Source organism: Tachyglossus aculeatus, chromosome 10, assembly GCF_015852505.1.
Source record: "Tachyglossus aculeatus isolate mTacAcu1 chromosome 10, mTacAcu1.pri, whole genome shotgun sequence".
Classification (NCBI taxonomy): Eukaryota; Metazoa; Chordata; class Mammalia; order Monotremata; family Tachyglossidae; genus Tachyglossus; species Tachyglossus aculeatus.
In genome coordinates this window covers 18,692,906-18,753,853 of record NC_052075.1, presented here as the reverse complement: position 1 = coordinate 18,753,853, position 60,948 = coordinate 18,692,906, and the positions used below count along the sequence as shown (strand labels likewise).

The 60,948-nt window shown below is 46.2% G+C and overlaps 1 protein-coding gene across 6 annotated transcripts; it reads left to right on the top strand.

Moving 5' to 3' along the window:
* Positions 1-3,262: 3,262 nt before the first annotated feature.
* Positions 3,263-29,084, top strand: THNSL2 (threonine synthase like 2). Of its 6 annotated transcripts, none has more exons than XM_038752915.1 (9): positions 3,263-3,389; positions 9,421-9,672; positions 15,088-15,282; positions 17,124-17,276; positions 19,352-19,585; positions 20,281-20,429; positions 22,645-22,770; positions 24,107-24,258; positions 28,660-28,900. In XM_038752915.1, the coding sequence occupies exons 2-9, from the start codon at positions 9,450-9,452 to the stop codon at positions 28,898-28,900; spliced, it is 1,473 nt and encodes a 490-aa protein (XP_038608843.1). In that variant the 5' UTR covers positions 3,263-3,389; positions 9,421-9,449. The 6 variants fall into 6 exon arrangements, with proteins under 6 accessions (XP_038608843.1, XP_038608844.1, XP_038608845.1 ...); XM_038752916.1 differs by lacking the exon at positions 3,263-3,389 and adding an exon at positions 5,676-5,708; XM_038752917.1 differs by lacking the exon at positions 3,263-3,389 and having other exon boundaries at positions 9,450-9,672; positions 28,660-29,084.
* Positions 29,085-60,948: the final 31,864 nt, after the last annotated feature.

Sequence of the window (60,948 nt, the reverse complement as noted above, 5' to 3'; positions counted from 1 at the left end):
ATTCAACTTTTATGTTTATGAATCACAAATGATAATGCACATGGCAGGTGTTTTTTGTTACTTATTTTTCTTTTTCTGCAATTTCAAAGGATACAAAGGTAAAGGAACCATTAATCACTGCCTCCTGCCTGTACACACTGCAATGTTTAGGAAACTTTACTTGATTTATATCAATCTTCCACTTCAACCTCCAAATTTAATCTCCTAACCTTGATTTTGAGGTGAGGGCTGCACAAATCGAGCTTGCTTAAGGAAACTCTGAGTTCTTTATAGAGTAGAGGTAAGGAAAGTCTCGGGAAAAAAGAAAAAGAAAACAGTTATGATGCATTTAAAAATGACCAAAACTTCCAGGACTGGAAGTCATCCCATTTATGGCCAACGACACTTATGACAACTCTGAATTTCTGCCGTTTCAGATTTACAATATTGGATTGATTAATCCCGTCTCTGCCACTTGTCTGCTGTGTGACTTTGGGGAAGCCACTTCACTTCTCTGGGCCTCAGTTACTTCATCTGTAAAATGGAGGTTGAGACTGTGAGCCCCCAATGGGTCAGGGTCTGTGTCCAACCCGCTCATTGGAAAGAGCAGGGACTTGGGAGTCAGAGGTCATGGGTTCTAATCCCGGCTCCGCCACATGTCTGCTGTGTGACCTTGGGCAAGTCACTTAACTTCTCTGAGCCTCAGTTACTTCATCTGTAAAATGGGGATGAAGACTGTGAGCCCCACGTGGGACAACGTGATCACCCCAGAGCTTAGAACAGTGCTTCGCACATAGCAAGCACTTAACAAAGGTCATCATCATCATTATTATTATTATTATTATTATTATTATCCACCCCAGTGCTTAGCACAGTGCCTAACAACATGGTAAGTGCTTAACAAATATCGCAAATTTTATTATTATTACTTAGTGACCAGGCTTGAGCCAATCCGAGGAGGAGTGAATGAAGCAGTCCATGGGTGGTTTGAAAAAGAATGCTTATATACTGCTGGATCAAAGAATGATTTTTAATGATCTTTTAGTGATCTTCATTAGGTTGTCCAGATACTGAGGGAGCCACAGCAACTTGAAATTTATTAGATTCTCACACTTTCTGTGTCCCTTGAGGGACAGGGACTCTGTCCGATCTGGTTAGAGAAGCAGTGTGGCCTAATGGAAAGAATACAGGCCTGCAAGTCAGGGAACCTGGGTTCTAATCTCGGCTTCGCCCCTTATGTGCTGTGTGACTCTGGACAAGTCACTTCACTTCTCTGGGCCTCAGTTTCCTCATCTGTAAAATGGGGTCCAATAGTTATTCTTCCTCCTACTTGGATTGTGAGCCCCCTGTGGGACTGCTTCCAACCTGATTAACGTGTATCTGCCCCAGTGCTTAGAACAGTGCTTGACTCAGTAGGTGCTTAACAAATATCATTATTATTAGTGTTGATAACCTGAATCAACCACGGCACTTGGCACATAGAGAGGACTGAATAAATGCTATAATTTTTATTATTATCATCAGGTATTTCCTGTCCACAAGAAACTTCCATGCTTATGGGGGAAACAAGCTCAATATTTACAACGAGTGGAATCAGAATAAATAAATTGAATGTCCAAGTGAATATACCTATGTGCCCAAGGGGCAGGTGAGTATAAATAAGGAGGCTGCTGGGTTGAAGACTGGCATTAGCTTTGCTGCTTGTCCGTATTCGATAAAAGATCAAAATGGGTCTCTGCCGGGCAAATTGGGTCTTCACCCTTGAATGACGGGTCTCTTCCTGGGTCTTCCTTGGGTTTTTTTTTTTTTTTAAGGGTATTTGTTAAGCACTTATTATGTGCCAGGCACTATTTTAAGCGCTGGGGTAGTCAGTCAATCATTTATTAAGCGCTTACTATGTGCAGAGCACTGTACTAAGCACTTGGGAAAGTACAATATAACAACATAACAGACACATTCACCGTCCATGAGTCTAGAGGAGGAAGATACAAGCTAATCAGTTTGGACACAGTCCCTGTCCCACATAGCGCTCACAGTCTTAATCCCTTCCAAATGAGGTAACTGAGGCACTGAGAAGGGAAGTGACTTGCCCAAGGTCACACAGCAGGTAAGTGGTGGAGCTGGGATTAGAACCCAGGTCCTTCTGACTCCCAGATTCATGCTCTATCTACTAGGCCGCACTGTCCACTAGGCCATACTGCTGGGTTTGGGAGACCCAGGTTGGATCTAATGCTTACTCTACCTCCCTCCACCACTTTCTAATAATAATTGTGGTATTTGTTAAGTGCTTATTATGTGCCAGGCATTGTTCTAAGCGCTGAGGCACTGTTCTAAATGTTGAGGCACTGTTAGTCCTATGGCCCAACCCCCTAGGTCTTGGAACTGAGGCCTCAAATAAGTCACGATCTTGGTTCAAGTTTGCATTAGGATAATCATAGCATTCCTTAAAGTCTATGTGTCAAGCACTGTACTAAGCGCTGGAGCAGAGATAAGATAATCAGGTAGGACATGGGGCTCATAGTCTAAGTAGAAGGGGGAATTGGTAATGAATTTCCATTTTACAATCAATCAATGGTATTTATTGAGTGCTTATTGTGTGCAGAGGACTATACTAAGCACTTGGGAGAGTGTAATATGATGGAGTTAGTAAATGTGATCCCTGCCCACAAGGATCTTATGAACTAAAGGGAGAAACAGATATTAAAGAAGAAGTGAGGACTTTCTCAAGGAAGAACGCTTGGAGAAGATGTGATTTTAATAAGGCTTTGAAGAGGGGGAAGAGTAGTGGTCTGTAAGATACGAAGTCGGGGCTGCCTTGACCCTAATATTTGCGGAAGGGGAAAAAGACGGAATCCTTATCAACAGTTGCCACCAAGAGATGGGCTGGGAGGGTAGAGAAAAGCTAGTGTGTTCTAGTGGTATGGAAGAAAGGATCCCTAGAATTAACCCCCAGTGTCCTGGCAGCCCAACTAATGCAACTAAGTCAAAGGGATCAAGTCAGAGTGTCGCAGAAGGGAGTGGGAGAAGAGAAAAAGAGGGCTTAGTCAGGGAAGGCCTCTTGGAGGAGATGTGCCTTCAGTGTTCCTTCCTTCCTTCTTCCCTTTCTCCCTCCGTCTCTCCCACCCCTTCTCCAGACTCTCTGTACAATCCTGATTGGGTCAGCAGCCGGCTCTTTCCCCGCTAAAGGCTAATCCCTCTCTCTTCTCAATCTTGTTGTCCCTTGCAAACCTGGCCCTTTGGCCTCTTCTGAATCACTGCTTACGTTGTCTTGCATGGCTTCTCACACTTGCCCTCTGGAATCCCAGCTCCAGAGCCCCTGCTTCGGGAAGCCTTCTCTCATTAATAAAAAACAGACAATAACCCAAACTTGATTTCCAGTCCAGCAGTCTCCCACAGGGCACTCTTGAACGGTAAGTACATTTAATGGGTTGGGGTTGTATTCAATCAATCAATCAATCGTCTTTATTGAATCCTTACTATGTGTAGGGCTCTGTACTAAGTGCTTGGGAGAGTATAACAGAGTTAGCAGACACTCTCCCTGCCCACAATGAGCTCATTTTCTTGAGGGGGAGATGAGCAATATAATTACTGATATGTACATAAGTGCTTTGGGGCTGAGGGAAGGGTGAATAAAGGGCGCAAATCTTAATGCAAAGATGACACAGAGGGGAGTCGGAGAAGAGGAAAGGAGGGCTTAGTAAGGGAAGGCCTCTTGGAGGAGATGTGTCTTCAATAAGGCTTTGAAGCTGGGGGGCAAGAATAATTGTTTTATGAAGAGAGAGGGAGTTCCAAACTAAGGGAAGGATGTGGGCAAGAGGTCGGCGGCAAGATAGAGTCAGTAGGTTGGCTGTATTATGGGTTTGACTTTCTTTTAAGGTTAAGCAAGAACCCTGCCTAATCTGTAGTCTGTAATCCATGGTGCCTGGGTCAGGGCCATACACAGTGGGTCCTCAGCAAACACTTAAGGAGAAGGAAGACAGTGGGGAGAGGATGGAGAGAGGTATTTAAGGAGGAGGAAGGGGGGAGAGGGGGATGGAAGGAATGAGGAGAAGATGGAGAGAAGGGGGAGGAGGAGGAGGAAGAGGAGAAAGAGAATAGGGAAGAGGAGAGGGAGGAGGAGAGGGAAGAGGAGAAAGAGGGGAGGAGAAGAAGGAGTGGGAGGAGGAGGGGAGGGAAGGAAGTAGAAAAGGGGGAAGAGAAAGGGGACAAGGAAGGGAAGGAAGTAGAAAAGGTGGAAGAGAAAGGGGACAAGGAAGGGAAGGATGAGAAGGGAAGGTGGAGGAGGGGGAGGAGAAGAAGGAAAGAAGAGGGGGAGAAGGAGAAGCAGAAGGGGAAGATGAAAGAGAAGGAGAGCAAGAAGACGAAACAGAATGGGAGCTTCTTGGAAAGAAAGGATTAGGCAGAGTGTGCCAGGATGAAAAATAGCAAGAATATGCTATTTTCTTCTGCCTTCTCCCCGCCATGACCCGTACTTTCTATTTCTCTTGCCTCCCCTTTTCTTTTCCAACTCGGATTTCCAAGTGAAATCCTGCAGCATCTTTCACGGGCCCTGCCCTTCCCTCCCACTAATCCAGCAGATGTGGTCAGAACCTTCACTAAGGCTGGTTTGGGGTTCTGGGTTCTGATGAGAAGCAGCATGGAGTAGTGGATAGACCAGGGGCCTAGGAGTCCAAAGGTTGTGGGTTCCAATCTCCGCTCTGCCATGTCTGCTGTTTGACCTTGGGGAAGTTATTTCACCTCTCAGTGCCTCAGTTAACTCATCTGTAAAATGGAGACTAAGACTGTGAGCCCCATGTGGGTCATGTTTTGTGGTGGAATGGGTCCTGTGGGGCATTGGGTAGGGAGTTCTGCGGCCTCATAGGTTCCCTCTTTCTTTTCTGAGGCACTGGCAGTCACCTTCTTTGCACATAGTAAGTGCTTAATAAATGACATTATTGTAATAATAATAATGATGGTATTTATTAAGCTCTTACTATGGTTCCAGGAACTGTACTACATGCTGGGGTGGATCCAGGCTAGATCTGTGAGCTTGCTGTTGGGTACGGACTGTTTTTAATCTGTTGCCAAACTGTACTTTCCAAGTGCTTAGTACAATGCTCTGCACACAGTAAGCGCTCAATAAATACGATTGAATGAATGAATCCAGGGGGACATCCCAATCTTCTCCTTCCCCCTCATCGTTAGAAGCCTCCCCCCTGCCCCGGATCCCTCCAGACTATGAGCCAGGTGTGGGCAGGGATTGTCTCCCTTTATTGCTGCGTTTTGCTTTCCAAGCGCTTAGTACGGTGCTCTGCACACAATAAGCGCTCAATAAATAGGATTAAATGAATGAATGATTAACTTATATCTACCCCAGTGCTTAGAACAGTTCTTGGCACGTAGTAAGTGCTTAACAAGTGTTATTCTTATTACTATTTTCATTATTATTATTATTAGGGAAGCAGCATGACTTAATGGAAAGAGCCCGGGCTTGGGAGCCAGAGGTCATGGGTTCTAATCCCGGCTCCTCCGCTTGTCAGCTGTGTGACTTTGGGCAAGTCACTTCACTTCTCTGGGCCTCGGTTCCCTCATCTGTCAAATGGGGATTCATTCACTCATTCATTCAATCGTATTTATTGAGCGCTTACTGTGTGCAGAGCACCAAGTACGGATGAAGACTGTGAGCCCCCCGTGGGACAACCTGATCACCTTGAATCGTCCTCAGCGCTCAGAACAGTGCTTGGCACATAGTGAGCGCTTAACAAATGCCATCATGATTGTATTATTATTGTCAGTGTTATTATTATCGTCGTCGTCATCATCATCTCCGGCTCCGCGGCCCGGCCGGTTGGGGCCCGGCTCCTGCCCAGGCGCCTGGGCCCCTGCTCCGCCCCCGCTAAGCGCTCCGTAAACACGGGGAGGGAGGAGGGACGAGGGGGAGGAGGGGGGGGAGAGGAGGGGGAGGAGGGGGGAGGAGGGGAGAGGAGGGGGAGGAGGAGGAGAAAGGACGGGGGGAGGAGGGGAGGGGAAGGAGGAGAGGAGGGAGGTGGAGAAGGGAGGAGGGGGAGAGGAGGGAGGGGGAGAAGGGAAGGAGGAGGAGGAGGAGGGAGGGGGAGGAGGAGAAGGGAGGGGGAGGAGGAGGAAGAGAAGGGAGGGGGAGGAGGAGAAGGGAGGGGGAGAGGAGGGACGTGGAGAGGGGAGAGGGGAGGAGGAGACGGGGAGGGGGGAGGAGGAGGAAGAGAAGGGAGAGGGGGGAGGAGGAGGAGAAGGGAGGGGGGAGGAGGGCAGAGGAGGGAGGCGGAGGAGGAGGAGAAAGGAGGGGGAGGAGGGTAGGGGAAGGAGGAGGAGGAGGAGAAGGGAGGGGGAGGAGGAGAAGGGAAGGAGGAGGGGGAGAGGAGGGAGGTGGAGAAGGGAAGGAGGAGGAGAAGGGAGGGGGAAGGAGGAGGAAGGGAGGGGAGGGGGAAGGAGGAGGAAGAGAGGGGAGGGGGGAAGGAGGAGGAAGAGAGGGGAGGGGGAAGGAGGAGGAAGAGAGGGGAGGGGGAAGGAGGAGGAAGAGAGGGGAGGGGGAAGGAGGAGGAAGAGAGGGGAGGGGGAGGAGGAGAAGGGAAGGAAGGGGGGAGGAGGAGGAAGAGAGGGGAGGAGGAGGAGGGCTGGGGGAGGAGGAGGAAGAGAAGGGAGGAGGGGGAAGAGGAGGGAGGTAGTAAAGGGAAGGGGTGGAGGGGGAAGAGGAGGGAGGTGGAGAGGGGAGGGGGAGGAGGGGGAGGAGAACGGAGGGGGGGAGGAGGGAGGAGGGGGAAGAGGAGGGAGGTGGAGGAGGGAGGTGGAGAAGGGAGGGGGAGGAGGAGAGGAGGGGGAGGAGGAAGAGGGAAGGGGAGGAGAAGGGAGGAGAAGGGAGGGGGAGGAGGAGGGTAGGGGGAGGAGGAGAAGGGAGGAGGAGGAAGGTAGGGGGAGGAGGAAGAGGGAAGGGGAGGTGAAGGGAGGAGGGGGAAGAGGAGGAAGGTGGTGAAGGGAGGGGGAGGAGGAAAAGGGAAGGAGGGGGAGGAGGGGGAAGGGAGGGGGAAGAGGAGAGTAGGGGGAGGAGGAAGAGGGAAGGGGAGGAGAAGGGAGGAGGGGGAAGAGGAGGGCGAGGAGGAGGTGGTGAATGGAAGGGGAGGGGGAGGAGGAGAAGGGAGGGGGAGGAGGAGGAGGAGTTGATTACGTTTTGCTAAATGGGGACCCCGCCCCACCCCCAGGGGAGGGGGAAAGGAGGGAAGGGGGACAAGGAGGAGTTGCTTATGTGTTGCTAAATGGGGACCCCCGTCCCAAGCCCCCTCCTCAGCCCCTGACCCCGCCCATCCTCCCCCAAAGCGTCCCGAACCTTGCCCACAGAAATCTTGCAGTCGCTTCTCATCTTGCAAATGGAAAGGGGTTGGGATTTTAAGGATCCTAACAAGATCATTTGCAATGCCAAAGACTTCTGACCTCTGTCTGCCCCAAGCCTCAGTTTCCCCATCTGTGAAATGGAGGTAATCCGCCCCGACCCGTTAGATTAGTGAGCACACTCCGGGCAGAGATCTCTGTCCCAAGCCGTCACTATGGAAATAGCAGCCAGCGTCGGGGTAGTTTTAGACTGTGAGCCCACTGTTGGGTAGGGACCGTCTGTATATGTTGCCAACTTGGACTTCCCAAGCGCTTAGTACAGTGCTCTGCACACAGTAAGCGCTCAATAAATACGATTGAATGAAAAGGGGCTATAGCTAAAGAGCTAATTTGAGGAGGAGGTGATGACTTGGGCTTATTAACCACCAATGCCCCCAAACACCCAACTGGCATTGGTTAATTTTCCACCTTTAAGTCAGGGGACAGAATTCCCTAATTGCCCCCCTCTAGTAAATAATAACGATGGTATTTGTTAAGCGCTTACTATAATAATAATAATGATGGCATTTGTTAAGTGCTTACTATGTGCAAAGCACTGTTCTAAGCCCTGGGGGGGGATACAAGGTGATCAGGTTGTCCCACGGGGGGCTCACAGTCTTCATCCCCATTTTACAGATGAGGTAACAGGCTCAGAGAAGTTAAGTGACTTGCCCAAGGTCACACAGCTGACAAGTGGCGGAGCCGGGATTAGAACCCATGAACTCCAAGTCCCAAGCCCGTGTTGCTACTCTGTGCCAAGCAATGTACTAAGCGCTGGGGAAGACACGAGAGCTCACCTCCTCCAGGAGGTCTTCCCAGACTGAGCCCCCTTTTTCCTCTCTTCCTCCTCCTCCCCATCCCCCCCGCCCTACCTCCTTCCCCTCCCCACAGCACCTGTGTATATGTTTGTACAGATTTATTACTCTATTTATTTTACTTGTACATATTTACTATTCTATTTAGTTTCTCAATGATCTGCCAACTTGTACTTCCCAAGCGCTTAGTACAGTGCTCTGCACACAGTAAGCGCTCAATAAATATGATTGAATGAATGAATCTAGCTTTATTTCTATTTATTCTGATGACACCTGTCCACATGTTTTGTGTTGTTATCTCTCTCCCCCTTCTAGACTGTGAGCCCGTTGTTGGGTAGGGACCGTCTCTATATATGTTGCCAACTTGTACTTCCCAAGCGCTTAGTGCAGTGCTGTGCACACGGCGCTCAATAAATATGATTGGATGAATGAATCTAGCTTTATTTCTATTTATTCTGATGACCTGACATCTGTCCACATGTTTCGTGTTGTTATCTCTCTCCCCCTTCTAGACTGTGAGCCCGTTGTTGGGTAGGGACCGTCTCTATATATGTTGCCAACTTGTACTTCCCAAGCGCTTAGTGCAGTGCTGTGCACACGGCGCTCAATAAATATGACTGAATGAATGAACCTAGCTTTATTTCTATTTATTCTGATGACTTGACACCTGTCCACATGTTTCGTGTTGTTGTCTCTCTCCCCCTTCTAGACTGTGAGCCCGTTGTTGGGTAGGGACCGTCTCTATATATGTTGCCAACTTGTACTTCCCAAGCGCTTAGTGCAGTGCTGTGCACACGGCGCTCAATGAATACGATTGAATGAGTCAGGTTGTCCCAGGTGGGGCTCACAGTCTTTATCCCCATTTTACAGATGGGGTAACTGAGGCACGGGGAAGTGACGCGACTCGCCAAAGTCTGCTGACTGGCGGAGCCGGGGTTAGAACCCACGACCTCCGACTCCTAAGCCGCGTGTTCTTTCCGCTAAGCCGGACTCACTGTGGGCGAGGGTCGTCGCTATTGCCGTGTGATATTCTCCCAAGCGCCCAGTACGGCGCGGTGCACACAGGAAGCGCTCAATAAATCCGATCAAATCAATCAATCGCATTTATTGAGCGCTTCCTGTGTGCAGAGCACTGTACTGAGCGCTTGGGAAGTACAAGTTGGCAACATATAGAGACAGTCCCTACCCAACAGCGGGCTCACAGTCTAAATACGTGAATTAACTGGCTTTTCTGTATGGTTTTCCCCAGCCCGTCGGCCCTCTGGGCCTGCGGGGACCATGAGGTACGTCAGCACCCGGGGCCTGACCCCCGACGTCGATTTTGAGGAGGCCTTGTTCTCCGGCTTCGCCCCCGACGGAGGCCTGTACATGCCCGCGGAGATCCCCCAGCTGGATGAGGACACGCTGAGCGGCTGGAGCATCCTCCCGTACCCGGAGCTGGTGAAGGAGCTGTGCTCGTTATTCATAGCTCCAGAGCTCATTCCCAGGGAAGACTTGAACCGTGAGCCTAAAACTCCCCCGCTCAAGTTCGACCCGCTGGGAGAATTGGGATCTGCCTTCAGTGGGCTTGCGGTCCATGGCTAGTAGAGTTATCGGTCAACCGGTTCATTCATTCAGTCGTATACATATTCATTACTCTATTTATTTATTTTACTTGTACATATCTATTCTATTTATTTTGTTAGTATGTTTGGTTTTGTTCTTTGTCTCCCCCTTTTAGACTGGGAGCCCACTGTTGGGTAGGGACTGTCTCTATGTGTTGCCAATTTGTACTTCCCAAGCGCTTAGTACAGTGCTCTGCACATAGTAAGCGCTCAATAAATGCAATTGATGATGATGATTTATTGAGCGCTTACTGTGTGAAGAGCACTGTACTAAGTAAGCACTTGGGAATTGCCTTTGTTAATAATGACGGCATTTGTTAAGCGCTTACTATAGGCTGTTCTAAGCGCTGGGGGGAGACAAGGTGATCAGGCTGTCCCACGGGTTCATCCCCATTCTACAGATGAGGTAACTGAGGCCCAGAGAAGTGAAGTGACTTCTCCAAGGTCACACAGCTGACAAGTGGCGGAGCTGGATTTGAACCCATGACTTCTGACTCCCAAGCCCGGGCTCTTCCCACTGAGCCACGCTGCTTCTCTAACGAGAACAATAATGGTGGTATTTGTTAGCTGCTTAATGTGTGTCGAGCGCCGCACTAAGCACTTGAACTGCTTGGGCAAGTCGTTTCTCTGGGCCTCAGTCACCTCATCTCTAAAATGGGGATTATATCCTCTTCCCTCCGATTTCGATATGTTCGTAAGGGTTTTGGGGTCGAGGGTAGGGTGAATAGAGGGAACCGATCCAAGTGTAATAATAATGATGGCATTTGTTAAGCGCTTATTATGTGCCAAGCACTGTTCTAAGCGCTGATAATAATTATGGTGCTTGTTAAGCGCTTGCTTAGAACAGTGCTTTGCACATAGTAAGTGCTTAATAAATGCCATTATTATTATTACTATATGCCAAGAACCTTTCTACATGATCCTTATACTCTACCCCTTCCCCTGTTTGTAAATTCTTTTGAATGCCTGACTCCCTCACTAGATTATAATTAATTAATGATGGCATTTATTAAGCGCTTACTATGTGCAAAGCACCGTTCTAAGCGCTGGGGGCGTTACAAGGTGATCAGGTTGTCCCACGGGGGGCTCACAGTCTCAATCCCCATTTTACAGGTGAGGTAACTGAGGCCCAGAGAAGTTGAGTGGCTTGCCCAAAGTCACACAGCTGACGGTTGATGGAGCCGGGATTTGAACCCATGACCTCTGACTCCAAAGCCCGGGCTCTTTCCACTGAGCTCCTTAAGGGATGGGATCCTGGCAACCAACTCTAAACTCATCGTGGGCAGAGACTGTGTCTGTTTATTGTTGTATTGTTATTGTTTTATTGTACTTCCCCAAGTGCTTGGTACAGTGCTTTGCACACAGTAAGCGCTCAATAAATTCGACTGAATGAATGAATACTCTTCCAAGCGCTTAACACAGTCTCAGCACGCCGTAAGAACTCGAGCCGGAAAGCAACATGGCGTAGTGGTCAGATCATGGGTTTCAGAAGGTCATGAGTTCTAATCCTGGCTCCACCACTTTCACTGTGTGACCTTGGGCAAGTCACTTCACTTGTCCGGGCCCCAGTTCCCTCATCTGTAAAATGGGGATTGATTCTGTGGGACCCTTTGGGACAGGGACTGTCTCTATATGTTGCCAACTTGTACTTCCCAAGTGCTTAGTACAGTGCTCTGCACACAGTAAGCGCTCAATAAATATGATTGATGATGATGATGATGATGTCCAACCCAATTTGATTGAGAAGCAGTGTGGCTGAGAAGCAGCGTGGCTCAGTGGAAAGAGCCCGGGCTTGGGAGTCAGAGGTCATGGGTTGAAATTCCGGCTCTGCCAATTGTCAGCTGGGTGACTTTGGGCAAGTCAACTTCTCTGTGCCTCAGTTCCCTCATCTGTAAAATGGGGATTAAGACTGTGAGCCCCCCATGGGCCAACCTAATCACCTTGTAACCTCCCCAGTGCTTAGAACAGTGCTTGGCACACAGTAAGTGCTTAATAAATGCCATTATTATTATTATTATGGTATTGATCACTTACTATATGTAGAGTACTGTACTAAGCGCTTGAATTGGTTGGACAAACAACTTAGCTTCTCTGAGCTTGTTACCTCATCTCTAAAATGGAAATTAAATCCTATTCCCGCCAACTTAAACTGTGATCCTCATGTGAGACAGGGACTGTGTCCAACCTGGTTATCTTGTATCTAACCCAGCACTTAGTACAGTGCCTGGCATATAATAAGTGCTTAACAAGTACCATAACAATAAATAAAATAAAAAAGGATCTAGGAGGGAAGATGAGGAGTTCAGTTGTGAGCCATCCATGTAGAGATGTTCTGGAGGCAAGAGGAAATGCAGAATTGCAGAGGGGAGATGTCAGACTTGGGTAAATTTTCTTTTTATGGTATTTATTAAGCACTTATTATGTGCAGGGTAGATGCAAGGTAATCAGGTTGGGCATAATCCATGCACCACAAGGGGCTCACACTCTTATCCCCATTTTACAGATGAGGTGACTGAGGCACTGAGAAGTCAAGTGACTTGTCCAAGGTCACACTACAGACAAAGAAGCACCGTGGCTTAGTGGAAAGAGCCTGAGTTTGGGAACCACTTCTGGCCTTGGCCATGGAAGATGGCCAGTCAACCTGCCCAGAGGGAAACAGTGATACAGCAATCAATCAATCACTGGTGTTTATTACTATTATAGTAATAATTATTACTCTATATTATATATATATATGTATATATGTTTGTGTATTTATTACTCTGTTATTTTATTGTACATATTTATTCTATTTATTTTATTTTATTAATATATTCTGTTTTTTCTCTGTCTCCCCCTTGTAGACTGTGAGCCCACTGTTGGGTACGGACTGTCTCTATATGTTGCTGACTTGTAATAATAATAATAATAACAGTGGTGTTTATTAAGCGCTTACTATGTGCAAAGCACTGTTCTAAGTGCTGGGGAGGTTACAAGCGCTTAGTACAGTGCTCCCACACAGTAAGCACTCAATAAATACGATTGAATGAATGAGCCAGAGGTCGTGGGTTCTAATCCTGACTCTGCCACTTGTCAATTGTGTGACCTTGGGCGAGTCACTTAATTTCTCTGTGCCTCAGTTACCTCATCTGTAAAATGAGGATGAACACCGTTAGTCCCACGTGGGACAACCTTGTATCTCCCCCAGCACTTAGAACAATGCTTGGCACATAGTAAGCGCTTAACAAATACCAACATTATTATTATTATTATTATTGGATTAGAACAGGTCCTCTGACTCCCAGCCGTGCACTTTTTACAGTCAATCCTGCTGAAAGGCATGCGTTTAGAGGTGGAAGTGGAAGCCAGGTGGGAAGCTGAGCTCCCCACGGGAGTGAAGGCATATTGGAAAAAAAGAACTGAGTCTTGGGGGACAAACAGGAGCTGGAAGGTAGAAGAAAAGCCAGCAAGGAGTCTGAAAAGAATCAGCCAGAGAGCTGAAAGGAGAACCAGGAGAGAGCTGTGTCAGGAAAATCAAGAATAGTGTTTCCAAGAGAAGGGGAGAGTCCACAGTGTTGAAGATACCAGAATAGACAAGGAGGATTAGGTCAGTGTAGAGAAGCAATGTAGCTTAGTGGAAAGAGCCCAGGCCTGGGAATCAGAAGGTCATGGATTCTAGTCCCAGCTCCATCACTTGTCAGCTGTGTGACCTTGAGCAAGTCACTTCACTCTTCTGTGTCTCGGTGCCCTCCTCTGTAAAATGGGCATTAAGACTTTGAGCCTTCTATGGGACAGGGACTGTGTCCAAAACCCGATTTTCTTGCATCTATCCCAGCGCTTAGAACAGCTCCTGGCATGTAGTAAGCACTTAACAGATGGCGCAGGTAATTAATTAGAGTGTGTTAGATTTGGTGAGAAGGAGTTCGTCGGTGATCTGGGAGAGTGGGATCTCAGTGGGGGAAAGGAGGCAGAAACCAGATTGGAAAAGGAAGAAATACTAGATAATAATGATGGCATTTGTAAAATGGGGATTAAGCCTGTGAGTCCCACGTGGGACCACTTGATCACCTGGTATCCTCCCCAGTGCTTAGAACAGTGCTTTGCACATAGTAAGTGCTTAACAAATGCTATCATTATTATTATTATTGTTACTAGATGTATATGACCCCTTCGAAGAGTTTGGATAGGATGTGAGCTTGTTCTTTCATTCATTCAATCGTATTCATTGAGCACTTACTGTGTGCAAAGCAATTCATTCATTCATTCAATTCATTCAGTCATATTTATTGAGCCCTTGCTGTGTGCAGAACACTGTACTAAGCGCTTGGGAAGTACAAGTCGGCAACATATAGAGACGGCTCCTACCCAACAACGGGCCCACGGTCTAGAAGGGGGAGACAGACAACAAAACAAAACATGCAGACAGGTGTCAAAATCGTCAGAACAAAGAGAACTAAAGCTATATGCACATCATTAACAAAATAGATAGACTAGTAAATATGTACAGGTAAAATAAATACAGTAATAAATCTATAGAAATATATACAAGTGCTGTGGGGAGGGGGAAGAGGAGAGGAAAAAGGGGGCTCAGTCTGGGAAGGCCTCCTGGAGGACGTGAGCTCTCAGTAGGGCTTTTGAAGGGAGGAAGAGAGCTTGTTGTTGTTAGGGGACGTATCTACCGACTCTGTTGCATTGTAATCAATCAATCAATCATATTTATTGAGTGCTTACTGTGTGCAGAGCACTGTACTAAGCGCTTGGGAAGTACAAATTGGCAACATATAGAGACAATCCCTACCCAACAGTGGGCTCACAGTCTAGAAGTGGGAGCTCTTAGTACGCTGCCCTGCACCTGGTAAGCACTGAATAAATACCATCATCATCATCATCATCAATCGTATTTATTGAGCGCTTACTATGTGCAGAGCACTGTACTCAGCGCTTGGGGAGTACAAATTGGCAACATATAGAGACAGTCCCTACCCAACAGTGGGCTCACAGTCTAAAAGCGGGAAAATAGATCTCCCCCATCGATGGATTGAATGGGAGGAGGAAAATGGGGTGATTGGTGTTTTTTTTTAGGATAGGGAAGATGTAGGTGCATTTCATTCAGTCATTCATTGCTTCTTCCACAAGGCCACACCGCATCTCTTCAGGGAGAGCCCCCAGTTTTCTGTTTGCAAATGTCGGAATCAATCGATGGTATTTATTGAGCGCTTACTACGTGCAGAGCCCTGCACCGAGAGCTTGGGAGAGTACACTAGATCACCGATCCCACAACGAGCTTTCAGTCTAGAGGAGAAATGACACCGCTTTCCGCCCCTCCCCACCAGGCCTGATTGACCGAGCCTTCAGCAGGTTCCGGCACCGGGACGTCGTCCATCTGTCCAGGATGAAGGACGGGCTGAATGTGTTGGAACTGTGGCACGGAATCACCTACGCCTTTAAGGATCTGGCCTTGTCTTGCACCGGCCAGTTCCTGCAGTACTTCTTGGAGAAGCGGCAGAAACACGTCACCATCCTCGTAGGTGGGTTACCAGGGAAAAGGAGAAAACCGGGAACTCCGGAGTGGCTAGCTGATGGCCGGCAGCGTGGCGTCGTGGATAGAGCATGGGCCTGGGACTGATCCCAGCTCTGCCACTTGTCTCCTGTGTGACCCTGCGCAAGTCGCTTCACTCTCCTGCGCCTCAGTTACCTCATCTGTAAAATGATGATGATGATGATCATCATCATCATCATCAATCGTATTTATTGAACGCTTACTATGTGCAGAGCACTGTACTAAGCGCTTGGGAAGTACAAATTGGCAACACATAGAGACAGTCCAACAGTGGGCTCACAGTCTAGAAGGGGGAGACAGAGAACAAAACCAAACATACTAACAAAATAAAATAAATAGAATAGATATGTACAAATAAAATAAATAAATAAATAGAGTAATAAATATGTACAAACATATATACATATATACAGGTGCTGTGGGGAAGGGAAGGAGGTAAGATGGAGGTAAGATGATTGTGACTGTGAGCCCCATGTGGGACGGGGGCTGTGTCCAACCCGATTTGCTTGTAGCCACCCCAGTGCTTAGTACAATAGAGAAGCAGCACGGCTTAGTGGAAAGAGCCTGGGCTTGGGAGTCAGAGGTCATGGGTTCTAATCTCGGCTCCGCCACTTGTCGGCTGTGTTACTGTGGGCAAGTCACTTAATTTCTCTGTGCCTCAGTTACCTCATCTGAAAAATGGGGATGAAGACTGTGAGCCCCTCCATGGGACAACCTTGTAACCTTGTAACCTCCTCAGCGCTTAGAACAGTGCTTTGCACATAGTAAGCGCAATTAATTTTTTTTTTCTAGGGGCTGATCTAATTTTTATTAAAAAAAACCTCCCATGGATCACAGATTCAGCAAACTGACTTTCTGAGTAAATTTTTTTTAAAACCTGCAGCTTGCCTATTGTATTGGTAATAATAATAATGATGGCATCTGTTAAGCACTTACTATTCGATTACTTACTATACGATTCATTCAATCGTATTTATTGAGCGCTTACTGTGTGCAGAGCACTGTACTAAGCACTTGGGAAGTACAAGTTGGCAACATATAGAGACGGTCCCTACCCAACACAGTCTAGAAGCCTAAGCGCTGGGGGAGATACAAGGTGATCAGGTTGTCCCACGTGGGGCTCACAGTCTTCATCCCCATTTTACACCATGAGGTAACTGAGGCTCAGAGAGGTTAACTGACTTGCCCAAGGTCACACAGCAGATGTGGCGGAGCTGGGATTAGAACCCATGACCTCTGACTCCCAAGCCCGGGCTCTTTCCACTGAGCCACGCTGCTTCTCCAGCCACCACCCAGATGGGAGATGACACGGCTGGGCTTAGGTTCGTTCATTTATTCATTCTATCGTGTTTATTGAGCGCTTACGGTGTGTGAGCCCACTGTTGGGTAGGGACTGTCTCTATATGTTGCCAATTTGTACTTCCCAAGTGCTTAGTACAGTGCTCTGCACATAGTAAGCGCTCAATAAATACGATTGATGATGATGATGATGATGTATTAAGCACCTAGGATTCCTGAGGAGTGACTCTGGGCCCAAGCTCAGCCAGCCCCAGGCTTTTCCCGAGCTCCTGCAGGGCAGTTGGACACCCCCCGGTCTGTTCATCCTCATCAGTGGTATTTATTGAGCTCTCACTGGGTGTTGGGCACTGTACTAAGCACTTGGGAGAGTTTGGTACAACAGACCTGGCAGATACGTTTCCTACCCATTTCCAGCAGGAAGACATCTGGCTCTCTTGGTCTTTCCACGTGGTATTTCTCTGACCCTTTCAGGTGTGATGGGGCTGAGGTTTTCTCTTTTCTCCCGTCCAGGGACTTCTGGGGATACAGGGAGTTCAGCGATCGAGAGCGTGCGAGGGGAAAAGAACATGGACATCCTAGTTTTGCTTCCCAAGGGGTACTGCTCTCAGATCCAGGAACTGCAGATGACCACTGTGCTGGAGGACAACGTCCATGTGTTTGTGGGTAGGTGTGCTTTTTTTTTTTTAAGGCATTCGTTAAGCGCTTACCAAGTGCCAGGCACTGTACTACGCCCTGGGATAGATGCGAGCTACTCAAGCTGGACACTGTCCACATCCTCCACAGTCACGGCCTTAATCCCCATTTTACTGATGAGGAAACTGAGGCACAGAGAGGCGAAGTGACTTGCCCGAGGTCGCACAGCAGAAAAGTGGCAGAGCCGGGATTCGAACCCAGGTTTTTCTACTCCCGAGCCCGTGCTCTGTCCACTAGGCCATGGTGCTTGCAGAGAGACCCCGGGGGGAGTGGAGGGGTGGGTTCTGAGCTCAAACTAAGCCTCCCCCCTTTCCCCTGCTCCTCCTCCCCTCCCCATTACCCTGACTCCCTCCCTCTGCTCTACCCCCTTCCCTGCCCCACAGCACTTGTGTATATATTCATTCAATCATATTTATTGAGCGCTTACTGCATGCAGAGCACTGTACTAAGCACTTGGGAAGTACGAGTTCATTCATTCATTCATTCAATCATATTTATTGAGCACTTACTGTGTGCACAGCACTGTACTAAGTGCTTGGGAAGTACAAGTTGGCAACATATAGAGACAGTCCCTACCCAACAACAGGCTCACAGTCTAGAAGAAGTCATAATAATAATAATAATGATGGCATTTGTTAAGCGCTTACTAGGTGCAAAACACTGTCCTAAGTGCTGGGGAGGTTACAAGGTGATTAGGTTGTCCCACGGGGGGCTCACAGTTTTAATCCCCATTTTACAGATGAGGGAACTGAGGCACAGAGAAGTGAAGTCACAGAAGTGACAAGTGGCGGAGCAGGGATTTGAACCCGTGACCTCTGACTCCAAAACCCGGGCTCTTTCCACTGAGCCACGCTGCTTCTCAATGAACCCGGCCTATGGTCGGGGAGCGTGTCTGCTCATCCTGCTGTACTGGACCATACTAAGCGCTTAGTACAGCACTCTGCACACAACAATAACAATACCGACGACGGCATTTGTTAAGCGCTTGCTGTGTGCCAAGCACTGTTCTAAGCACAGGGGGTAGATACAAGGTGCTAAGCATTTGGGAGAGTACAATACAATGGAAGAGTTGATGTACCTATTTAGTTGATAGTTGATGGACCTATTTAGCATTCTATTTATTTTATTAATCATGTATATATATCTACAATTCTATTGATATTGATGCTATTGATGCCTTTTTACTTCTCTTGTTTTGTTGTCTGTCTCCTCACTTCTAGACTGGGAGCCCATTGTTGGGTAGGGATTATCTCTATCTGTTGCCGAATTGTACTTTCCTAGCGCTTAGTACAGTGCTTTGCACACAGTAAGCGCTCAATAAATACGATTGAATGAGTGAATGAAGTGGCTGGTCCAGCCTGGAGGGATGTGAGGCAGACGCGATTAGAACCCAGGTCCTTTTGACTGCCAGGCCTGGGCTCTATTCACTAGGTTACACTGAGCGAGCCGTGGCAGCAGTGGTATTTATTGTGTACTTACTGTGTGCAGAGCACTGTACTGAGCACTTGGGAGAGTTCCAGTACAGTTAGTAGGCATGATCCCTGCCCTCGAGAAGCAGACAGTCTAGTTATTATAGCTACCGCGAGTGGCACTCCCCTCTCCCAGCCCCCCACCATAGCGTGGCTCAGTGGAAAGAGCCCGGGCTTTGGAGTCAGAGGTCATGGGTTCAAATCCCGGCTCCGCCAATTGTCAGCTGTGTGACTTTGGGCAAGTCACTTAACTTCTCTGGGCCTCAGTTCCCTCATCTGTAAAATGGGGATGAAGACTGTGAGCCCCCGTGGGACAACCTGATCCCCTTGTAACCTCTCCAGTGCTTAGAACAGTGCTTTGCACATAGTAAGCACTTAATAAATGCCATCATCATTATTATTATTATGTCCATATCTGTAATTTCTTTATCTTAATGTCCGTCACCCCCTCCAGACTGCAAGCTAATTGTGGATAGGGATTGTGTCTGTTGTATCATGCTCTCCCAAGTACAGCGGTCCGCACGCAGTAAGCGCTCAATAAGTCTGACGGGCTGACTCTCTGTCCTTCCCCGACAGTGGAGGGAAACAGCGACGAGGTGGACGAGCCCATCAGAGAGATATTTGCGGACGGGGACTTTGCCAGGACGCACCACCTGATGAGCCTGAATTCAATCAACTGGTCGAGGATCCTGGTGCAGATGGGGCACTACTTCTACGCCTACTTTCGGTGCCTGCCGTCCCCGGGTGCCACCCGCCCCTGGCCTCCGGTGGAAATCGTCGTGCCCACGGGAGCCGCTGGCAACCTCACAGGTCCAGGACGCCTTCCCCGGCTTCAGCTCCCGGCTCGGGGCCCGTTCGGCAGTCAGAAGGTCGTGGGTTCTAATCCTGGCTTCGCTGCTTCTCTGCCGTGTGACCTTGGGAAGTCACTTCTCTGGGCCTCGGTTACTTCATCTGTAAAATGGGGATTGAGACCGTGAGCCCCACGTGGGACCGGGACTGTATCCAACCCAATTCGCTTTCATCCACACTGACGCTTACAAACAGTGAATGCTTAGCAAATGCCATCATTATTATTATAATTATCCACAAAATGGGGTTTCAGTTCCTGTTTTCTTTTATGGCATTTATTAAGCACTTACTATGTGCAAAGCACTGTTCTAAGCGCTGGGGAGGTTATAAGGTGATCAGGTTGTCCCACGTGGGGCTCACAGTCTTCATCCCCATTTTACAGATGAGGTCACTGAGGCCCAGAGAAGTTAAGTGACTTGCCCGAAGTCACACAGCTGACAAGTGGCGGAGCCGGAATTTGAACCCATGACTTGTGACTCCAAAGCCCGGGCTCTTTCCACTGAGCCACACTGCTTCTCACTCAGACTGTGAGCCCCATGTGGAACAGGGACTATGCCTAACCTGATTAACTTGTATCTTCCCCGGTGCTTAGTACAATGCTTGGCACAGAATGAGCGCTGAACAAATACCGCAATAATTATTATTTTGACTTTCAGCCGGGTGCATTGCCCAGAGGATGGGCCTGCCACTCCGCCTGGTTGCGGTGGTGAACAGCAACGACATCGTTCACAGGACCATCGAGCGAGGCGATTTCTCGCTCTTGGACAGCGCTAAGCCGACGCTGGCATCTGCCATGGACATTCAGGTGCGTACGCGTGCGTGTGTCTGTGTGTGTATACACGCGTGAGTGCTCCATTCCCCCACCCTCCGGAGTTTAGTTAGTAGCTTCAGACATCATTTCCTTAATGAGCAACAGCTCTTGGCGAGGTGAGAGGGATTTTGAGGTCATGAAGCAAAAACTCCTCACTCTCAGCTTCAAGGCTGTCCATCCCCTCGCCCCCTCCTACCTCACCTCCCTTCTCTCCTTCTCCAGCCCAGCCCGCACCCTCCGCTCCTCTGCCGCTAACCTCCTCACTTTACCTCGTTCTCGCCTGCCCCACCATCGACCCCCAGCCCACGTCCTTCCCCTGGCCTGGAATGCCCTCCCTCCACAAATCCGCCAAGCCAGCTCTCTTCCTCCCTTCAAAGCCCTACTGAGAGCTCACCTCCTCCAGGAGGCCTTCCCAACTGAGCCCCCTTTTTCCTTTCCTCCTCCCCATCCCCCCGGCCCTACCTCCTTCCCCTCCCCACAGCACCTGTATATATGTTCATCTGGATTCATTACTCTATTTATTTTACTTGTACGTATTTACTATTCTATTTATTTTGTTTTGATGTGCATTTAGCTTTAATTCTGTTTGATGACTTGACACCTGTTCACATGTTTTGTTGTCTGTCTTCCCCTTCAATAATAATGATAGCATTTATTAAGCGCTTACTGTGTCCAAAGCACTGTTCTAAGTACTGGGGAGGTTACAAGGTGATCAGGTTGTCCCACGGGGGGCTCACAGTCTTCATCCCCATTTTACAGGGGAGTGACTTGCCCAAAGTCACACAGCTGGCAATTGGCAGAGAGCCTTCTAGACTGTGAGCCTGTTGTTGGGTAGGGACCATCTCTATATGTTGCCAACTTGTACTTCCCAAGCGCCTAGTACACTCTGCACACAGTAAGTGCTCAATAAATACGATTGAATGAAATCAATGAACAATGGTCCATAAACACTCCCAAGCTGCAGTTTCAGCTGGTGGAAATTGGTTCCAACAAGTTTTAAAAAGCTGGGTAATTTTACCCCCTCACATTCATGTGTAGAGTAGTTCAGGTTTTATTAGGTAGCTGACAATTAAGCAGCCCAAAAAACCAAAATGAGGCCTCTTTGTCTTGGGCCACCCTGTATTTGCACGACGTTTTAATAAGTGCTTGCTATGTGCCAAGCACTACCCTAAGCGCTGGGGTAGATACAAGATATTTAGGTTGACCACAGTCCCCGTCCCACATGGAACTGAAGTTTGTCTGAAGTAGGAGGGAGTAGGACTTAATCCCCATTTTACAGATAAGAAAACTGACGCACAGCGATGTTAAGTGACTTGCCCAAGGCTCACACAGCAGGGAATAAAAATTATGGTATTTGTTAAGCGCTTACTATGTGCCGAGCACTGTTCTAAGTGCTGGTAAGGGGCAGAGCTGGGGTAAGGACCCTGGTTCTCTGATTCCCAGGCCCGTGCTCTTTCCACGAAGCCACACTGCTTCCCATTTGCTTTCCGGTCTGTTTAATCTAGACAGACCCTTGATGAGACTGGCAAAGACCACTGCGGAGGGCCGCTTGTCTGCTGTGTGACCTTGGTCAAGTCACTTCTCTGTGACTGTTACCTCATATGTAAAATGGGGATTAAAACTGTGAGCCCCATGGGGCGCAGGGACTGTGTCCAACCTAATCTTATATATACCGCAGTGAGCCCACTGTTGGGTAGGGACTGTCTCTATATGTTGCCAACGTGTACTTCCCAAGCACTTAGTACAGTGCTCTGCACACAGTAAGCGCTCAATAAATACGATTGATTGATTGATTGATTGATTGATTATAGTACCTGGCACATAGTAAGTGCTTTACAAATAGTCCAAAAAAAAAAGCCAGCCCCTGGCCCCAGCCCTGAATCCTCAGAAAGGGAAGTAGCATAGCCTTGTGGAAAGAGCCCGGGACTGGATGTCAGGAATCCTGGCTGCTGCGTGATCGTCTCTGTGCCTCAGTTTCCTCACCTATAAAATGGGGACTGAATACCTGTTCTCCCTCCCCCTTAGACTGTGAGCGCCTTATGCGTCAGAGATTGGGTCTGAACTGATTGAATCTACCCCAATGCTTCCCCTATAGTAACTGCTTAATAAATACCCCAATTATTCTCGTTGTCATTGGGGGTTTCATCCACGGACCATTTTTCCGCTTCACCACGCCCAAGACAACCCTTTTCCTCCTTTTCTCTTCCAGGTACCCTACAACATGGAGAGGATTTTCTGGTTGTTGTCAGACTCTGACAGCACTTTGATCAACGCCATGATGGAGAAGTTTGACAAGACCAAGAGGGTGAAACTGCCAGAAGTCTTGCATAGAGAGGTCAGTCACTGTATTTAGTCAGTTGTCACCAGGCCTGTCACTGGGCTGGTGAATGGAGAGCCCAAGCCCATTCATTAAGAGAAGCAGCATGGCCTATCGATCAATCAGTATTATTTACTGAACGCTTACTGTGTGCAGAGCACTGTACTAGGCTCCCGTGCTCTATCCACTAGGATAGAGCTGCTTCACTAGATGATCGTGAGAAATATTCTCATTTTTCTCACTCTCTTCTTCTAGACTTCTTCTAGTTCTTCTAGACTGTGGGCCTGTTGCTGAGTAGGGACCATCTCTATATGTTGCCAACTTGTACTTTCCAAGTACTTAGTACAGTGTTCTGCACACAGTAAGCGCTCAATAAATACGATTGAATGAATGAACTATTAAATAACCGCAAACAGAAAACCTCAGTTGCTAATTCTGGCCCAACTCTTGGGAGAAATAATGACTGTGGTATTTGTTATGAGCTTACTATGTGCTTGGACAGCAGTGGGGAAGCAGCATAATAATAATAATAATAACAATAATAATGGCATTTATTAAGCGCTTACTACGTGCAAAGCACTGTTCTAAGTGCCTAGTGGGTAGAGCACGGGCCTGGGGGTCAGAAGGTCATGGGTTCTAATCCCGGTTCCACCACTTTTTTGCTGCGTGGCCTTGGACAAATCGGTTCACTTTGCTGTGCCTCAGTTACCTCAACTGTAAAATGAGGTGAAAGACTGTGAGCCCCATTTGGGACAGGGACTGTGTCCAACCCGATTTGCTTGTATCCACTCCAGCGCTTAGTACAGTGCCTGGCACATAGTAAATGGTTAACAAATGCCATTATTATTATTGTTACCAACAACAATAATAAATATGCTCTCTAGGAAAGGGAGAGCAGCTGTAAGAAGCAGTTTTTCTCCCCATGGTTAACTCAGTGTAATAATTTTCTCATAATAAAAATAATAATAATAATCTGTGATATTTATTGAGCACTTACGGGCAGAGCACTGTACTAAGCACTTAGGATTGTACAATATAACAGAATTATCCAACATATTCCCTCTCCTGCTATGTGCCAAGCATTAAGGAAGATATGGTACAATCTGATAAGACACAGTCCCTTTTCCACATGGGGCCTCATAGTCTTAAGAGGGAAGAAGAACAAATATTTAATCCCCATTTTACAGATGAGGCCCAGAGAAGTCAAGAGACTTGCTCAAGCTCACACAGCAGGCAAAGGGACGGAGCGGGGATTCGAACTCAAGTCGCATCACACCGGTCTTGTGCTTCTTCTCCTAGTCACGCTGCCACTCCTTTTCCGGGATCTTCCCTCCTTCACCCTGGCACATTTCAGATTTCAGGAACGATCAGCTCGTGTTCGGTTTCCGATGAGGAGATCATACGGGCCATGCAGCGCTGCTGGGAGGAGAACCGCTACCTGCTGTGTCCTCACTCCGCGGTGGCCGTTTTTTACCACTACAAACGATCTGATGCACAGCAGCCCAGGTAAGAGGGCCGGGCCGTCCAACTCCCTTCCCCTCCATGGGCCCATTCCCCTTTCCATAATAATAATGGTATTTGCTAAGCGCTTATCATGTGCCACATAATGGCACACTACGATCAGATCAAGCTGTCTCTGATTGATTGATCACAACACCGAACCCCCCTCAAATGGTGGGATAGGGAGGAAAGGGGCATCTCTCCATGTGGGCAGCATGGCGTTGGGGCTAGAGCACGGATTTCGGAGTCAGAAGGTCATGGGTTCTAATCCCAGCTCTGCCACTTGTCTGCTCTGTGACCTCGGGCAAACTCACTTCATTTTATTTTATTTTGTTAATATGTTTTATTTTGTTCTCTGTCTCCCCTTTCTAGACTGTGAGCCCACTGTTGGGTAGGGACCGTCTCTATATGTTGCCAACTTGGACTTCCCAAGCGCTCTGCACACAGTAAGCGCTCAATAAATACGATTGATTGATTGATTGATTTCTGCGGGCCTCATTTACCTCATCTGTAAAATGGGGCTCGATACTGGGACCCCCATTTTATTGTGTTAGTATGTTTGGTTTTGTTCTCTGTCTCCCCCTTTTAGACTGTGAGCCCACTGTTGGGAAGGGACCGTCTCTATATGTTGCCAACTTGTACTTCCCAAGTGCTTAGTACAGTGCTCTGCACACAGTAAGCGCTCAATAAATATGATTGATTGATTGATTGATTGATTGATTTCTGTGGGCCCCATTTACCTCATCTGTAAAATGGGGCTCGATACTGGGACCCCCATGTGGGACAGGGATTGTGTCCAACCTGATTTGCTTGTATCCACCCCAGTGCTTAGTACAGTGCCTGGCATATAATAAGTGCTTAACAAATACCATAATAATAGTAATAACATGTGTACCAATGCTGATATATTATACTCTTCCAAGCACTTAGTATAGTGCCTTGCCCTTAGTGAGCGCTCAGTAAATACCACTGATTGATCGCAGCACTAAAGCCATCTCAGGCAATGGCTTCTCATGTCAAACAGTGGGCGAGGGAGGAGAGGGGCATCTCTTCATGTGGACAGTGAACATATCTACCAACTCTGTTACATTGTACTCTTCTAAGCTGCGTGGCGTAGTGGAAAGAGCATGGGCTTGGGAGTCGGAGGTCGTGGGTTCTAATCCCGCCTCCGCCATTTGTCAGCTGGGTGACTTTGGGCCAGTCACTTCACTTCTCTGTGCCTGAAGTACCTCACCTGGAAAATGGGGATGAAGACTGTGAGCCCCACGTGGGACAACCTGATTGCCTTGTAAATACCCCAGCGCTTTGAACAGTGCTTGTCACATAGTAAGCACTTAACAAATACCATTATTATTACAATTATTATTATTATAAGCATTTAGTACAGTGCGCTGCCCACTTAGCGCTCAATAAATACCATTGGTTGATTGCTTCCAGCGCTAAAGCCACCTCAGGCAGTGGCTTCTCATGTCTAATGGTGAGGCAGGGAGAAAAGTGAACATGTCTACCAACTCGGTTATATTGTACTCTTCCAAGTGCCTAGTACAGTGCCCTGCCCACAGTAAGCACTCAGTAAATACCATTGGTTGATTGCTCCCAGTGCTGAAGCCAGTCATATTTATTGAGCACTTACTGTGGGCCGAGCACTGTAGTAAGCGCTTGGGAGAGTACGATATAACAATAAACAGACACATTCCCTGCCCATAATGAGTTTACAGTCTAGGGAAGGAGACAGACTTGAATAGAAATAAATAAATTATGTCAAATGGTGGGGAAGAGAGGAGAGGGGCATCCCTTCCTGTGGACAGGGAAGGGGTCTATTGTGCTAAGCGCTTAGTGCAGTGTTCTGCAAACAGTAAGCGCTCAGTAAATGCCTTAGATTGATCCCAGGGCTAAAGCCACTTCTGACAATTACTTTTCATGTCAAATGGTGGGGTAAGGAGGAGAGGGAATGTGACTGATTTTGGAAGTCTAGGTGCTTGGAGTTGCAAGGACTTTAGCCAGGGAAGCACAAGGTTTAGGGAGCTTCGCCAGACTTTCTAGGAGACCTCAGAGAAATCACCTCTTTCAATCAATCAATCAATGGTATTTACTGAGTGCTTACTATGTGCAGAGCACTTCTTAAGTGCTTGGGAGAGTACAATACAAGAAAAATTAGCAGACACTTTCCCTGCCCCTAATGAGCATCCTCTTCTGAAAGATGAGAGCAGTTACATGGCATACTGCATTCATTCAATGTTATATATTAATAATGTTGGTATTTGTTTAATCAATCAATCAATCAATCAATTGCATTTATTGAGTGCTTACTGTGTGCAGAGCACTGTACTAAGCGCTTGGGAAGTACAAGTTGGCAACATATAGAGACAGTCCCTACCCAACAGTGGGCTCACAGGCTAAAAAGGGGAGACAGAGAACAAAACCAAGCATACTAACAAAATAAAATAAATAGAATAGATATGTACAAGTAAAATAAATAAATAAATAAATAGAGTAATAAATATGTACAAACATATATACATATATACAGGTGCTGTGGGGAACGGAAGGAGGTAAGATGGGGGGACAGAGAGGGGGACGAGGGGAGATACACAGTGATCAGGTTGTCCCACGTGGGGCTCACAGTCTTCGTCCCCATTTTCCAGATGAGGGAACCGAGGCTCAGAGAAGTTAAGTGACTTGCCCAAAGTCACACAGCTGACAAGTGGCGGAGCTGGGATTAGAACCCACGACCTCTGACTCCCAAGCCTGGGCTCTTTCCACTGAGCCACGCTGCTTCTCTATATATTGAGCACTCACTGTGTGCAAAGCACTGTTCTAAATGCTTGGTGCACCACTCAGCCTTTCCTATTGGAAGAGACTGTAAGCCAGTGATCACACGCCAGGATGAGGAAACCTGTCTTGAAGGGAAGTCTCAAACAACTTCGGGCTATGTGATCTTGGACAAGTCACTTCACTTCTCTGGGCCTGTTTCCCCATCTGCAAAATGGGGATTAAGGCTGTGAGCCTCATGTGGGACATGGACTGTGTCCAACCTGATTTCCTTGTACGTACTCCAGTGCTTAGAACAATGCTTGGCACATAGTAAGTGCTTAACAAATACCATAAAAAACAACCCTTTTCCCATCCCACTAAGCTCTCATCAGCCAAACTTCCTCCACTTGATCAGTCAACAGTGGTTATTGAGTACTTACTATGTGTGGAGCACTGTACTAAACGCTTGGGAGAGAATAATGCAACAGAGTTGGTAGACATGTTCCCTGCCCACAATGAGCTTACAGTCTAAAGGGGCAGACACATTAATATAAATAAATAGTTTATAATATATCATCTCTAGATCTGTTCAAAAGTGCTGTGAGGTTGAGGGTGGGGCGAATATCGTATTCCTAGAGGTCACAGATCAGAACGCTTAGACGACCCAGAAGGGAGGGGGAGCTGGGAAAAAAAAGGCTTAATCAGGGAAGGCCTCTGGGAGGAGATGTGACCTTAATAAGGCTTTGAAGCATCCCCCGCCTGAAGAAGTTCGCTATCAGCAGGATGAGTGCTTTTCTCCATTTTTATCGACATCCTTACTGTCATTCATTCATTCGTTTTTATTGAGCACTTACTGTGTGCGGAGCACTGGACTAAGCTCTTGGGAGAGTACAATACAACAATAAACAGACAAATTCCCTTCTCACAACGAGCTCACAGTGTAGTGGAGGAGACAGACATTAATATAAGTAGATAAATTATAGATAAGGACATAACTGCTGTGGGGTGAATAAAGGGAGCAAGTCAGGATGACGCAGAAGGGACTGGGAGAAGAGGAAAGGAAGGCTTAGTCAGGCCTCTTGGAGGAAATGTGCCTTTGATAAGGCTTTGAAGCCGGAGGAGAGTAATTGTTGGGTATGAGAAGGGTTCCAGGCCAGAGGCAGGACATGGGTGAGAGGTTGGTGGCAAGATAGACGAGATGGAGGCACGGTGAGTAGGTGCCAAGTGGGTGGGCTGGGTTGTAGTAGAAGAGCAGCAAGATGAGGTAGAAGGGGGTGAGGTGACTGAGTGCTTTAAAGCCAATGGTGAGGAGTTTTTGTTTGATGCGGAGGTGAATAGACAACCACTGGAGGTTCTTGAGGAGTAGGGAAACATGGTCTGAACTCTTTTGGAGAAAAATGATCTGGGCAGCTGGGTGAAATTTGGACTGGAGTGAGGAGAGACAGGAGGCAGGAAGATCAGCAAGGAGGCTGATACCCCTGCCTTATTTCAGACCGGAAGACTGTACTTATTTACAGAGCTGGAGTAAGGACAAAGAACCATCCAAGTCCCTCTCCCTCTCCAACCTCTCTCCCTTTTGGTCTTTCTCCCTGTCTGTCTCTCGGTCTCTGTCTCTCTTGGTCGCTATGTCTCTGCTCCCCCGCCCCCCGTCAGCATTCCCAGGTGTTGCTTGGCCCCCGCCTCTGCAGTCAAGTTCCAGGATGCCGTCCTCAGGGCCGAGCTCCTTCCCGAGATCCCTCCGGAGATCAAAGCCTTGGAGAGCATGGAGACCCGGGCTACCATTCTGCAGAGGGGGGATAACTGGACCCAAATATTGCGCGATGCGATAGAGGCGCTGGCCCGGCGCAGAGAACGGACATCCCGTCCTGTGGCCGACGGGAGTCATCAGGAGTAACAGTCCAGAAATGCGATTCGGTTTTCCCTGGTGTTCCTTACTTGCCCTGGGATCCCAGTGGAGCATTCCCATTTGAGGTTGGGTGGTCCCCCGTCTGGGAAGTCTAGACCACGAGAAGCAGTGGGGCCTAGTGGATAGAGCACAGACCTGGGAATCAGAAGAACCTGGATTCTAACCCCATCTCCATCACTTGTCTGCTGCTTTGTGGCCTTGGGCAGGTCACTTCAATTCTCTGAGCCTCAGTTGTCTCATCTGTAAAATGGGGATTGAGAAGCTGCAGGGCCTAGTACGGGCTTGGGAGTCAGAAGGGCCTGGGTTCTAATCCCTACTCCTCCACTTGTCTGCTGTGTGACCTTGGACAAGTTATTTCACTTCTCTGTGCTTCAGTAACCTCATCTATAAAATGGGGATTAAGACCGTGAGCCCCAACGTACTTAGTAAAGGGCCGGGTACATCATGCGTGCTTAACATAATGCCACTAAATAATAAAAAAAAGCTAACTCTGACTGAATTCCCTGAGTGTTACTGGGTCCTATATTCTATATTCCCCAATTTCCCATCTATCAATTAATCCATCCATCAATCAATGCTATTTATTGAGCACTTTATGTGTGCAGAGAGTATTTCTTGCCGACACTTCTCAGCCTGTGTTTACCAGTTTGAAAATCAGGAATGACACTGACCTGCCTCACAGGCCTGCTTTGGCTGTTTCTTTAAGGTAGAAGACTGGCACATCTTTATAAGAAAGAAACCATACGTTACCACAGTGTCAGAGCACTTAAGAATTCAACCTGCCTTCTGACCTCTGTGTCACTCTGTCTCCCTAGGTGATATCAGTGTTTCCTGTCCGGAAACCTGAGCTGGTTGTTTGCTAAAATCCCAACTACCCAATTCTCTCCAGCCCTCTGGTTTTTAGCCACTATTTCTGGAACTCTTTTTCCAGAGCCAATTTTCAGGCCCACAGGAGGAAGACGTGATTTCCAGAGCAGTGGGTGCTCTGCGTTTCTGCTGTGGTTTGGAGTCTCTCGGCGATGCCACGGAAAACTAGCTGTGGTTTCCTGGCCCAGTCGGATGCTCCGAGAACCCGCGAAACCTTCGCCGCAGAGTGAGCCGTGAAGGAAGTCTGGAAATGAGCCATACATGAGGAAACTGAGGGGTTTGTCTGGGGAGAACCATCTCCAGCATTCCCAGTCCTCCCTGAAGGTGGGCAGAGAGGGGCTGGTCAGTCTTCGCTTCGCACTGAAGTGGTCTCACTTTCAATCAATCACTGGTATTTATTGAGAGCTTACTCTGTGCAGAGCACTGTAGTAACCACTTGGGAGAGTCCAACAGAATTAGCAGAATGAGCTTACAGTTTCGAGGGGGAGATGGATATTTATATGAATAAGTAATTCATAATACATAAGTTAAAGATTCCTATACAAGTGAACAAAATACGGCACAAGCTAGTAAGTGATGGGGAAGTGAGGGCCTTCTATATAAAACCACTAGTCATTTCAACCCGACGAACAGATGTCCGTCAGCAGCTGAACATAGCCTCAGAACTGATTGCCTCCAGATTCTGGCACAAAGAGCCTTGGTGGTGTTGAATCCCTCACAAGGAAGCAGTGTGGCCTAGTGGATAGAGCACAGGCCTGAGTTCTAATCCCAGCTCTGCTACGTGACTGCTGTGCGACCCTCATCTGTAAAATGGGGATTAATAATAGACCCTGAGCCCTTCTAAACTGTGAGCCCGTTGTGGGTAGGGATTGTCTCTATTGGTTGCTGAATTGTACGTTCCAAGCACTTAGTACAGTGCTCTGCACACAGTAAGCACTCAATAAATGTGAATGAATGAATGAATGAACGCTCTGCACACAGTAAACACTCAATAAGTACGATTGAATGAATGAACTAATAATAATAATAATAATAGACCGTCTCTATATGTTGCAAACTTGTACTTCCTAAGCGCTTAGTACAGTGCTCTGCACATAGTAAGTGCTCAATAAATACAATTGAATGAATAAATGATAATGATGGTACTTCTTAAGTGCTTACTATGTGCCAAGCCCAATTCTAAGCACTGGGGTAGATACAAGGTACTTAACTTCTCTGTGCCTCCGTTTCCCCACCTGTAAGGTGGGGATTCACCACCAGTTCTTCTCTTTTAGACTGTGAACTCTGTGTGGGAGTAGGGCTTGTGTTCAACCTGTTGAACTAATATCTACCCCAGCGCTTAGAACAGGTCACCCATTCCCCTCCCTCCAGCCCCCAAAAGTGAGTGTTGAGGTTCCCGCTGGGATCAGAAGCTGGAGTGCCACAGGGGATTGCATCCCCGCAGGGGGAGAGTCCTGGAAGTCGCCTGGCAAGCCAAGAGTGGCCTGTCGGGCCCCATTTGGGCTGGGCGGGCCAGAGGGATGAGACAAATGTGTGGTGTCGACGGGGGCCTGGTGGTTGTCCCTTACGGGCCCGTGATGAATGGCTTGAAAGCCAGTCTGTCTGGGAGTGGAAGAGGCTCTCAGGTGTTCCTGGAGGGGCAGGGAGGGCTGACAGGTGAGGGTCCCCATTTGGCTTGGGTTTAAGGAAGTATTGGGGCAGATGGAGATGGATGATGGCCCCCGTGATCCTGGAACCCTTTTGTCTGGGCCCCCTGAGCCGTGTCCAGCAAACACAGCCCTGGGGTCCTTGCCTGGGAGAAGGGGGGACCCCTCCCCACTGGCGTCTGGGGCCTCAGGTTACAGGCTCATCCACCCACCCCGGGAGCCCCTTTCCCAGGATCGGAGCAGTCTATCTTCCCAACGCTAGCCTCCCTGAGGCTCCGGGAGTTCTGGGGTCAGCTCAATCCCCCGGTCACATGCTCACTTGCTGAGGAAAATAAATCTGGAGTCTGGCTCGTCTGCACTTTAAAAAAAAAAATGGCCCTTGGGCAAAATAAGGCTCTCCCCTGATTCTGAGAAACAGGAAGGAAAAGTTGAGACCAGGTGAAAAGGGCGCATTCTTGGCATGAGTTTCTGCTCAGCTTTTAAGGATGGGAGGGGTTCTGGCTGCTTCTTGTCTGTCTCTCTTCCTGGGGCATTGCTGAGGTGGGCTGTAGGGAAAGATGTCTCTTGCCAAATTACTTCATCGTCTCTTTTTCCAGCATTTAGGAGCCCCTCGTTGTTCCTTCCCCAGCGGTGCCAACCATTATTCCACGGAGTTTGAGTCCACTTTTGTTATTACTATTATCACTATTGTTATGATTATTGTGCTTGTCAAGTGCTTACTACATGCCAAGCACCGGGGTAGATGCAAGTTATCGGCTCGGACTCACGGAGTGAGCTGCCTAACACTATTGTAGGCTAGTAGAGAGAGCACGGGCCTGGGGAGTCAAAAGGACCTGGGTTCTAATCCCGGCTCCGCCACTTAGGGGGAAGCTGAGTGGTCCCCCCATTTAGGGCAGCCCGATTTCTGAAGCCTGCCCAGGCATTTCTAAACTGAGGGAAGGAGCCCAGAGGAACTGGCCAAGGTTTTAGTTTCAGTTTGCTGTCCTCATCAAGCGGGCTTTAAGGCATCCGGTCATCTCTCTCCTCCATTTACTGTTAACTTATTTTTTATGGCATCATTAAGCACTTACTATGAGTCTAACACTGTCCTTTCATTCATTCATTCATTCATTCATATTTATTGAGCGCTTACTGGGCGCAGAGCACTGTACTAAGCACTTGGGAAGTACAAGTTGGCAACATATAGAGGTGGTCCCTACCCAACAACGGGCTCACAATCTAGAGGGGGGAGACGGACAACAAAGCAAAACATGTGGACAAGTGTCAAGTCATCAGAATGAATAGAAGTAAAGCTAGATGCACATCATTAACAAAATAAATAGAATAGTAACTATGTACAAGTAAAATAAATAGAGTAATAAATCTGTACAAACATATATACAGATGCTGTGGGGAGGGGAAGGAGGTAGGGCAGGTGGGTGGGGAGGGGGTAGATACAAATTAATTAGGTTGGACAACATCCCTGTCCCACATGGGGCTCACATTCTAAGCAGGAGGGAGAACATTTTATAGCTGAGGAACCTGAGGAACAGAGGAAGTGAAGTGACTTGCTCAAGGTCACACAGCAGACAAGTGGCGAAATGGGATTAGAACCCAGGTCCTTCTGACTCGTTCACTCATTCAATCGTATTTATGAGGTGCTTACTGTGTGCAGAGCACTGTATCCCAGGCCCGTGCTCTATCCACGCTGCTCTATCTAGAGGAGCAGTGTGGCTCAGTGGAAAGAGCACAGGCTTTGGAGTCAGAGGTCATGGGTTCAAATCCTGGCTCCTCCAACTGTCAGCTGTGGGACTTGGGGCAAGTCACTTCACTTCTCTGGGCCTCAGTTCCCTCATCTGTAAAATGGGGATTAAGACTGTGAGCCCCCCGTGGGACAACCTGATCACCTTGTAACCTCCCCAGCACTTAGAACAGTGCTTTGCACATAGTAAGCGCTTAATAAATGCTATCATTATTATTATTATTATTATCCACTAGGCCAGGGTGCTTCTCTGACTCCTCAGTCAACACAAGATAATCAGGTCAGACAGCAGACCACATACTTTGGTATTCCATGACCCCCTTCCTTCCTCTCCACCTCGTCCCCCTCTCCATCCCCCCATATCTTACCTCCTTCCCTTCCCCACAGCACCTGTATATATGTATATATGTTTGTACATATTTATTACTCTATTTATTTATTTTACTTGTACATATCTATTCTATTTATTTTATTTTGTTGGTATGTTTGGTTTGTTCTCTGTCTCCCCCTTCTAGACTGTGAGCCCACTGTTGGGTAGGGACTGTCTCTATATGTTGCCATCTTGTACTTCCCAAGCGCTTAGTACAGTGCTCTGCACACAGTAAGCGCTCAATAAATACGATCGATTGATTGATTGATAATTTAGGGTTTACCTCTCTTGCTAGCCTGTCAGCTCCTTGAGGGCAGGGATCATGTCTGCTAACTCCGTTGTTTTCTTCCAAGAACTCTCTGCACAGAATAAGTGTTCAATATATTCTATTGATTGGTTGATTGATTGTTTTTGGCTTTTTGCTCCCTCCCCCCTCATCGTTCAGCAATCATCCTGCCACCAAACACACACTCCAATTTATCTCCCATTGGGCCCCAGCAAGGAACTGGACTGGAGAAGTGTTCACAGGAGGAGCGCTTAGAAGCAGCATGGCTCAGTGGAAAAAGCCTGGGCTTTGGAGTCAGAGGTCATGGGTTCGAATCCTGGCTCCACCACTTGTCAGCTGTGTGACTTTGGGCAAGTCACTTCACTTCTCTGTGCCTCAGTTCCCTCATCTGTAAAATGGGGATTAAGACTGTGAGCCCCCCCGTGGGACAACCTGATCATCTTGTAACCTCCCCAGCACTTAGAGCAGTGCTTTGCACATAGTAAGTGCTTAATAAATTCCATTATTATTATTATTATTACAGTGCCTTTAGTTTATGTTTCTTTTAGTGTCTGAGAATGACAGAGCATAGGCCTGGGAATCAGAAGGACCTGGGTTCTAATCCCGGCTCTGCCACATATCTGCTGGGTGACCTTGGGCAAGTCACTTAACGTCTCTGAGCCTCAGTTACCTCATCTGGAAAATGAGGATGACGAGCGTGAACCTCATTTGGGATAGGGACCGTGTCCAACCTGATTACCTTGCATCTACCCCAGCGCTTATAGAACAGTGCTCGGAACATAGTAAGTGCTTAACAAATCCCATAATTATTATGTCATTAGTGTCCAGCATGAAGTGAGTGCTCAGTAAATACCATTGATTGATTGATTGATTGATTGGTGGCGGCTGGGTCTCCCCTTTTTACCACTGCAGCTCATCACTGCCGTTGTTTTTCCAACATCACCCTGCAGCCTGAAGAGTCAAAGGACTCTTCAAACGATACCCAGAGGAAATTTAGTGATTATACGAGTGTCCAGGGGAGGACAGCAGAGCACACGAAAACCGGCTTTGGAAATCCGAGATCCAATGCTGTTCCCTTCAATTCCAAAAATCTTCCTGAATGGGCCGTGACACCTCAGTTAAATCTGAGGCTGGGCCAAATTTCCCACTGGTCACTTTGCGTCTGGCTCGGATAATGCAGAGGATTGTGTTTAGAGGAAGGCTACCAGAAGCAAGGATCGACGTCTTCATTGGCATGTCATCTCCATCAATCAGATTAATAGTATTTACTGACCACTTTCCGCGTGCAGAGCCCCGAATTAAGCGCTTGGGAGAGTTTAATCATACAGTATAATAAGAATGATGGTATTTGTTAAGCGCTTTCTATTTGCCAAGCACTGTTCAAGCGCTTAGTACAGTGCTCTGCACACAGTAAGCGCTCAATAAACATGATTGATTGATTGATTCTAAGCGCTGGGCACTACGGAGTTGGTAGGCATGATTCCTGCCCTCAAGGAGCTTACAGTCGAGCAGGAGAGGTGGACATTCATAGATTGTGAGCCTTCAAGGTCCATGGCTAATTCCCAACTGTATACCCTTTCCCAGCACTTTGTATGGTGTTCTGCACAGAGTAAACGCTTAATTAATACTATTACCACAACATTAAAATAAATTAGAGATAGGCGAAGCAGCAGAGTATAAGAATATGAACAGAGGATAAGGTTATCAGCGGAGCCTTCCTTGACATTTTTTATGATATTTGTTAAGCACTTATTGTGTGTCAAGCCACTGTTCTAAGCATTGAGGTAGATACAAGTTAATCAGGTAGGACATAGTCCCTGTTCCACTTGGGGCTCACAGTCTAAATAGGAGGGAGAATAGGACTTTAATCTCCATTTTACAGTTGAGGAAACTGAGGTACAGAGAAGTGAAGGGACTTGCCCAAGGTCACACAGTAGACATGTCAGACACTCTCTGAGCACTGGGGTAGATACCGTCTGATCAGGTTGGTCCCAGTCCATGTCCCATGTAGGGCTCACAATCTTGGTCTCCATTGGAGAAGCAGCATGGCATAGTGGACACACCTGGGTGTCATGGGTTCTAATCCTGGATCCACCACTTGTCTGCTGTGTGACCTTGGGCAAATCACTTCACTTCTCTGTGCCTCAGTTACCTCTTCTGTGAAATGGAAATTAAGGCTGTGAGCCCCACGTGGGACAACCTGATTACCTTGTATCCCCCCCCCCCAGCGCTTAGAACAGCGTTTGGCATGTAGTAAGCGCTAAACAAACACCACCATCATTATTATTATTATTCTCTGGACCTCAGTTACTTCGTCCGTAAAACGGGGATTGAGATCGTGAGCCCAACATGGGACAGGGACTGTGTCCACCCTGATTTGCTTGTATCCACCCCAGTGCTTAAAACAGTGCCTGACACATAGTAAGTGCTTAACACATACTATAATAATAATTATTATTATTATTACAGATGAGGCGGCTGAGGCACAGAGAGGTGGACAAGTGGTAGAGCCGGGATTGGAATCCAGGTCCTTCTCACTCCCAAGTTTTTTGCTCTTTCCATTAGGCCATGCCGCTTCTCTCCCGTAACTTCCTCCTTCTCCACCATCATGGCTAGTAGTGGTCAGTCTCGGTTCCCAGCCCCTGGCTGGACCTGAGGACAGTGACGACATCATGGCCCAGGACAGACCAGACCTCGGGAGCCAGGACACCAGAACTCCTCATAAACTCCTTTCCAAGCATGGCCCCAGTCTTTGCTGAGGTGTCTGTAAAGACACTTGCTGATAAAAAGGAAATAATCATAATAATGATAATTGTGGCATTTGTTAAGTGCTTACTGCTACGATTCCCTCCACTGAGGAAGCCCTCCTTCCCCTCTCCCACCACCCTAAGAGCAAAACTCTTGCTGTGTTTATAGTGGTATTTGTTAAGTGCTTACTATGTGCCACACCCTGTGTGTATGACTAATAATAATAATAGTCGCATTGCTTAAGTGCTAACTAAATGACAAGAACTGTGTTAAACACTGGAATAGTTACAAAATAATCAGCTAGGACACGCTTTCTGCCCTACGTAGGGCTCATAGCCTAAGCGGGAGGGAGAATGGGTATTTTATTCCCCTTTTACAAATGAGGAAATTGAGTCCTGGAGAAATGAAGTGACTTGTCCAGGGTCACGCAGTAGACCAGTGGTGGGGTCGGGATTAGAAGGCAGGCCCCCTGATTCCCAGGTTTGTGCTCTTTCCACTAGGCCACAGTGATCTTCACATTTTGTACGTATAATCATTTAGGTACAGTCCCAGTTTCACGGTCTAAGGAGAAAAGAAGAACAGGTATTTAACTCCATTTTACAGGTTAGGAAAGTGGGGCACAGAGAAGGTAAGCAATTTGTCCGTGGTCACACATCAGGAAAATGGTAGAACAGTGATTAGAATCCAGATCTCCTTGCTGCCAGCCCTATGCTCTTTCTACTAGAATACACAGGCTGGCATTTAGACTGTGAGCCCACTGTTGGGTAGGGACTGTCTCTATATGTTACCAATTTGTACTTCCCAAGCGCTTAGTACAGTGCTCTGCACATAGTAAGCGCTCAATAAATACGATTGATGATGATGATGATGATTTGGCCATGACATCTTCTTTCCTGGAGATCTTTAACAACAAGGAAGCCCAGCACACAAGTTCAGCAATCTATGGTCAGTTCAGTTCGGTGGTCTTTCTTGAGAAGCATAGAAAACTGGGAATAATAATAATAATAATAGTGGCATTTGCTAAGCACTTACTATGTGCTAAGCACTGTTTCAAGCACTGGGGGAGATACAGGGTCATCAGGTTGTCCCACGTGGGGCTCACAGTCTTCATCCCCATTTTACAGATGAAGGAACTGAGCCCCAGAGAAGTGAAGCGACTTGCCCAAGGTCACACAACAGATAAGTGGCGGATCTGGGATTAGAACCACGGCCCAGTGGCTAAATTGCAGGCAGGGGAGCAGATAAACTGAATTCTAATCCCAACTCTACCATCTGTTTTTTTTTTTTTTTATGGTATTTATTAAGCACTTACTGCATACCAAGCACTGTCCTGGGGTAGATACAAGTTAATCATGTTGGTTAGAGTCCATGTCCCACATGGAGCTCACAGTCTTAATCCTCATTTTACAGATAAGATAACAGGTACAGAGAAGTTGAATGACTTGCCCAAGGTAACGCAGCCTGCAAGTGGCAGAGCTGAGGCTAGAACCCAGAACCTTCTGACTCCCAACCCATGCTCTATTCACTGGGCCATGCCGTTTCTCCTCCTCTACATGCCGGAGGTACCAGGGGAGCGATCTTTGCATTAAAGGAAAAAAAGGAGGAGGAGGAAGAGGAAGATGAGGTAGAGGTGGAGTAGGAGGAAGAAGAAGAAGAATAGAAGAGGACGAGAAGGAGTAGGAGAAGTAAAAGGAGGAGGTGTTCGAAGATGAGGAGGAGGGAAGGAGTAGAAGATGATAATTAAAATCTTAGGGTAAGAATAATTATATTTTTAAAATCCCCACATTTTTGACATCAAAAGAAATTCCCTAATCAGAGGTTTACTTTTAAGATTTACTGGCATTTAGCAGGTTGAAAGTAAATGCGTGGGATTTTAGGATATAAGAGAAGAATGGCCAACTCCGCAGGACTGAAATGCTGGCTTTAGTGCTCCCTGGACTCGGGTAGAGACTGTCTCTATATGTTGCCAACTTGTACTTCCCAAGCGCTTAGTACAGTGCTCTGCACACAGTGAGCACTCAATAAATACGATTGATGATGATGATGACTCCTCTTCCTCACTTCCTCTTCCTGTTAGATCCCTTACAGTGTTGCTTCTCTCGCCTTTCTTCTCTGTCTCTCTTATGCTATCTCTCGATTTCTCGCTCTCCTTTTCTCCCTCTCTCTCTTTCCCTGAAAGACTGCTAATAATTATGGAATGTGTTATGTACTTAGTATGGGGCTTAGTGGAGAAAGCACGGGATTCACAAGGACCTGGGTTCTAATTCTCACTCTGCCGCATGCCTGCTTTGTGAACTTGGGCAAGTCATGTCACTTCTCTGGGCCTCGGTTACTTCATCTGTAAAATGGGGATTAAATGTGTAAACCCTATGTGGGACAAGGACTGTGTCTAAAGCTAATTAACTTGTATCTACCCCATGCTTAGAACAGTGTTTGGCTTATAGTATGTGCTTAACAAGTACTATTATTATTATTATTATTATTATTATTATTATTATTATTATTATTATTATGTTCCAAGCACTTTGCCAAACACTGGTATGGATACAATAATAATAATAATAACGGCATTTATTAAGTGCTTACTATGTGCAAAGCACTGTTCTAATCAATCAATCAATCGTATTTATTGAGCGCTTACTGTGTGCAGAGCACTGTACTAAGCGCTTGGGAAGTCTAAGCGCTGGGGAGGTCACAAGGTGATCATGTTGTCCCAAGGGGCATTTGCAGTCTTCATCCCCATTTTACAGATGAGATAACTGAGGCCCAGAGAAGTGAAGTGACTTGCCCAAAGTCACACAGCTGACAATTGGTGGAGCCGGGATACGAACCCATGACCACATACTCCAAAGCCCGGGCTCTTTCCGCTGAGCCACGCTGCTTCTCTAGAGATAATCAAATCAAAGTCTCTGTCCCATGTGGGGCGCACAGCCTAAGAGGGAGGGAGAACTGGTATTGTATCCCCATTTTACAGATGAAGACAGTGAGGCACAGAAGTTAAGTGACTTGTCAAAGGTCACACAGCGGGCAAGTGATAGAGATGGGATTAAAACCTCTGTCTCTTTACTATTCTCCCTCTCTCTCTCTCCCAGTGGGGCAGGGACTGGATCTCCTTGTCTTGCCCTGACAAATGTCCGGTGATCTATGGGCACCTGGGGAAGCTACTACGATCCTCCACATGGGCAAAGCCCACCCTCCACCTCAACCCGCATCGAGGTGACGTGGGGAAGTGGTGTGGTCGGGTGGAAAGAACACACACCTGCGAGTCAGAGGATCTGGGTTGTAATCCCGGTTCCACCCCTCGCCTGCTGTGTGACCTTGGGCGAGTCAATTCACTTTTCCATGCCTCAGTTCCCTCATTTGCAAAACGTGGATTCAATATCTTTCTCCCTTCCACTTAGATTCTGAGCCCTGTGTGGAACCAGCACTTAATACGGTGTTTGGCACTTAGTAAGCACTTAAATACCACATTTATTGTTATTGTTATATCCTCCCCTTAAGTCCCAGGGCTTGCCATCACACACCAAGTAGCATCATCATCATCATCATCATCAATCGTATTTATTGAGCGCTTACTATGTGCAGAGCACTGTACTAAGCGCTTGGGAAGTACAAATTGGCAACATATTGGCATCTGCAATAGTTGGCAAAGTGGTTTCTGTTTGCTGTTTGCTGTTTGGGAAGGATGCCAGTGCTGGGAATGTACAGAGGGAAGAAAAAGCAGGACTCAGCAGGGGCCAGAGCTTGACTGGAGACACTCTGTTCCTCGGCCCTTACTTCGTGGACCTATTATGGTCCAAGCAACATGGCTTAGTGGATAGACCTTGAGCCTGGCAGTCAGAAGGACCTGGGTTCTAATCCCAACTCCACCACATGTCTGAAGTGGCCTTGGGCAAGTCACTTCACCTCTCTGGGCCTCAGTTACCTCACCTGTAAAAAATGGGAAGTGAGAGCGTGAGCCCCATGAGGGACAGGGACTGTGTCCAACCTGATTAACTTGTATCCATCTCAGCGCTTAGAACAGTGTGTGGCACATAGTAAGAGCTTAACCAGGACCATAATTATTATTTTAATTAGGTGAGTCCAAGGGTTGGGTCCAAGACACCCCTTCCACTGGCTGTGGGTGTGTCTGTGTTAAAGTACTTTCCCTATCTTTTACCACCTTTGATACCTCTCCAGGTTGGGGGGAAAGGGTACTGCCTTTTTTTAAAATAGAAAAACAGGCCTCGGAGGGTCTCTGAGTGGTTATGTGATGCAGCCCCCCGTCTCTGGAAAAGGGAGCAATTAGGCCATTCAGGACCCATGGATGTCTGTTCTCTTAAGAACACCTCAGAGGATGGAATCTCCACAAACTCCCTCAGCTGCCCGGGCTAGTCTTTTATCATTCTAGCAGCCAAGAAGTCTTTCCTTTTGTTCGACAAAAATCTCTCCTGCTTTAATTTAAGCCCATATCCTCTTGATCCATCCTCTGGGGATATGGGGATCACCTGATTACTGTCCTACCAATAATCTTTCGCAGATTTGAAGACAATTATTAAATCATCTCTTAACCTTCTCCAGACTCAACAATCCCAATTCCTGCCATCTTTTCTCCCAGATCCCATCTTCAGTCCCTTTAATTTAATTTAATTCAGTCCCTTTCAGTCCCTTCGTTTTTGTGCCCCTTTCCTGGATCCCCTCCAGTTTTTCAACATCCTTTTTAATTCAGTGACCAAAATAGGACCCAGTACTCTGACAAAGGTTTCATCCCATGTAGAGTAAAGAAGCAAGACTACCGTCTTGCTTTTGGGTACCACACTCCTAAAGATGGGGCTTAGTCCCATGTAGATTTTTTCAACGAAGGACGTTTCCATTGCTGACCCATTCAGTTTCTGAATGGGTCAGCAATGAATGAATGTCAAGGTAGGTTCCTCAGCTCTTCTTTTTTATGATATTTGTTAAAGCGCTTACTATGTGTCAACCACTGTCCTAAGCCCTGGGGTAGATACAAGTTAATCATTCATTCATTCGTATTTATTGAGCGCTTACTGTGTGCAGAGCACTGTACTAAGCACTTAGGAAGTACAAGTCGGCAACATCTAGAGACGGTCCCTACCCAACAACGGGCTCACTGTCTACAAGGGGGAGACAGACAACAAAACAAAGCATAAAACATGTGGACAGGTGTCAAAATCGTCAGAACAGATAGAAGTAAAGCTATATGCACATCGTTAACAAAACAAATAGAATAGTAAATATGTACAAGTAAAATAAATAGAGTAATAAATCTGTACAAATATATATACAAGTTCTGTGGGGAGGGGAAGGAGGTAGGGTGGGGGGATGGGGAGGAGGAGAGGAAAAAGAGACGTCAGTCTGGGAAGGTCTCCTGGAAGAGGTGAGCTCTCAGTAGGGCTTTGAAGGGAGGAAGAGGGCTAGCTTGGCGGATGTATGGAGGGAAGAATCTTGAACATTCCTGGGATGAATCCTATGGCATTTATGGTATTTATGATGGGATCATAAATGGTATCATACCACTTATGATGGTATCATTAATAAATCAATGGTATTTATTGAGCACTTCCTGGGTGCAGAGCACTGTACTAAGTGCTTGGGAGAGTAGGACATGACAGAGTTGGTAGACAATGATAATGGTGTTTGTTAAGCGCTTACAATGTGCCAGGCACTGTAGACTAGACTGTGAGCCTGTTGTTGGGTAGGGACCGTCTCGACATGTTGCCGACTTGTACTTCCCAAGTGCTTAGTACTGTGCTCTGCACACAGTGATAATAATGATGGCATTTGTTAAGCACTTACTATGTGCAAAGCACTGTTCTAAGCGCTGGGCCAGTAAGCGCTCAATAAATACAATTGAATGAATGAACATAGTCAGCACTTAATAATTCTTTATAAAACCAAGACCCTGACATGGTCCCTCAATCAATCAATCAACCACTGGTATTTGCTGAACGCTTACTGTATGCAGAGCACTGTACTAAGCGCTTCGGGGAGTACATTCTAACAAATATATTAGACATGTTCCCTTCCCGTAAGTAGCAGCGTGTCCTAGTGGAAAGAACGTGGGCCTGAGAGTCGGAATAATAATAATAATAATTATAATAATTATAATAATAATAGCATTTGTTAAGCGCTTACTATGTGTGAAGCACTGTTCTAAGCACTGGAGGACCTGCGCAAGTCACTTCACTTCTCTTTGCCTCAGTCACCTCTTCTGTAAAATGAGGATAAGGCTGTGAGTCCCATGTGGAACAGGGGCTTTGTCCAACCTGATTGGCTTGTATCTACTCCAGCACTTAATACAGTGCCTGGCACATAGTAAACGCCTAACAAATAGCATAAGAAAAGCGTTTAGAGGGAGGAGCTTCCCTTCTGCTTCGTTCGTTGGCTTTGGCCTGTTGTGACAAGACAGTGGAGGGGTGGATTCTCTACTGCATCATCCACGGGGATTGGAAGAGGCAGGCTCTAAGGACCACCTTTCTGTCACTCCCTGCAACATCTGAGATGCGCTTAGAACAGTGCTCTGCATATAACAAGTGCTCAGTACAGTGCCACTGATTAGTTCATTGATTGGGAGATTCAGAAATTCAGGAGGAAGCAACTTTCAAACTCCGCAACGCTGACTACACCGGGGTTTTGAAATGTTTTCGCAGGGTGGAAGGGATTATCACGCCTAAAGCACAGCTTCATAGGGCTGACACAAGGACTTCAATAGTTTAATTGTGATTCTCGGAATAATTACATGTTAAAGTCCTGAGCAGTACGGCGGTTCCCGGCGGTTACCGGGGAGACGACTGGTAAGGGGCTTTCGCTGTGGCATTTGATGAACAAGGCATGGGGGGCTAGATTGCCCGCTGAGCTGAAGTCACCCCTGATCTGTGAGGAGAGGGGTATCCCCCTTTGGTCACTCTATCCACCCAATAAGCCTAGTACAGTGCTCTGCACACAGTAAGCACTCAATAAATACGATTGATTGATTGATTGATTGATGGCTCTCCTCTCTCTGCCCCATGGTTCCCTCAGCCTAGAAAATAGTAATGATAATTGGATTTGTTGAGCACTTACTATGTGCCAAACACAGTACTAAGCACTGGAGTAGATACAAGATAATCAGGTCCCACATGAGGCTCCCAGTTTAAGTAGGAGGGAGAATGGGTATTGAATCCACATTTTGCGAGGAGGAAACTGAGGCACAGTGACTTTCCCCGGGCCACACAGTAGGTATGTGGCAGAGTCGGGATTAGAACCCTGGTCCTCTCATTCCCAGTCCCGGGTGTAACCCACTAGGCCACTCTGGTTGCCCTGGGGACAAAGGCATGGCCCACCCCAGATGCAGGGATGGGGTGTCTCCCAAGCGCTCAGTACAGTGCTCTGCACACAGCAAGTGCTCAATAAATACGATTGACTGGCTGTTTTCCCCCATTCTAGACTGTGAGCCCGTTGTTGGGTAGGGACCGTCTCTACATAATAATAATAATAATAATAATTTTGGTATGTGTTAAGCGCTTACTATGTGCACGGCACTGTTCTAAGCACTGGGGAGGATACATGCAACTTCATGAAGTTGCATTCAGTCTGCCATTTTGTTTCTTCAAAGGCACGAAAGGGGCATGAGAGGGTAAGCACTTTGGATAACGGCTGACTCACCGTGAGGTTCAGTCAGTCAGTGAATCGCATTTATTGGTGAGTACCCTGAGTTTAGCATCCTAAGCTCAGACCGTGCCACTCAAGGAGACTCAAGAATAATAATAATAATAATAACAATAATAATGGTATTTATTAAGCACTTACTATGTGCAAAGCACTGTTCTAAGCGCTGGGGAAGATACAAGGTGATCAAATTGTCCCATGGTGGGCTCACAGTCTTAATCCCCATTTTACAGATGAGGTAACTGGGCACAGAGAAGTTAAGTGACTTGCCCAAAGTCACACAGCTGGCAATTGGCAGAGCCGGGATTTCACAAGTCAGGAGGGATTTTCTTCAAGGCAAAAGAATCTTGAATCCCAGACTAGGATAGGTATCTGGCAGGGGGTCATGACCTAATTATTGGTGAGGGGCATGAAGATCATCAAACACTCTATAAATATGACTGAATGAATGAATGATCAGTGGTATTACTGAGCACTTACTATGTACAGAGCACTGTACTAAGCACTGAATCATCATCAATCATATTTATTGAGCGCTTACTATGTGCAGAGCACTGTACTAAGCGCTTGGGAAGTACAAATTGGCAACATATAGAGACAGTCCCTACCCAACAGTGGGCTCACAGTCTAAAAGAATGAATGATCAATGGTATTACTGAGCACTTACTATATACAGAGCACTGTACTAAGCACCTGGGAGAGTACGGTATAATAGAATTAACAGATATGACTCCTGTCCATAACAAGCTTCAGTCTAGAGTCTGACAGACTGTGTTGGACTCTGAGGTCGCACTCGGTAGACAAGGATGACCCATGCAGGTGACTCCCTCCTACTTTGACTGTGAGCCCCATGAGGGACAGAGACTGCGTCCGACCTAATTAACGTGTATCTACCCCAGCCCTTAGAACAGTGTAACAAATACCACAAAACAAAGAAGCAAATGGTGCCACAGCTGCGGCACTAACTAGGGGACCACAGTATGTACAGATTGAGAAATTATTTCTTTACATTAATGTCTGTCTCCCCCTTTAGACTGTCAGCTCCTTGTGGGCAAGGAAACCTGTCTACCAATTCTACTGCATCGTACTCTCCCAAGTGCTTGGTACAGTGCTCTGCACATGGTAAGTTCTCCATAAAAACGACTGATTAAATGCATGAATGAATGAATGAATGAGCTTCAGTGACCCCAGCTGTGAAAGGGGCTGGGCAAGGCTTTACCACACCTGTGAGTTACATAGGACAGAATCAGTTCTTATATTAATCAATCTTATTAATTGAGCAACTACTTTGTGCAGATAAATTCTGAGCCTTCAAGAAGAAAGGGGCTGAAAAACGATCTAAAGAATGTATGACCTAGGCCTTTGAGTGAAGGCATCACTACTTCAATCCATCAGTCAATCGTATTTATTGAACACTTACTGTATACAGAGCAGTGTGCTAAGCGCTTGGGAGTGTACAATGTAATAGAGTTGACAGACAAATTTCCTGCCCACAATAGTCTAAACAGGGAGAATCCCAGTTTCCTTTCTATTCATATAATAAATATTATAATATAATTATAGCATATAATATATAATAATATATTTTTGTATTATATATAATATATATAATAATATGTAATTATAATGTATAATAAATATTCAATCATATTTATTGAGCGCTTACTGTGTGCAGAGCGCTTGGGAAGTACAAGTTGGCAACATATAGAGACCATCCCTACCCAACAACGGGCTATCTGACCTGATGATCTTGTAGCCCTCCCAGTGCTTTGCACACTGCTTGGCATATAGTAAGCGCTTAGCAGATACGACTGCTACTACTGTTATTATTATTATTATTGTTATTATACAAGGTGGTCTCTCTGGATCCCTCCCCCATCCTCTAAACTGTAAACACTTTGTGGGCAGGGAATGTGTCCGTTACATTGTATTGATGCTCTCTCCCAAGGACTTAGTACAGTGCTCTGCACCTACTAAACGCTCAGTAAATACAATTGATCAATCGATTGATTCTTTGCAGCAACTGAGGCCCAAAGTCAAGGGACAAATTCGTTCCTTCAGAGGGAGGGGAGGCCCAAGTTGCGGTGTCTGGAAGGTGGAAGTGAAGGAGGAGAGGAAGTTTGCACGGCTACGGGTTCACACACTTATCAGGCATCTAGGCAGGGCGCTGGGCTCCCCCTCCCCTCTCATTCCTGCCTAATTGGTGTGAAATTGGAGTGAGGGCTCAGGTGATAATGTGTTTGCATTTACTGCTTGACTGCACTTACTCAGCCCCGGGTCTCCACAGTCATTCAATCCCTCTCTTTTGGTTCGGAGCGCTGAGGCTGTCTCCATTTCCTGTGCCTCAGACACCCCTGGTTCCCAATGTTTGGCAAGGTAAAGACTGATTCATTTTTTTTTTCTTTCTTTCTTTATTTTGCTATTCCCCCCCGCAAAGAGATCCAAATAAATGGGTCTCTTGGACAGGCAGATATTGATGGGACAAGAGGCCTTGTGAAGTTCTTCCAGCTTCTTCACCTGGGAAAGTTGACATTTCCAGAAAGAGAAAATTCCCCTCTAAGACGGTAAACTCCTTGAGTTTAGAGATTGTCCATCAGCCCTATTACATTGTCCTCTCCCAAGTGCTTAGAACAGTGCTTTGCACACAGTAGGCATTCAATAAATACCATTGATTGATTCTCCTTTGGGGGATGTCACCACCTGGCCAACCGTATTCTACTCTTCCAAGCTCTGCACACAGTAAGTGTTCAATAAATGCCATTATTAATTGATGATGCTTTATAAACCCAGGAGTTCAGGATATTTTCCTCCAAAGCACTTATGTTCATAATCCTTATACTCTTTTTGCTTTTAATGGTATTTGTTAAGCACTTACTATGTACCCAGCATTTATCTTTGGGGTAAATTCAGGATAATGAGGGTTGGACACAGTCCATGCCCCACATGGGGCTCACAGTCTTAATCCTCATTTTACAGATGAGGTAACTGAGGCACAGAGAAGTGAAGTGAAATCCCCAAGGTCACACAGCACACAAGTGGCAGGGCCAGGATTAGAGCCCAGGTCCTTCTGAATCCCAGGCCTGTGCTCTATCCATTACGCCACACTGCCTTTCCATTTCTTCCCCTGCCTGAAATTTATTTTAGTGTCTACCTACCCTACTAGATGGTAAACTCCTTGAGGGCAGGGATTATGTCACTGTGAGTGCTCAATGAATGCTATTTCTGCTACTACTACTAAATGGGGGCAAGGAAGAGCATGGCCTATGGAAAGAGTGGGGACCTGAGGATCAGGGCACCTGGTTCTAATTCTGGCCCCATTATCTGTCCACTTTGTGACCGAGGGAAAGTCGGTTAACTGCTCTTTGCCTCGGTTTCCCCATCTGTAAATGGGGATTTAATCCGGGTCTCCCTCTTACATAGACTGTGAGCCCTGTGGGGGACAGGGGCGGTGTCCAACCTGATTATCTTGTATCTATCCCAGCGCTTAGTATAGTACTGTGCTTGACACATAGTATCATTATTATTATTATTACCAAATGCCATCGGGTCACTTCTGATTTATAGCAACTTTAAGGATATATTTTCTCCAGAACATCGTATTTTCTGCCATAACCTTACTAATGGTTCTTCCATTATCCAATGGTTTCTATCCATCTAACTGCTGGTTTTCCTCTTCCACGTTTTCCCTGGACTTTTCCTAGCATTAGTGTCTTCTCCAGAGAATCAGTCTTCCTGATGATGTGTCCAAAATATGCTAACCTAAGTCATTTGGCTTTCCAAAGACCACATTGGCTTAATTTGCTCCAAAATCCATTGTTGCTTTTTGAGCAGTCCATGGTATTCCCAAAAGCCTTCTCCAGCACCACATTTCCAAAGAATCAATGCTCTTTCTAACCTGTTTTTTCACTGTCCAGCTTTCGGAAAACTCTATGGATACGCATACCAGAATGGCACATAATAAGTGCTTATCAAATACCTAAATCATTAAGTAACAACTTGATCCACCCTGTAGACTGTTTGGGAAGAACGTTGAATAAGAATCTTCCAAAGAGATGATAATTTTTTTTACATGACATTGACTTGGGTAGCGCTTTTATATTTCCCAGGAGACTTTCACACTACTTGTCTCATTTTATCTTCACAACAACCCTGAGATGTAGGGGGAGACTATAATATTATCTCCATTTCACAGGTGTTGAGAGACTTGCCTAAAGTCACTCACCAGACAGGGGTGGACATGAGGTGGCTCAGTCTGGACTGCGGCACCAGTTGAAGTGTGGGTGAACCCATTCTGGCTTGACTTACTTTTAAGAATATGCTTTTTTCTTCTCCCACTTCCTTCTGCATCACCCTTGTAGTGGATGTGCACCTTTTAATCACCCCCCCCCCCCCCTCGGCTCCATAGCTCTTACGTACATATCTGTAATTTAATTTATTTATGCCTCTCCTTCTGGACTGTAAACTTTGCTATAGACAAGGAACATGTCTACTATCTGTTATAGAGTAATAATAATAATAATGACATTTATTAAGCACTTACTATGTGCAAACCACTGTTCTAAGCGCTGGGGAGGTTACAAGGTGACCAGGTTGTCCCACAGGGGGCTCACAGTCTTAATCCCCATTTTACAGATGAGGGAACTGAGGCTCAGAGAAGTTAAGTGACTTGCCCAAAGTCACACAGCTAACAATAGGGATTTGAACCCATGATCTCTGACTCCAAAGCCCGGGCTCTTTCCACCAAGCCACTCTCCCGAGTGCTTAGTATGGTGCTCTGCACATAGTAAGTGCTGAATAAATACGACTGACTGAATGATTGATTTTTTTTCCTCACAGTTCTGTGTTGGTATGGAGCTGGGCTGTCCCACACTGGGAACAAAGAAGTTCATCAGCCTTGGCACCGTGCCAGCCATGGACAAAATGTGGAGTGCCGGGGGGAGGTTATCAACCAGGGGTCATCGGCAAATTATATTTAGGAGTCAGGGCTGGCCTAATACTACAGCTATAATACTATAATATTATATATATATATATATATATAGTATACATATGCTATATATACTAGTATATATAGTATAGTATATATAGTATTTAGTATAGTATACATAGTATAGTATACTATATAGTATATATATAGTATACTATTATAATACTATAATACTATAATAGCTATAATACTATTTTAACCGTTTTGACACCTGTCTACATGTTTTATTTTGTTGTCTGTCTCCCCCCTTCTAGACTGTGATTCCGTTTTTGGGTAGGGAGCATCTCTATATGTTGCCGACTTGCACTTCCCAAGCGCTTAGTACGTGCTCTGAACACAGTAAGCGCTCAATAAATATGATTGAATAGAAAGGCAGACAAAGCTGAGATCAGGGGTGGGATGTTCTGTTTCCTTCTCGAAAAACAGCAGAGTGCTCCACAGGCCTGTTCTAAATCAACTCTATCAAACCTGTGAAGCTGCATGGCCTAGGGCCTGGAAATCAGAAGGCCCTGGGTTCTAATCCTGACTCCATCACCTGTCTGCTGTGTGACCTTGGGCAAGTCACTTAACTTTTCTGTGCTTCAGTGACCTCATCTGTAAAATGGGGATTAAGACTGTGAGCCCCATGTCGGGCAACGACTGCGTCCAACCTGATTATCTTGTATCTACCTCAGAGCCTAGAATGGGGCTAGTAAGCGTTTTAACAAATACCATCATTATTATTATTAGTGGCAGGTGCACACGCTGGTCAAATCAGAGACTGGGGCAGGGAGGTCTGGGTCTCTGTCTGAAATCTAATATTTGGGCCTCGAAAGACAATCTCTTCCACTTGAATATAAGTCCTTTGATGGCAGGGATCAGGCCTACTGATCAGAACCCTGCTTGGGAGAGTACAATACAGTTAGTAGGCCTCCAGTGTCCTTTGCTTCCCAATATTTGTATTAGAGTCATATCTAGTTAGCATGAGACGGGCCCAATTTACTCCAAAAGTTAATGGGAAGAGGGGTGTCAGGGCTAGGGAGGGAGAGATAGAGGGAGCCCCCTCTTTCCTCTCTATATGTTGCCAACTTGTACTTCCCAAGCACTTAGTACAGTGCTCTGCACACAGTAAGCACTCAGTAAATATGATTGATTGATTGATTTCCTCTCCCCCTCCCCATCCCCCCGGCCCTACCTCCTTCCCCTCCCCACAGCACCTGTATATGTTTGTACAGATTTATTACTCTATTTCACTTGTACATATTTACTATTCTATTTATTTTGTTAATGAGGTGCATCCTTTAAAATCTGTATTTTCAGACATTTAGAGTAAAATACTTTCCTTTTATTCTCCCTTTTATTTTTTTTTTTCATTACTGTCAATGGTTATGTGCCTTTTCTATGCCTAGCACTGTATTAGGTGCTTGGAGGCTCTTTGGCTATTTATTCATGCTGTCTCTAAACTTCAAAAGCTGAGAACGTGGTTGTGTACAGTTACCCATTTCTTTCATTGTGGAGAGGGGTGGGAAGGGAAGGGGAATGACCCGAACTGAACAGCGTTGTCCTCACCATCGCTAAGACACTTCTTGAGCGCCTCCGTGGCAGAGCCCTGGGCCAGGCTTTGAGTGAGATTAGCGGGAGAATCACTCAATCAATCAATCAATCGTATTTATTGAGCGCTTACTGTGTGCAGAGCACTGTACGAAGCGCTTGGGAAGTACAAGTTGGCAACATATAGAGACAGTCCCTACCCAACAGTGGGCTCACAGTCTAAAAGATGACGGAGGTCCGGCCTCGGTAAACTTATAACGGCACGGGATGGGCAAAAAGAAAAATCCCACAAAAGTGATGTCTCTTTTGAGACATGTGATGTCTCTTCTAGACTGTGAGCCTGTTGTTGGGTAGGGACCGCCTCTATATGTTGCCGACTTGTACTTCCCAAGCACTTAGTACAGTGCTCTGCACAAAGTAAGTGCTCAATAAATATGATTGAATGAATCTAGCTTTACTTCTATTTATTCTGATGACTTGACACCTGTCCACATGTTTTGTTTTGTTGTCTGTCTCCCCCCTCTAGACTGTGAACCCGTTGTTGGGTAGGGACCATCTCTATATGTTGCCAAGTTGTACTTCCCAAGCGCTTAGTACAGTGCTCTGCACACAGTAAGCACTCAATAAATATGATTGAATGAATGAATGAATGAAAGGAGAGAAAGAGAGAGACAGAGAAAGAGTGTATGTATGTTCATAGGCATATGTGTACAGGGATTTGTTGTCTAATAGAAAAAGGAAGGGGATTGCGAGTAAGGAGACCCAGTTCTAGTTATAGCCACACCAATTGCCTGATGCGTGATTTTAAGTCACTTAACTTCTCTGTACCTCAATTTCATCATCTGTAAAATGGGTTGTCCCACTTGGGGCTCACACGCTTACTCCCCATTTTACAGATGAGGTAACTGAGGCACAGAGAAGTTAAGTGGCTCGCCCAAGGTCACAAAGCGGGTAAGTGGCAGAGCCAGGATTAGAGCCCATGACCTCTGACTCCCAAGCCTGTGCTCTTTCCACTAAGCCATGCTGCTTCTCAGTCTGATCTGATTCATTCATTTAATCATGGATTCAATCGTTATTTATTGAACACTTACTATGTGCAAAGCACTGTACTAAGTGCTTGGGAGAGTACAATATCACAACAGACACATTCCCATCCCACAGTGAGCTCACAGTCTAGAGGGTTAGATGGGCATTAATATAAATAAATTATAATAATCATTATATTATTATTAATATAATAATATATAATATGATATAATATTATGATAATATTATAATAATATAATGTAATAATATGATAGTATATAATATAATAATAATAATAAATAAATCCCTGTGTTATAGGGATGGAAGGGAGGATGAATGAAGGAGCAAGTAAGAGTGACACCAAAGGATAATCTTGTATCTTCTCTCAGTGCTTGGCACATAGTAAGCAGATAAAATTCAATGTAAATCCTGTGTCCATTATCTCGTCTCTCCCCCAGGACTGATCACCTAATACGTGCTCAGTAATGCCATAATTATTAGTATTACAGACTCCTGAAGAGGCAGATAACTCAACCAGGATCTATGTTATCTAATGAGCTTCCATGGCATGAAAGATTCTGTTCTTGTCACTTGGGGAAATAGGACACAATTCAAACATACACTTCTTTCCTTTAAGGAGCTTCCAATCTAATGGGGGGAGATAGACGAAAATAATTTGCAATCAGGGGAAGCAGGAGGAAGAAGGATCTAAACAAGCTCTGTAGGAGAAGTGGATTAGAATGAAATGGCTGAATATTTAAATATACAAATAAAAATACAAATGTACGTAAATTCTGAAAATACTGTATATGGAAAGCTAGCTTCTGAGTTTAATCAAGCAGTCCATTCTAGGTGTTGAGTAACTGTTGTGGGCAGAACACTGTGCTAAATGCTTGGAACAGTACAATAGAAAATGCTTGGAACAGTACAATAGAGCTAGTAGACATGATCCCTACATATACATATCTATTCTATTTATTACATACCTATTCTATTTATTTTATTTTGTTAGTATGTCTGGTTTTGTTCTCTGTCTCCCACTTTTAGACTGTGAGCCCACTGTTGGGTAGGGACTGTCTCTATATACTTCCCAAGCGCTTAGTACAGTGCCCTGCACACAGTAAGCGCTCAATAAATACGATTGATGATGATGATGATGATCCCTGTTCTCAAGGAACTTACAATCTAGCACACCAGTCAATCAATGATATTTATTGAGCACTTTCTGTGTGGAGAACACTGTACTAAGCGCTGGGGAGAGTACAGTACAACATAGAAGCAGCATGGCCTAGTTTAAAGAGCACTGTCCTGGGAGTCAGAAATCTTGGGTTCTCATTCTGGCTCTGCAACTGCATGCTGTGTAACTTTAGGCAAGTCACTTAACTTTTCTGTGACTCAGTTTCCTCAACTGTAAAATGGAGGTTAAATGCCTGTTCTCCCTCCTGCTCGGTCTGTGAGCCGCATGCGGGCAGGGACTTTGAACTAATTAATGTGTCCCAAGCGCTTAGTACAGTGCTCTGCACACAGTAAGTGCTCAATAAATATGATTGAATGAATGAATGAACCCCAGCACTTAAAGCAAGCAGTGTTTGACACACAGTAAGTGCTTTCCAACTTGTACTTCCCAAGTGCTTAGTACAGTGCTCTGCCCAAAGTAAGTGCTCAATAAATACGATTGATTGATTGATTGACAAATACCATTAAAAAAAAACCCAGAGTGGATAGAAACATTCCCTGCCTACAAGGAGCTTACAGTCTAGAAGACCATAGACTCATGTTAGCCCCTATAGATGTTTTTTTAAAAGTTGGTAGTGTACCAGTGTGAGGATGGAGATATCAAAAATGGCAGAACTGTCAGAATCTCAGAGCATCTTGTTTTGGGGTCCAAGGTCACCCAGGTGTGCCTCGATACCCCAGTGGGGAACCTTCCTCATAGGACAACCCTGTCTCTTCCCCTCCTGATGGGCCTTTCAACTGACTGGGGGGCTTTCTCCAGCTTTTCCGTGAGTCTGATCCATCCCGTGTCTGTCAAAGCTGGAATGTGAAGTCTGGGTCCAAGAGATAAAACGGCATTTCGCTTGATCAAACTTGCCACCGTTCAGATTGGCTGGAAATTCTTGACTTCTGACCAAGGCAACGACGGCTCCCCTCTTTGATGTGGTTTTGCGAGGAAAACATCCGCTGAGAAGCGAGGAAAGATCCAGGGCAGCTAGGGAGAGTTGTCGGCTCCAGGCTTTCCAGGTTCCAGCTGGCACGGTGGGATTCATGAACTGCTCTGGGAATAATAATAATAATGATGGCATTTATTAAGCACTTACTATGTGCAAAGCACTGTTCTAAGCACTGGGGAGGTTACAAAGTGATCAGGTTGTCCCACGGGGGGCTCACAGTCTTTATCCCCATTTGACAGATGAGGGAAGGGAGACCCTCTCCTCCTAAACACCCCCTGCTGTCTTGGGAAGTGGGGAGAGGCATCTTGCTCAGAGAAGAGAAGCAGCATAGTGTAGTGGATAGACCATGGGCTTGGGAGTTAGAAGGTCTAATTCTAATTCTAATCCCAGCTCTGCCACTTATCTGCTGTGTGACACTTCTTTGGGCCTCAGTTTCCTCACTTGTAAAATGGGGGTTGAGACTTTGAGTTCCATGTGGCAACTCAGTACCTTTTATCTACTCCAGCACTTAGTACAGTGCTGAGCACACAGGAAGTGCTTATCAAAAACTACAATTATTATCATTATTATTAGAAGGCTGTATGGGAGAAAAGGGAACAAACTGTCAGAATGATGTGGGATCCAAAAAGTGGGATTGGCTGCTTCTGACGGGTGGCTGGCCAGTTTTGGTGGCCGAACTTAGGTTGGGATCACGGTCTTCAGTTGGGATAACTGGGTAGGATAGCTGAAATTTGGATAATTGGCTTTCCCGGAAAATCTGGACATCCCTACCTGAGGCCAGATTGAGGATTATCTCTGTGGGTCTTCCAAGTCTTAGAGGAACAATGCCAAACGCCTATACTTCAACCAACAGAGACGCGTTTAATTGTCCTTCCTACCTGAAGATGACTCAGGACGATTGAGATCTTTCTCCTGTGGAAGTGTGGATGCAAAACTAAACTGTGACCCTCCTGATCGCAGTAATTAGCATTTAGCATTTCCAGGAGAAAGCTTTCCCCAATCTGAACTGTGATAGAGGAAAATAATCAACCCACCAGACTTTAAAATCTCCCCAACCCTACCCGGTGGTGATACACCTGAGATGTCCTTTGTTTTTCTCCTTTCAAAACCCTCCTTGATGCTGTGATGCCTCAACCCAAGTGAGTCAAGGTTGATTAATCTGATTATCGATCAACCAGTCAAATGGCTAAGAAGCCAACCTACTCACTGAACCTTGATCTCATCTATCTCACCGCTGACCCCTCACCCATGTCCTGCCTAGTGCTCTGCACATAGTAAGCGCTTAACAAATGCCATTATTATTATTATTATTATATTCAACAGACAATTATTCTCCCTGTTATTGAAAGCACGTCTTCTTCAAGAGGCCTTCCTTGACTAAGCCCTCTTTCTTTTTCTTCCACTCCCTTCTGCATCACTGACTTGCTCCCTTTATTCATCGCCCCCGCCCAGCCCCACAGCACTTATGTACAGAATGAAGGAATTAATATCTGTAATTTATTTAAATTAATGTCTGTCTCCCCCTCTAGACTCTAAGCTCATTGTGGGCAGGGAATGTTTTTGATATATTACGCTGTATTTTCCCAAATGCTTAGTACAATGTTCTGCACTCATTAGGCACTCAATAAATATGACTGATTGATTTGCCAAAGGTCACACAACGGGAAAATGGTGGAGCAGGATTAGAACCTAGGTCCCCTGATTCCCAGTCCTGTGCTCTTTCCACTATGGTTTCCACAGTGCTTCCCGAGTTGTGATCTAGCTCATGGCAGCATAGTAATAATTATGGTATTTAATTGTGGTATTTGTAGCATTCTTATGGTTCCTTTCAGAATTCTACAAATGTAAACATTAAGTTGCTTATCATTATTGTCATTATCACTATCACCCTCATCACTGTCGTCAAAAGTGAGTGAACTCCCAGTATGCACCAGTTCCAGGTGTGATAAAAGTGTGAAAAGCACATTGGATCCCTGCACTGAGGGTATTTACAGTCAAAGAGAGAAGAGGAATCAATCAGTCATATTTTTTGAGCTCTTAGTGTGTGCAAAGCACTAGGGGAGAGTACACTATAACAGAGTTGGTAGACACATTCCCTGCCTTCAAGGAGCTTGCAGTCTAAAGGGATGAAGAGTCAGAGTAATGTCTACCGTGCTCATGGGAAGGTGGTGTGGCTTAGTGGAAAGTGCATGGCTCTGGGGGTCAGGCAACCTGGGTTTTACTCCTGGCCTTGTTGCTTGTCTGCTGTGTGACTTTGGGTAAGTCTCTAAACTTCTCTGTGCCTCAATTTCCTCATCTGTTATATTCATTCATTCATTCAATCGTATTTATTGAGCGCTTACAGTGTGCAGAGCACTGTACTAAGCGCTTGGGAAGTACAAGTTGGCAACATATAGAGATGGTCCCTACTCAACAACGGGCTCACAGTCTAGAAGGGGGAGACAGACAACATTCATTCACTCAATCGTATTTACTGAGGATTCAATACTCATCCTCCCTTACCCTTAGACTGTGAGCTCCATGTGGGAATGTCTTCAATCCTATTTTATCTACTATGATGCTTGGCACATAGTGATCACAAAGTGAGAAGTTGAAAGAGCTTGGGGCTGGGAGACAGAGGACCTGGGTTCTAATTTAGGCTTGCCTGCTGTGTAACCTTGGGCAAATTACTTAACTTCTCTGGGCCTCAGTTTCCTCAGCAGCAACTAATAGGCCTCTGACGGCATCACGTTGCTTCTACTGGTCCTTGCATGGACACTGACAGCTTGTCTACTGAGAATAGCAGCTTTTAACTCAAATAGTTCCACTGATTCAATCAACACCTGCTTAAGTGGCTCTCTTTGGCTGGGAGTTCTATGGCCAGAGGCAAACTGATATTTTGTGTCCAAACGGGGTTGAGGAAGCAGAACAGCTGCACGGTAAAGTAGAGAGGAGAGAGGGAAAAGGGAGGGTTGCTTTATAAATGTTCTTTACACAGTTACTCCACCATTTGCTTCTGTAATATTTCACCTGTGACATCATCACTTAACACCGTGTGCCCAGAGAATCGGGTGTGACATCACGGGAATCTCCTTGTCACCACATGTCTGCTGTGTGACCTTGGGCAAGTCGCTTCACTTCTCTGTTCCCCAGTTAACTCATCTGTAAAGTGGGGATGAAGGTTGTGAGCCCTATCTGGGACAGAGACTGTGTCCCAATTATCTTGTACCTACCCCACCGCTTAGAACAGTGCCTGGCACATAGTAAGCGCTTAACAAACACCAATCAATCAGATTGTCCAGAAGTGACAATGGGTTGGACACAGTCCCTGTCCCGCACAGGGCTCACAACCTTAATCCCCATTGTACAGATGAGGTAACTGTGGTACAGAGAAGTGAATTGACTTGCCCAAGGTCTCCCAGCAGGCTGGATTAGAACCCAGGTCCTCTTGACTCCTGGGCCTTGCTCTTTCTGCTAGGTCATGTTGAATGGGAATTTTTCCCAAAATGGAGCAAGGTTCAAACAGATCCAATTTAGATGAAGTTGTTGAGAGGGGGCCTAGAGAGGGGACAGCATAGAGGGTGGTGGCCTTAAGCTACTTTTCATTCATTCAATCATATTTATCAAGTGCTTACTGTGTACAAAGCACTTGGGAAAGTACAATACAGCAATAAAGAATGACAGTACCTGCCCATATCAAGCTCACAGGCCTGGAGCCGAGGGCTGGGGGCTGGGGGAGACAGACATCAATACAAATAGACATCAATATAAATAAAATTACAGATATATACATAAGTGCTGTGGGGCAGGGAGAGGAGGAAAGCACCAAGGGAGTGAGTTAGGGAGATGCGGGGTTTAGTCAGGGAAGGCCTCATGGAGGAGATCATCATCAATCGTATTTTTTGAGCACTTACTATGTGCAGAACACTGTACTAAGCGCTTGGGAAGTACAAATTGGCAACATATAGAGACAGTCCCTACCCAACAGTGGGCTCACAGTCTAAAAGGGGGAGATAGAGAACAAAACCAAACATACTAACAAAATAAAATAAATAGAATAGACATGTACAAGTAAAATAAATAAATAAATAGAGTAATAAATATGTACAAACATATATACATATATACAGGTGCTGTGGGGAAGGGAAGGAGGTAAGACGGGGGGGATGGAGACGGGGATGAGGGGGAGAGGAAGGAAGGGGCTCAGTCTGGGAAGGCCTCCTGGAGGAGGTGAGCTCCCAGATGTGCCTTCAGTAAGGCTTTAAGGAGGGGGAAAGTAATTAGGCAGATTTGAGAAGGGAGGGCATTCCAGGCCAGAGGCAGGACGTGGGTCCCGGGTCGGCGGTGGGATAGGAGAGATGGAGTCACAGTGAGAAGGTTAGCACCAGATGAGTGAAGTGTACAGGCTGGGTTGTGTAAGGAGAGAAGTGAGATGAGGTAGGAGGGGGTGATGGAGCTACTTGTAGGCAGGTATCATGTCTACCAGCTCTGTTGCCTTCTATGCTCCCAAGTGCTCCCAAATACAGTGCTCTGCGCACAGGAAGCGTTCTATAAAGACCACTGATTGAGCTGTTTGGATGCAGTACCGGTGCCACAGAGGGAGAAGGGACAGGGATGATATGAGCAGAAGGTGGGGTGAATCTTTGCAGAGTCAGTGGCCTTGGGGAATAAGCTTGGGGAGAAGCAGCATGGCCTAGTTTACTGAGCACAGGCCTGGGAGTAAGAAGGCTGTGGGTTCTAATCCCAGCTCTACCACTTTTTTTAAAATAGCATTTATTAAGCACTTACTATGTGCGAAGCACTGTTCTGAGCGCTGGGGTGGTTACAAGGTGATCAGGTTGTCCCACAGGGGGTTCACAGTCTTATACTGTGAGCCCACTCCCTTAGACTGTGAGCCCACTGTTGGGTAGGGACTGTCTCTATATGTTGCCAACTTGTACTTCCCAAGCACTTAGTACAGTACTCTGCACACAGTAAGCGCTCAATAAATACGATTGATTGATTGATTGATCCCCATTTTACAGATGAGGTAACTGAGGCACAGAGAAGTTGAGTGACTTGCCCAAAGTCACACAGCTGACAATTGGCAGAGCTGGGATTTGAACCCATGACCTCTGACTCCAAAGCCCAGGCTCTTTCCACTGAGCCACGCTGCTTCTCTACCACTTGTCTGCTCTATGACCTTAGGAAAGTCACTTCACTTCTCAGTTACCTCACCTTTAAAATGGACATTGAAACTGTGAGCCCCATGTGGGACAAGGACTGTATCTAACCTTATTTGCTTGTGCTCACCCCAGCGCTTAGTATACTGCCTGTTGCATAGTAAGCACTTAATACCATAATTATAATTATTATTAATTATAATATAATAAAATTATATTTGACATAGTGTCAAGCACTGATCTAAGCACTGGGATTGAGTTATTCATTCATTGTCACGTTTATTGAGTGCTTACTGTGTGTAAAGCACTGTACTAAGCACTTGGGAGAGTACAATATAACAAAAAGACGCATTCCCTGCCCACAGCGAGCTCACAGTCTAAAACAAGCTCAAGGACACAGTCCCTGTCCCACATGGAGCTCACAGTCTAATTAGGAGGGAGTAGGATTGAATCCCCATTTCACAGTGGAAGAAACTGAGATCCAAAGAGGTGAAGTGACTTGCCCAAGGTCACACAGCAAGCAATTGACAGAGCAGGATTAGAACCCAGGTCCTCTGACTCACAGACTCATGCTCTTTCCACTAGGCCACTCTGGGAAAGCAGTCTCAGCCCTGCCTCTAGACTATAAGCTCCATGTGGGCAGGGAACGTATTTATTGTCGTATTGTACTCCCAGGGACAACGTATGGATCCGAAAGCTGGATAGTGAGAAAACAGGATAGAAAGAACATCGATTCTTTTGAAATGTGGTGTTGGAGAAGGCTTTTGCGATTACCGTGGACTGCCCGCAAAACAAACAAATTGATTTTAGAGGAAATTAAACCAAAGTGGTCTCTGGAAGGCTAAATGACTCGACTTAGATTAGCATATTTTGGACGCATAGTCAGGACTAATTCTCTGGAGAAGACACTAATGCTAGGAAAAGTCCAGGGAAAACGTGGAAGAGACAGACCGGCAGCTAGATGGGTAGAGACTGTAATAACGATAATGGAAGAACCATTCGAAAGGTTGCAGATTATGGCAGATGACAGGACGTTCTGGAGAACATAGTCGCTATGAATGAGAAACAACTAGTAAGCACTTAATAGTAACTCTTCCGAGAGCTTAGTACAGTGCCCTGCATGCAATAAGCGCTCAATAAATACTACTGAATCAATGCCGCAGTGTCCCCACACAAACCCTGCGATACAGTCTCCTCTCCGCTCCCCTCCTTCCCCTCCTCATAGCTGGAGTGGCACCGAGTTGAATGAGTTCCTTTAAAGCGGGTTTAAGACTCATTAGAGATTGATTAGATTGATTAGGAGCCACCAACAACTTCTGCTGCCTCCCCAATTCCTGCAGTTGACATCAAAGGTCCGTGGAGAAAACCCCCAGCCCTATCAGATGCAGGAAGGATTTAAAACTCGGCAAGGTTTAACCCCATCCCTAATGGCCTTCTGCATTGTGTCTCTAATCCTCAAGGCCCCAAGGGCGTTTGGCTTGTACTAGTGTTTTTTCTCATCAGAGCTCAGTGGACTCATTTGATTTGTACCTGCAGAAGCCCAGATGAGGGCTGCAGATTAGTATCATATATTAATTTATTCATCCACTCGATTGTATTGAGCACTTACTGCGATCAGAGCACTGTGCTAAGTGCTTGGGAGAGTACAATATAATAATAGACACATTCCCTGCCCACTACAAGTTTACGGTCTAGAAGGGGAGTCAGACATTAATATAAATAATTTATAGATATTTATCGAAGTGCTGTGGGGCTGGGAGGGGGATGAATAAAGGGAGCAAGTCAGGGTAACGCGGTAGGGAGGAGGAGAAGAGGAAAGGGAGGCTTAGTCAGGGAAGGCCTCTTGAAGGTTTCAAAAAGACTTTGAAGGGGGAAA

What these genes read in the sequence shown, in the direction of transcription:
- THNSL2 (XM_038752917.1), top strand. Translation starts at nt 9,450, where the DNA reads ATGAGGTACGTCAGCACCCGGGGCCTGACCCCCGACGTCGATTTTGAG. An exon ending in CAGAAGTCTTGCATAGAGAG is followed by an intron (nt 22,771 to 24,106) that starts GTCAGTCACTGT and finishes GGCACATTTCAG; the next exon opens with ATTTCAGGAACGATCAGCTC. An exon ending in TCTGATGCACAGCAGCCCAG is followed by an intron (nt 24,259 to 28,659) that starts GTAAGAGGGCCG and finishes GCCCCCCGTCAG; the next exon opens with CATTCCCAGGTGTTGCTTGG.